This window comes from Eubalaena glacialis, chromosome X (assembly GCF_028564815.1).
Source record: "Eubalaena glacialis isolate mEubGla1 chromosome X, mEubGla1.1.hap2.+ XY, whole genome shotgun sequence".
In the NCBI taxonomy this organism is placed as follows: domain Eukaryota; kingdom Metazoa; phylum Chordata; class Mammalia; order Artiodactyla; family Balaenidae; genus Eubalaena; species Eubalaena glacialis.
Window position 1 is genome coordinate 80,313,215 of NC_083736.1, and position 72,089 is coordinate 80,385,303.

General features: G+C 38.9%; 2 pseudogenes; one reads left to right on the forward strand and one right to left on the reverse strand.

Moving 5' to 3' along the window:
• The first annotated feature begins 25,008 nt into the window (after nucleotides 1-25,008).
• LOC133082212 (NHP2-like protein 1) lies at nucleotides 25,009-25,494 on the forward strand (annotated as a pseudogene).
• A 22,464-nt stretch (nucleotides 25,495-47,958) lies between these two features.
• On the reverse strand, nucleotides 47,959-48,436 carry LOC133081828 (ubiquitin-conjugating enzyme E2 D2-like; annotated as a pseudogene).
• Between the last annotated feature and the right edge of the window lie 23,653 nt (nucleotides 48,437-72,089).

Here is a 72,089-nt window from a genome sequence, read left to right on the forward strand (position 1 = left end):
GGAGAAAAGACAGCCTCTTCAATAAGTGGTGCTGGGAAAATTGGACAGGTACATGTAAAAGTATGAAATTAGAACACTCCCTGACACCATACACAAAAATAAACTCAAAATGGATTAAAGACCTAAGTGTAAGGTCAGACACTATCAAACTCTTAGAGGAAAACATAGGCAGAACACTATATGACATAAATCACAGCAAGATCCTTTTTGACGCAGCTCCTAGAGAAATGGAAATAAAAACACAAATAAACAAATGGGACCTAATGAAACTTAAAAGCTTTTGCACAGCAAAGGAAACCATAAACAAGACCAAAAGACAACCCTCAGAATGGGAGAAAATATTTGCAAATGAAGCCCCTGACAAAGGATTAATCTCCAAGATTTACAAGCAGCTCATGCAGCTCAATAACAAAAAAACAAACAACCCAATCCAAAAATGGGCAGAAGACCTAAATAGACATTTCTCCAAAGAAGATATACAGATTGCCAACAGACACATGAAAGAATGCTCAACATCATTAATCATTAGAGAAATGCAGATCAAAACTACAATGAGATATCATCTCACACCGGTCAGAATGGCCATCATCAAAAAATCTAGAAACAATAAATGCTGGAGAGGGTGTGGAGAAAAGGGAACACTCTTGCACTGTTGGTGGGAATGTAAATTGATACAGCCACTATGGAGAACAGTATGGAGGTTCCTTAAAAAACTAAAAATAGAACTACCATACAACCGAGCAATCCCGCTACTGAGCATATACTCTGAGAAAACCATAATTCAAAAGGAGACATGTGCCACAATGTTCATTTCAGCACTATTTACAATAGCCAGGACGTGGAAACAACCTAAGTGTCCATCGACAGATGAATGGATAAAGAAGATGTGGCACATATATACGATGGATTATTACTCAGCCATAAAAAGAAATGAAATGGAGGTATTTGTAATGAGGTAGATGGAGTTAGAGTCTGTCATACAGAGTGAAGTAAGTCAGAAAGAGAAAAAGAAATACAGTATGCTAACACATATATATGGAATATAAGGAAAAAAAAAAAAAGGTCATGAAGAACCTAGTGGCAAGATGGGAATAAAGACACAGACCTACTAGAGAATGGACTTGAGGATATGGGGAGGGGGAGGGGTGAGATGTGACAGGGTGAGAGAGTGTCATGGACATATATACACTACCAAATGTAAAATAGATAGCTAGTGGGAAGCAGCCGCATAGCACAGGGAGATCAGCTCTGTGCTTTGTGAACACCTAGAGGGGTGGGATAGGGAGGGTGGGAGGGAGGGAGATTCAAGAGGGAAGAGATATGGGAACATATGTATATGTATAACTGATTCACTTTGTTATAAAGCAGAAACTAACACACCATTGTAAAGCAATTATACTTCAATAAAGATGTTTAAAAAAAAAAACCATATGATCATCTCAATCGATGCAGAAAAAGCTTTTGACAAAATTCAACACCCATTTATGAGAAAAACTCTCCAGAAAGTGGGCATAGAGGGAACCTACCTCAACATAATAAAGGCCATATATGACAAACTCACAGCAAGCATCATTCTCAACGGTGAAAAACAGAAAGCATTTCCTCTAAGATCAGGAAAGAGACAAGTATGTCCACTCTCACCACTATTATTCAACATAGTTTTGGAAGTCCTAGCCACGGCAATCAGAGAAGAAAATTATATAAAAGGAATACAAATTGGAAAAGAAGAAGTAAAACTCTCACTGTTTGCATATGACATGATACTATACATAGAGAATCCTAAAAATGCCACCAGAAAACTACTAGAGCTAATAAATGAATTTGGTAAAGTTGCAGGATACAAAATTAATGCACAGAAATCTCTTGCATTCCTATACACTAATGATGAAAAATCTGAAAGAGAAATTATGGAAACACTCCCATTTACCATTGCAACATAAAGAATAAAATACCTAGGAATAAACCTACCTAGGGAGACAAAAGACCTGTATGCAGAAAACTATAAGACACTGATGAAAGAAATTAAAGATGATAGCAACAGATGGAGAGATATACCATGTTCTTGGATTGGAAGAATCAATATTGTGAAAATGACTATATTACCCAAAGCAATCTACAGATTCAATGCAATCCCTATCAAATTACCAATGGCATTTTTTACGGAGCTAGAACAAATCATCTTAAAATTTGTATGGAGACACAAAAGACCCTGAATAGCCAAAGCAGTCTTGAGGGAAAAAAACGGAGCTGGAGGAATCACACTCCCTGACTTCAGACTATACTACAAAGCTACAGTGATCAAGACAATATGGTACTGGCACAAAAACAGAAACATAGATCAATGGAACAAGATAGAAAGCCCAGAGATAAACCCACGCACCTATGGTCAACTAATCTATGACAAAGGAGGCAAAGATATACAATGGAGAAAAGTCAGTCTCTTCAATAATTGGTGCTGGGAAAAGTGGACAGCTACATGTAAAAAAATGAAATTAGAATACTCCCTAACACCATACACAAAAATAAACTCAAAATGGATTCGAGACCTAAATGTGAGACCGGACACTATAAAACTCTTAGAGGAAAACATAGCAAGAACACTCTTTGACATAAATCACCGCAAGATCTTTTTTGATCCACCTCCTAGAGTAATGGAAATAAAAACAAAAATAAACAAATGGGACCTAATGAAACTTCAAAGCTTTTGCACAGCAGAGGAAACCATAAACAAGACAAAAAGACAACCCTCAGAATGGGAGAAAATATTTGCAAACGAATCAACGGACAAAGGATTAATCTCCAAAATATATAAACAGCTCATTCAGCTCAATATTAAAGAAGCAAACAACCCAATCCAAAAATGGGCAGAAGACCTAAATAGACATTTCTCCAAAGAAGACATACAGATGGCCAAAAAACACATGAAAAGATGCTCAACATCACTAATTATTAGAGAAATGCAAATCAAAACTACAATGAGGTATCACCTCATACCAGTTAGAACAGGCATCATCAGAAAATCTACAAACAGCAAATGCTGGAGAGGGTGTGGAGAAAAGGGAACCCTCTTGCTCTGTTGGTGGGAATGTAAGTTGATACAGCCACTATGGAGAACAATATGGAGGTTCCTTAAAAAACTAAAAATAGAATTACCATATGACCCAGCAATCCCACTACTCGGCATATACCCAGAGAAAACCGTAATTCAAAAAGACACATGCACCCTAATGTTCATTGCAGCACTATTTATAATAGCCAGGTCATGGAAGCAACCTAAATGCCCATTGACAGATGAATGGATAAAGAAGTTGTGGTACATATATACAATGGAATATTACTCAGCCATAAAAAGGAACAAAATTGAGTCATTTGTTGAGATGTGGACGGATCTAGAGACTGTCATACAGAGTGAAGTAAGTCAGAAAGAGAAAAACAAATATCGTATATTAACGCATGTATCTGGAACTTAGAAAAATGGTACAGATGAACTGGTTTGCAGGGCAGAAGTTGAGACACAGATGTAGAGAACAAACGTATGGACACCAAGGGGGGAAAACCGCTGTGGGGTGGGGATGGTGATGTGCTGAATTGGGCGATTGGGATTGACATGTGTACACTGATGTGTATAAAATTGATGACTGATTAAAAAACAAAACAAAACAAAACAAAACAAACAAACAAACAAAAACAAAACAAAAAAGGGTATTCGTCCTATCATGCTATTAAAGTATTCTTTTATTTTCATTTAAAATTAATTTGATTAGGAATGAGCACTAAATTTGATCAAACTACATTATAGCATCTTTTTTTTCCCCAATTACGTTTGATAAAATACAGCAATAAATTTCTTCATATTGCAACAACAACAAAAAAAAAAGAAAATTAAGTTTGAGGATTTCAAAAGTTCTTCATAATCTCCATTGATTTTCTAAATTGCCTTTGGTCAGGTTGGTCCAAGTAGTTAGAAATGCACATGACAAAGGACCATGATTTTTAAACGTAATATTGGCCAGAATCCCTGTGGGTTGGGGCACCCTCAAAATACTTAGATAACTGGGATTCCATTTATAAGAGGATTTTCCTCTAGAGTAAAGAACAATTTTCAAACAGCTTAAACAGCTTACAGTACAAATAGCTCAGTTCTAACAGCTAACAAGCCAATCCCAGCCAGTACTAAGAAGACAGCTTGATCCTGAGGAGGAGCCAGGCTAAAGGTTTTTTTTTTTTTTTTTTTTTTTTTTGCCAATCTCCAGAGATAGGCTTTCCAAAGGAATAGGCTGAAAGTCTAAAAAACTGGCACAGTTTCATTTGAAGCAGTTCCTTCCCAAAGGAATTGGGCCAAAGTCATTTTCAGCCAGCTTTGGTTGAGACAGAGCTCAAAATCAGACTGAAGTGCCAAACAACGACTCATATACAGAACAAGGTCTTAACCAGAAAAGCAAAACCTTAAAATGGATCCTGAATAAAACCTGGGGACCTTTTAGCACAAAGAGTGTGTGAGCTTGGATCCAGGATAAAGACATAACTTCAAACCATGTGGTCATCAAGAAAACAGTGAGCAACAATGGGCTCGATTATAACTCAGCTGTACCTCAAAAGGGTACTGCACCTGTTTGCTCACCATCCCCAGATCCATCAGAGGGTCTTCTCTGGTCCCTGTCCAGGCCACCAAAATGTTGACCTGAAATATATATTGTGGCAGATATTTCTGTAGCAAAGATGGATTTATTCAGGATCAGCAGAGGATTGCAATATGGGGTCTGCAACCATGGTGAGCCACATACAAGTCCCCACACAGCAAGGGAGGGCATTTTCTTTTTGTAGAGTGGAAATAAAAGTTGGAAGGGCTATAAAAAACAAAGAGGCCATGACTTTTCATTGGCTGAGTCCTTGCCAGGAAAGAGGAGGATTGTTTCTTCTTCCTGTGGGTTTTGCTTTCATCACAGGACATGGGAGCTCCCCCTTCTGGTCTCCCAACTCTTTTCATTTGAGGTTTCTGTTTGTTAATTTTTTACAACTTGAAAATAAATTATATTCTGTTCTTGTTGGATAGTGTTTTATAAAGGCCAATTAGTTCTAGCTGTTTGATAATGTTCAGGTCTTCTACACACTTACTGATTTCTGTTTACATGTTGTATCAGTAACTGAAAGAAAGGTGATGGAGTCTCCAAATATAATTGTGGATTTGTCTATTTCTCCTTTCAGTTCCATCCATTTTGCCTCATATATTTTGAAGTTCTGATGTTAGGTGCATGACCATTTAGGATTCAATTTTCTTTTAATGAATTGACCTGTTTATCATTGTTTAATGTTTTCTTTAGCCTTGATACTATTCCTCATATTAATATAGCTATTCCAGCTAACTTTGGGATAATGTTTGAATAGTGTATTTTTCTCCATCGTTTTATGTTTAACCTACTATAGCTTTATATTTAAAGTGAGTTTCTTGTAGCCAGCATAGAGTTGGGTCTTGGTCATTTTTAAATCTAATTTGATAATCTCTTATAACCGGTGTGGTTAGATCTAATTTGATAATCTCTTATAACCGGCATGGTTAGAAAATTCATATTTAATGTGCCTAGTGATACATTTTTCCCTAGTTGTTCCAACTGTTCTTTGTTTCCTTTATTTTCTTGCCTTCTCTTGGTGTTAATCAACATTTTGGGATTTCACTATATCTCCTCTATTGATTAATTATTTTATTTTGCTTTTAAAAAAAATTGGTTTTAGTGGTTACAATTGGGTCTACAAAATACTTCTTTAATTAATCAGAGCCTAACTTTAAATAACCTTATATAGTTTCAAGTGCATTATTAGAAACTTAAAATGGAAAATTCCCAATTCCCCCCACATCTGTGCTATTATTGTCATACTTTTTACTTTTATATATACTATAAACAATAAAAAGCATTGCTATTATTTTTGCTTTAGACTATATATTTAGACTTTTAGAGCAATAAAAAAGACAAAAATGAATTTTATTTATTTTTAATAAAAATTGTTTTGATATACATATACATAGTGAAATGATTATTATAGTCAGGCTAATTAACATATCCACCTCCTCACATAGTTATATTTTTTGTGTGTGTGGTGAGAGCAACTGAAATTTATTCTCTTGGCAAATGTCTAGATTATAGTTAATAATACAGTACAGTAGTATTCGATCAGCATCTCCTCTTTTCCCCCACCTCCCCACTCTGCTTCTATGAATTTGACTTTTTTAGATTCCACGTATAAGTGAGATCATACAGTATTTTTCTTTCTGTGTCTGGCTTATTTCACTGTTCCTATTCCAATTTGCACCATGGAATGGTACACCAGTCAACAGTCAGGTAAATCAGTATAAACATGGGAGCCATCTCATTCTTGATAGCGTCCTAAACAAAGGCCCTGGCAGTTTTATGGATTCTGGTGTTGGGGAGAGGGTGCAATATTGTAATTTATAAGAAATATATATTTGGTCCTTTAGATCAGGGGTCCCCAACCCCTGGGCCATGGACTGGTACTGGTCTGTGGCCTGTTAGGAACCATGTCGCACAGCAAGAGGTGAGCAGTGAGCGAGCCAGCGAAGCTTCATCTGCCACTCCCCATTGCTCCCCAATGCTCGCATTACTACCTGTACCATCACCTCTCTCCCCCGGTCCATGGAAAACTTGTCTCCGACGAAACTGGTCCCTGGTGCCAAAACGGTTGGGGGCCACTGCTTTAGATGACCAAAATATATTTCTCATATGTATTTGGTCTTTATCCACAGTTCCTGGCTCACAGATCCCCAAATCCTTGGAATTTCCTAAGTGTTGAGAGGAGTGAATAAAAGTGTCCTGTGTTATATGAATGAGGTGACTTTTAGAAGCATCTAAAAATGGTGGCTCATTGCCAGGAGAACCAACCAAGTGATTAGAAGGTTGGAACTTTCAGTCTCTTTGCTGATTTCTGAGGGAAGAGAGGCTGGAGGTTGAATCAATCACTACTGGCCAATGATTAGTCAATTGTGACTATGTAATGAAACCTCTATAAAACCCCAGAAGGACAGCTTTTTGTTCCTTATCAGAGAGCTTCCATGTGGGAGAACCAGGATGCTTCTTTGTGCCACTGTGCCAGGGCCCCAAGCTCCACAAGGACAGAAGCTCCTTTGTTCAGGACCTCACCCTATGTATCTCTTTATCTGGTCATTGATTCATATCCTTTAAAATCCTTTTATAATAAATTAGTAATCTAGTGAGTAAACAGTTTTCCTGAGTTCTATGAGCTGTTCTGGCCAATTAATTTAACCTGAGGAGGGGGTTAGGAGAACCTCTGACTTATAGCCAGTTGGTCAGAAGTACAGGTAACAACCTAGACTTGTGATTAGCATTCTGTGTTGGAAGGGGTCACTGGAACCTCCAATTTACATCCAGTCAGTCAGAAACACAATAACAATTTGGGCTTGAGACTGGCATCTGAAGTGGAGAGTGGTCTTGTAGGACTGAGCCCACACATGTTGAAATTGGGCCCAGGGTCAGGGGAGAGGCTTGGGTACTGGGTGAGAGTACGGAAGTGTCCTCAAGGTTTCTTCCTCTTTCCCCCATAAGAAGGTCTCCGCAGAGATGTGTAAAGAGGAACTATGCCCATGGCCTCAGATAAAGAGACCTAAGAATGAAAGTGCTGGGACTAGGAATGTAAATATGTGAGGAGCATGACCTGCCAGAGAAGCTTGAGTCCTTGACTGCAACTTCCTTCACAGGCTGCTATGCATTGGCTGTGTCCCTTGTCTGGCATGGGGAGGGCATCTTCCCCCATGAGGCTTGCCAAGGAAGGCCTTTGTAATTGCTTGTGGTCAGGCATAAAAAAATCACGCATAGATTTTTAATCAGGAGCTGGACTCCTTAACTCTACTGTTGTATTTTTCATGACATGAGCAAGAAACTTAGGCTACTCCATCATGAACCTGAATAAGTTAGACTTTGAGGTGCTGTGACAATAACCAGGTGATTAGTCAAAGACAACAGCAGACTAAGGCTATGATCAAGACCACTCCAAGCAGGATGATCAGGCCTGCCTGGAGGATTGAACATAACCATGAATTTCAGTTGCTTAGCCAGGAAAAAATATCTCATAACTTATCATTAGGGTCTAATTTAGAGAGACAGGAGGAGGTTTTTACCTTTCTTTTTCAAAATTGAAGTATATTTGATTTACAATGTTGTATTAGTCTCAGGTGTACAACATAGTGATTTGATATTTTTATAGTTTGTACTCCACTTAAAGTTATTACAAAATATTACCTATATTCCTTGTGCTGTACATTTTGTATCTCATTTATTTTATACCTAGTAGTTTGTACCTCTTAATCCCCTTCTCTTATCTCTCCCCCACTCCACTTTCCTCTCCCCACTGGTAACCATTAGTTTGTTCTCTATATCTAGGAGTCTTCTTCTTTTATATGCACTATTTAGTTTTATTTTTTAGATTCCACATATAAGTGAAAATGTAGAATATCTGTTGTTCTCTGTCTGACTTATTTTCCTAAGTGTAATACACTCCAGGTCCATCCATGTTGCTGCAAATGACAAAATTTCATTATTATTATTTTTTTTATGGCTGAGTAGTATTCCACTGTGTATGTGTATATATGTATATATATACCACATCTTCTTTATCCATTCATCTGTTGATGGACAATTGGGCTGCTTCCATATCTTGGCAATTGTAAATAATTTTGCTATGCTGCTATGAACATTGGGGTACATATATCTTTTCAAAGTGTTTTCATTTTCTTAAGATATATACCCAGGAGTGGAGTTGCTGGATCATATTGTAGTTCTATTTTTAATTTTTTTTTTTTTTTTTTTTTTTTATTTTTGGCTGTGTTGGGTCTTTGTTTCTGTGCGAGGGCTTTCTCTAGTTGGGCAAGCGGGGGCCACTCTTCATCGCGGTGCGCGGGCCTCTCACTGTCGCGGCCTCTCTTGTTGCGGAGCACAGGTTCCAGACGCGCAGGCTCAGTAATTGTGGCTCACGGGCCCAGTTGCTCCGCGGCATGTGGGATCTTCCCGGACCAGGGCTCGAACCCGTGTCCCCTGCATTGGCAGGCGGATTCTCAACCACTGCTCCACCAGGGAAGCCCTATTTTTAATTTTTTAAAGAACCTCAATACTGTTTCCTCAGGAGGCTTTTTCTTTAAGTTTTTATATAAATCTTTTTTTATTTTTACCTGGCCTGAGGTATCAATTTAGGCACAGCACAGCTGACCCGAATGACTTCCAGGGGTGAAGCAATGTCATGATAATCAGGGTACATACATAAGAAGCATAATCCCAGAGGACACATTTGGTATCCCTGGAAACAAAGAGTTTACATTGTTAGGTCATTCTAAGCTAGACATATATTCATCAGACAGTCACGTTAACAAGGCCTTCAATGTGACTTTCCAGTATGGGGGTCTCTTGCTGTGGTATTCCCTGTCTAGTCCATATCATTTAGTGTAGTATTTGGTTTAAGAAGGACTGCCCGAAGCAGTCAGTTTTAAACAGTTTTATTTGTCTGTGACATCAGTGTATCTGCCACACAAGTGTGGATGACATATAGAGATATTTCATGTGGAAAGCACAGGAGCTGAGGCCATCCTCTGCTGTCTCATTGTTAACATTGTCAGGTGTGATCATAGGCTCAGCAGTCAGTCTGAAGAAGCAGTCAGTCTGCAGCTTGGAAAGATAGCACAGAGAGTTGTTTTTAGAAGGAGGGGAACTCTTTCAGGAGTAGTTCTGAAATATAAAGATTATTAATGCCCTCTACCACCCCTGTGTTTTCCTAGGTGTTAGGGATTTAGTTTGTGGTTTTCATTATCAGTGTGTCCCATAATACATTTTTAATCATTCCTCAGTTTTATCTAGACATTTTGTTCCGAAGGATTGCATGCAAGAGGAACAAAAGTATTTTTACAGAAAAAGATTTTTATAATGTAATCATAAAACACATCATGTTTAAGAATTGGTTAGAACAAAATCCTGAATTTTCAAAAGATTTCAAAAATGTGTTTATATAATTCCCCAACCCTTGTTGTTTAATAGCTATTTCAATCTCCCATTTACTTGAGTCTTTGAAAAAGAGTCAAAGGGAATAGAAGGCTCTTGCAGCATCTTCCACGGTGACCAAGGTGTGAATAACTCTAAAAGAAGGGTGTACAATTGAAGGAAGAGAGCAGACAGTCTGGTCAAACATAAGGAGCAAATGAGAAGTAACCTTTTGGGGAACTGCTGCATTAAAAGCCCAGGCTGCTTGCCTGAGATGTTTAGTCTAGACTGGGGTTGTCTTGTCCCCTCCCATCAGTTGCTTAAGCCTGTCTTTTCATTGTCCATTAGAACACTTAACCACACTTGCAGCTTGGGGCTGATATAGAGCATGGATATTCCACAGTATGCCTCATGATTGGGTCCACCAATATGTAGCTTGGGCCACGAATTCAGGCTGTTATCTGATGCAGTATTCTCAGGAAATCTGAACAGGAGACCAATGTGGTCTCATAGGGCCTGGATAGTGTGGTCTGAGTCAATGGAACACTTGGGATAGAAAGGCCAAACCTGGTGAAATTATCAACTGAAGAAAAACCATCTGGATGGGATGAGAGGCCCAATATGATCTACCTACCAAGAAAGTCCTGGTCTGTTGGGCTGGGAATCTATCCTGGGGTGGTATTTCGAGCTTTGACCAGGCTCTGGCAGACAGGATAGCTATTCATGCTGCTTTGGCAACTTCTGATGATAGTGGCAGTCTATATGTGCAGGTCTAGTAAGATGGTGTCTGACTTTTTATGGACTGTTGTCTTATGGGTCTAGGAAGTAGCTGTACATCCGATTGCTCTGGGACAGAGGATAGGCCAATCTCTACATTTAACTATCAAACGCAGTCTGCTTGTTGGTTATGGTCTCCCTTGTCAGCATAATGGTCTCTCTGGTAAAAAGCTTATTTGGAATCAGAACGAATTTTTACCCAAATGCCTTATCCCCATAGGGGGGCTTATTTTTATCAGTCTAAGGCTTTCCTATGGCCCAATCAAATGGTGAGGTTATTAGTTATAGCCTATGAATCAGGAAGGCTTACGGTCTTCTATATGCCCTGTTATAATGGCCCTAAATACAGCAATTCCTATCAGAGCTTGGAGGCAAAGGCTAGCAGAGGTGCACAGAAACATCAACATCAATAATACATTCAGTAATGGAGACTATAATGGTGGAGGTTTGTAGGGACCCAAAGGGACATACCTATAGTCAGACTTGGGTTACAGTGGCATCATATCCCAAACTAGAGAACATTATTTTGTTTTTTCCTCTTCTTGGTGCCAGGCATTGCCGGGATAACAGTCATCTAAGCACCAGTACCTAAAAGCTCAAGAAGTATATTTTCTTTTTTATATTGAACTCAAATCTTGACATAGGTCCTCCAGTTCTTCCTGGGTGCAGAGAGACATCAGCCTAACTCCTAGCCTTGTTTATTTTTAAAAGCTGAAAGGTCTGGATAAATGATAGTGGGACACTCCAAGCTATCCCTAGGCCCACAGGGAGGGGCAGAGGGAACCAAATCTTTTTCAGTCACAGGGGCTGCTCATCAGAGTTTGGTCTCGCATTTTATGGGGCTGGAGAAGGAGTGAAGAGCCTGGTGGAGCAGCCAGCAGGGATGGACATCAATTTTTTGTTTGGAACTCCCAGGGGTTGCCTGAGCTGGGACATGCATCTTCTGTTGCCTTGAACATCAGTGCTCCTGGGTCTTAGGCCTTCAGATTCAGACTGAATTACACCACCAGTTTTACTAGTCCTCCAATTTGCAGATTCTCTCTCTCTCTCTCCCTCTCTCTTTCATACACACACACACACACACACACACACACACATACACACACACTCAGGTCCAAATTCATCCTGTGGTTATTACCCCTGTTCTGGAAAGCATAATTGGAAGAGACATCCTAAGCAACTGGCAGAAGCCTTATATTGGTTCCATAATTGTAGAGTGAGGATTATTATGGTGGGAAAGGCCAAGTGGAAACCACTAGAACTGCTTCTACCTATGAAAATGGTAAATCAAAAGCAATACCTCATTCTTTGAGGCATTGCAGAGATTAGTGCCACCATCAAGGACTTGAAAAATGCAGGGGTGGTGATTCCCACCATATCCTCATTCAACTCCCATATTTGGCTTTTGCAGAAAACTGTTGGCTCTTGGAGAATGAAGGTGGATTATCATAAGCTTAACCAGGTGGTGACTCCAATTTTAGCTGCTATACTATATGTAGATTCATTTCTTGGGAAAATTCACACATCCACTGGTACCTGGTATGTAGCTATTGAGTTGATAATTTTTTTTTCCCTTATCTGTTGGTAAAGACTACCAGAAGAAGTATGATTTCAATTAGCAAGGCAAGCAATATAACTTGACAGTCCTACCCTAGGTGTATATCAATTCTCCAGGCCTAAGTCATAATTTAGTACATAGAGATCATTTTTTGCCTTTCCTGTCCACAAGACATCACACTAGTCCATTTAATTGATGAAATTATGCTGATTGGAGCTAGTGAGCAGGAAGTAGCAACTACTTTAGACTTATTGCCAACATATTTGCATGTCAGAGGGTAGGAAATATATCCTATGAAGATTCAGAAGTCTTCTATCTCAGTCAGATTTCTAGGAGTCCAGTGTTGTGAAGCATGTCAAGATATCCCTTCTAAGGTGAAAAGCAATTTGTTGCATCTGACCCTTGCTACAACCTAAGAGGGGGCACAGTGCCTAGTGGGCCTCTTTGGATTTTGAAGGGAACATATTTTCTGTTTGGATGTAATACTTCAACCCCTTTACCATGTGACCCCAAAAGCTGCTAGTTTTGAGTGAGACCTAGAACAAGAGAAGGCTCTAATGTCCAGGCTGCCATGCAAGCTGCTCTGCCGCATGGGCTATATGATCCAGCAGATTCAATGGTGCTTGAAATGGCAGTGGCAGAAAGTGATGCTTTTTGGACCTTTTGCAGTCCCCTATAGGTAAACCACAGTGCAGGCTCTTAAGATTTTGAAGCAAAGTCCTGTCATTTTCTGTGGATAATTACTTTCAAAAGCCATTGAGAAATAGCTTTGGGCTTGCTACTGGGCCTTAATACAGACTGAATGCTTAAGCACAGGCCATCAAGTTACCATGTACCTCAGCTGTCTATCATGAACTGGGTGTGTCTGATGCACCAAGCCATAAAGTTGGGCATGCACAGCAGTCCTCCACTATCAAATAGAAGTGGTGTATATGAGATTGGGCTTGAGCAGGCCCTGAAGGAGAATTCAAGTCACTTGAGGAATTGGTCCACATGCTCATGGTCCTTACCCCTGCTACACTACCTTCTCTTTCTCATCCTGTACCTACTGACTCATGGGGCTTTCCTTACAATCAGTTAACAGAGGAAGAGAAAATGCAGTTCTGTTTTACAGATAATTCTGTGTTATATGCAGGCAATACCTGTAAGTGGATGGCTGCAACACTACAGCCTCTTTCTGGGACATTCCTGAAGGAATGTGGTAAAAGAAATTCTTCCAGTGGGCAGAAATTTTATATGTACCTAGCTGTTCATTTTCCGTGGAAGGAGAAATGGACAGATAAGCAACTATATACCTATTCAAGGGCTTTGGCCCATGGGTTGCCTGGATGGTCAGGGCCATGGAAAGATAATCATTGAGTAATTGGTGACAAGGAGGTCTGGGTGAGAGGTATGTGGATTGACCTCTCTGAATGGATGAAAAACATGAAGATATTTGTGTTGCATGTGAATGCTCACCAAGGGGAGTCCTCATCAGAGGAGTATTTAAATAATCAAGTGGATGGGATGACCTTTTCTGTAGAATCCAGTCAACTTTTTCCCCCATCCACCCATGGCATTGCCCAATGAGCTCATGAACAAAGTGGCCATAGCGGCAGTTATGTACGTTATGTATGGGCTCTACAACACGTCTTCCACTCACCAAACCAACCTGGCTATAGTCACTGCTGAGTGCCAAATCTGCCGACTGTGGAGACCAGCACTGAATCCCCAACATGGCATCATTACCTATGGTAATCAGCTAGCTACCTAGTGGCAGTTTAATTATATTGGGGTGCTTCCAAAGTGGTGTTGTTTCATTTTTACTAGAATAGATACTTACTCTAGATACAGATTTGCCTTTCTGGCATGCAGTGCTTTTGCCAAAACTACCATCTTTGGACTTACAGAAATTTTTTTTTTTTGGCTGCATCAGGTCTTCGTTGCTGCATGTGGGCTTTCTCTAGTTGCGGTGAGCGGGGGCTACTCTTCGCTGTGGTGTGCGGGCTTCTCAGTGCGATGGCATCTCTTGTTGAGGAGCATGGGCTCTAGGTGTGTGGGCTTCAGTAGTTGTGGCATGTGGGCTCTAGAGCACAGGCTCAGTAGTTGTGGCGCATGGCCTTAGTTCCTCCGCGGCATGTGGGATCTTCCTGGACCAGGGCTTGAACCCGTGTCCCCTGCATTAGCAGGCGGATTCTTAACCACTGTGCCACCAGGGAAGCCCTTACACAATGTTTTATCCACAGTCATGGTGTTCCACATAGCATTGCTTCTGATCAAAGACCTTACTTTACAGCAAATATAGGTGGCAATGAGGACATGCTCATGGAATTCACTGATCTTGCCATGTTCTCCATCGTCTTGAAGCAACTGTCTTGATTGGATGATGAATGACCCTTTGAGGACTCAGTTATAAGGCCTGCTAGGTGGTAAGACCTTGTAGGGTTGGGACAAATTTCTTCAGGGGGTCTGTATATGCTCTGAATCATTGTTCAATATGTGATGTTATTTCTCCCATAGCTATGATTCAAGCCAGGAATCAAGGAGTGGAAATGGATGTCTTACCACTCACTATTACCCATATTTATGAACTGGCATTTTTTTTCTTTCTGTTCCTGTGAACTTATGCTCTGCTGGCTTAGAGGTCTTAGTTCCAAAAGGAGAAATGATTCCACCAGGAAACACAACAATGATTTCATTGAACTGGAAGTTAAGATTGTTTCACAGCCACTTTGGGCTCCTCATGTGTCTGAAGCAACAAGCAAAGAAATGAGTTACTTTGGTGACTGTATTGACTGATGCTGATTACCAGGGGAAAATTGGACTACTACTCCACAGGTAGATGTATAGAAGAGTATGTCTGGAATACAGAGGAACCTTTAGGGCATATTATCATGCCCTGTGATTAAAGTCAATGGAAATCTACAATAACCCAATTTAGGCAGGACTACTAATGGCCCAGACCCTTCAGGAATGAAAATTTGGGTCACCTGTTCGGATAAGAAAACCACCTGTAGTGTTTACTAAGCACAAAGGGAATACATAATAGATAGTGGAGGAAGGTAGTTTTATTTTATTTTTTGGAAGAAGATAGTTTTAAATACTAGATACAACCATGTGACCAGTTACAGAATCAAGGACTATAATTGTCATGAGCATTAATTCTTAATATGTATGAATATGTATATATATCACAAATATCGTTGTTTTCTTCCTTGCCTTATTCCCTCATCATAAAACATAAACTGTATTGACTTTTAATCACACAGCATTTAAGTACTGTTGACTTTATCCTAGTGTTCTAGTTAACAGGATATCAGGATATCAAAGAGAAGAGAGGATATCACTAAAGAAATTTGTCATTTTCTGGGGAAGGAGTAGTGTAATGTATTTTTGATTATACTCAGGATTTTTTTTTATCACATTAGGCAGCTGTACCACCTTGTTATTGTTTCTATTTGGGAATTAAGCATCATTTTAAGAGATGTGTATGGATGCTAAGTTGACAACAGTATTACTTGTGATGGTTAATTTTATGTGTCAACTTGGCTAGGTCATGGTACCCAGATATTTGGTTAAACACTAATCTAGATATTGCTGTGAAAGTGTTTTTTATTTTCTTTCTTTCTTTTTCTTTCTTTCTTTCTTTCCTTTCTTTCTTTCTTTCTTTCTTTCTTTCTTTCTTTCTTTCTTTCTTCCTTTCTTCCTTTCTTCCTTTCTTCCTTCCTTCCTTCCTTCCTTCCTTCCTTCCTTCCTTCCTTCCTTCCTTTCTTTCTTTCTTTCTTTCTTTCTTTCTTTCTTTCTTTCTTTCTTTCTTTCTTTCTTTCTTTCTTTCTTCTGTGCTGTGTGGCTTGTGGGATCTTACTTCCCTTACCAGGGATCAAACCTGGGCCCCCTGCAGTGGAAGCACGGAGTCCTAACCACTGGACTGCCAGGGAATTCCTGAAAGCATTTTTCAAGTGAGGTTACTACTTAAATCAGTTGACTTTGAGTAAGTCAGATTGCCCTCCATAATGTGGGTAGATCTCATCCAGTCATTGAAGGCCTTAAGAAATAAGAGACTGACATTACCCAAAGAAGTGAGAAATCTGCCTTTAAATTGTCTTTGGACTGAAGCTGTAAAATTAACTCTTTCTTGGGCCTACACTCTGCTAGCCTCCCCTGCATATTTTTAACCTGCCAGCATCCACAACTGTGTGAACCAAGTCCTTAAAAATCTCTCTCTCTCTCTCTCTCTCTCTCTCTCTCTATATATATATATATATATATATATATAAAATAGAATATATATATTCTATAATATATAGTATATATTCTATAGTACATAGCATACATATAAAATATATGTTATATATTTTCTATTTTATATATATATATATATTTCTTTTTTTTTCTCCCCTAGGGAACCCTGACCAATACACAGTCACACTGGTAAAAAGTCGTAAGTACTATTGGGGAAGGTTGGGAGAAAGATTACCAACATTAAGTTTTTGGCACTGTATCAGAATCCTTCCTCTACGGAAGCCAGCTTCCTCTTCATCCAAGGAGTTTTGGAGCTGTAAACTGTCTCAAGTCTGGGAATTTGTTTAGGGGTTCCCTCACAAATTTATTTCTCATAGTCATGGTGAGAAGATGTGTCCTCTACATCCTTCCAGGTTGTGTCAGCTGATCCTAAATGACAAATGTACACTAACATTCCTTTCTCTCAAAGCCTTTGAATCCCTTCTTCTATAATATACCAAAGCAAGTCTTTTTTCAACTGCATTTAGTGTAGTTTACCTTTTTGTCCACATTGCAGCTAACCAACCAAACTGTTAGAGCCCTCTCTAACTCCAGAGCTGTAATATTAAATCCAGACTCTCTGCTTAGTGGGCTCATATTAGTAAATGTGACCTTATCCAACTTTATGTTCCTTCCACTGTTATCCTACATCCATAATATTCATTCCCACACAGATTCCCTAAATTTTTATTCATCAATGTTGGAAAAAATCATGTAGTTCTTTTGGTTGTGTGCCTCATGAGTCACATTTTGTACCTCATACTTCCTCATATTTAGGGGACTGCTGTGACTTGAGTCTAGTTATATGTCTGAAAGCAAAGAAGTATAGTATGTGAGGGTCCTGAGGAGAATCAGCTCTCTCTTGCAAGGTAACTAACTCTGTGTTGGCCATTATAGTTTGGCAGGCAAAGTAGGTTTAATCTCATCAGATGTGGCAGGAACAGCTGTTTCTACTGGCAAAGAAGACTCATTAGAATTTAGGGGTCCATTATCCCCAGCTTTATTAGAATTTTCCATTATGTCCCTATTCCAATTTTCTGTGTCTCCTTCCTTCCCATTCTATGCCCTTGCTTTGACAGTAGACACCCTGTGAGGTTGTAAATTCAACTTGTATTGTAATTTAGCAATTCATAGGGTGAGACTCTGAGTCTGATCTTTAGCAATCTCAGCTCTGAAGCTACAGGAGATAAAGCTTTCTTTCAAGGAAAACCTAAAAACTTTCAAGTCATTTATGTGTCACTTGAGCTGGGAAATTGAATCCTTGAGCTCATCCTCTTCTTTCTCCACTTTGTCCAGAACAATTAGGAGAAACCAGCCAATCTCATTCTTCATCATTTAGATCCTTGCTTCTTATGTGTGTTTGATTAAGAATATCTGATGGTGATATATATTTATTTTGAAGAATTGACACAGGCAATTGTGGGAGCTCTAATGTCTGAAATCTGCAGGGAAGGCCAGCAGCCTGGAGACCCAGGGAAGTGTTGATTTTGCAGCTCTATTCTGAAGTTAGTCTGGAGACAGAATTCCCTCTTCCTCAGGGAACCTCAGTCTTTTTCTCTTTAGTCCTTCAACTGATTGGAGGAGGCTCAATCACTTTGTGTAGGGTAAACTGCTTTACTCAAAGTATACTGATTTAAATATTAATCTCATCTTAAAAATATCTTCACAGAGACATCTAGACTGATGTTTGACCAAATATCTGGGTACAGTGGCCTATCACAGTTGACACATAAAATTAACCATCACACACTGTGTCTCACCTGCCCATATTTTGTCTTAGGAAAGTTGTCAAATATTCTAGCTGAACTCTTCTTACCAGTGTCTGCTTTCATCTCCTTCAGGTGAGCACATGATAACCTCTCTCCACTTCTCTCTAGGTTTTGTCTCTCCTTTAATTTTGGTGCGGGTAGCTCCTCTGCAACTTCAGCTTCTTGGTAGGTTTGAAAAAATTCATGAATTTAAGTTAATACAGCTCATGTTGGGAGCAATGCTTGTTCTAACTGCCTATATCCTGAGAGGAACCAAGATGTCAGCACTATATGTAAAAATCCATCTATGTTTCTATGTATACTTGCCTGTTGCTTCCACTTGCAGCGTAAGACTCTGAGACAGGAAGACAAGTGTACAGTCATTTTGGGAAAGGACTGGGGAACAGCCTTGGGAAAAACAGGCCTTGCAAGCTAAAGAACAAAGGTCCTGGGGATCTGAGTCCTAGAGACAAAAACCAGGCTGACAGGAATAAAAGATTAACTTTATCTTTGTTACACTGAGTATACCTAGTTGCCACAAGGCAAGAAACTCAACCATAAATTTTAACCCTATCTGTTCCTGTGCTTTCTTGCAGAAAATTCTCATGCATTTCTTTCCCCTCACAGAAGCACTCCCTATTCCTGATAGCCACCATGGAGCCAATTGCTACTGATCAAAGATGTATGACAATTTCTGGAAATTATCAATGATCATGAGACAAGCCCCCCTTTTGTTATAAAAGAAACTTGCCCCTTCTACTCTGGGAGCTGGCTTTTTTTTTTCTGCCTTCTCCCTTGTGCACAAGCTATCTCTTTTAATAAAAAGCTTTGCTTGCCTGGACTTCCCTGGTGGTCCAGTGGGTAAGACTCCGTGCCCCCACTGCAGGGAGCCCTGGTTCAATATCCGGTTGGGGAACTAGATCCCACATGCATGCCGCAACTAAGAGTTCGCATGCTGTAGCTAAGAAGTCCTCATGATGCAAAGAAGTCTGAATGCTGAAACTAAAAGATCCCACATACTGCAACTGAGACTTGGCGCAGCCAAAATAAATTTAAAAAAAGAAAGAAAAGAAACAAAGAACTCTTTTAAAAAATAATAATAAATTTCTTTAATAAAAAAATTCAAAAACTAAAAAGTTAAAACATTTTTTAAATTAAAAAATTTTTAAATAAAAATTTTTAAAAATAAAAATTATAAAATTAAAAAAAAAACTTTGCTTGCCTAAGAGTCTTGTGGAAGTGATATTCATTTCTATGGTATCGCTGTCCAAGAATCTGGAAAGGACCCAGTAACAACTCCATGATGTACATTCACTAAATTTTGTTTAACTATCGTGAAAAACACTGCTTGTATGCATGAACTTATAGACATGTTTGAGAATTTCTTTGCGTATAAATCCAGAAGTTTTTCCAAACTTTGAAAAGGACCTATATAGAGACATAATTTAAAATGGACAAGATAAAAGGATAATAAAAATGAAAGCTTTTTGTTGTTGTTCTTTTTTTTTTTTCCAACCCTTCCTTTGCCATTACTACAATTATTATTAGGCTGGTGGGTAGAAACTAATAGCAATATCTATATATGTATTTGTATATGAAAGAATTATAACCCACCAAACAGTTGGGGAAATCCTAGAGAAAAGTCTTTCAAAATATGGGCTCTGATGCAGGTCACGTGAAGGATCAGAGATTTTACCCTATTTGTAAGCTAACAATTTAGCCTGCCACAGTTCTGTAGATGTTGCCAGAATGGCACAAGTTTTCTGGGTCAGAGACAAAGAACTTTATTACTCATGGCACAATAGGCAGCATGAGCTTCATGTTTTTATCAGTTCCTCTTGTCACCAAATCCCACAGGAAAGATGCAGAGAAGTGCAGGTCAATGCTACACACACAGTGGGTTTGTGTCACAGCTGAGAAACCAGGAACTTAGGAAACCCCTTGATTTTATAAGGGGGCTGCTAGAAAACTTGTCCAGTGTTAGCCCCAGAGGAAGACATTATCTTTGTTATACTGGTCAAGAAATAAACCAGCTCTCCACCCAGGAAAGGGATTCTACATCTTACAAGACTTGTTTCTATACAATCATACTTGAAATGATAGTTTAAAACAAACTATGGTCTGAATGCTGTTGCCTCCCCCCATTCATATGTTGAAGTACTTCCCCTCAAGGTGATGGTATTAGGAGGTGGAGACTTTGGGAGGTGATTATATCATGAAGATAGAGTCCTCGTGAATGGGATTAATGCCCTTATAAAAGAGGCCAAAGAAAGCTCCCTTGTCCCTTCCACCATGTGAAGTTACAGTGAGAAGACCATCTATAAGAAAGCAGTATCTCACCAGACACCAAATCTACTGGCACCTTAATCTTGGACTTCCCAGCCTCCAGAACCGTGAGAAATAAGTTTCTGTTGTGTATAAGCCACCCAATTTATGGTATTTTGTTATAGCAATCAAATGGACTGACAATGCCTACACTCATGGAAACATGAGATAACATGGTGAATTGTTTCTCCATTATCCATTAATAGGTCAGGAAATCTTTTTAGTGGGTCACAACTAGCACATTAATACATATATACACATATATGTAATTGGTCGTGATGAACAATGTGTTTCTTATTGTGGGTTATTGTCACAGAAGTTTGAAAACCACTGCCCTAGAACAGTTTAAATTGCAAAAGTTTTATTGAGCTAAGAATTCATGAAAGAATTAGGGGTCTGAAGTGTATCTTACCCTAGAACTTTAATGAGATATCTGGAAAATCTTTATTAATATTTGTAACAAGAAAGAGCCAATTCTGACTCCATGTTGGATCTGTTTCTTTTACTTTAACCTTTGCTTTTCATTGCTTTTGTTATTATATTCACTGTCTATAGCTGTAAGCACACATAATGGCCTGCTACTGGGAACTCTGCCTCTCTGCCTGACTGTTAAACTAAAGTGCTTTTGTTCAGCTCACAGAGAGACATTCTGACCCTGCCCACCTGTGAATGGCTGCAGAAAAGAAGAAATTAACACATCCCCTCCCCGATGCAGGCCATGGGAGGAGATGTTTTGCAAGATAAATGGCCTTTTTATTTTACTTCCTTACCTCCACCCCCTCTCTGTTCTATAAAAGGAACTGGCATCTAGACCCCGATAAGATGATTTTCTGGGGACTCTAGTCTGCCATCTTCTCCATCTGCTGGCTTTCCAAATAAAGTCTCTATCTCTTGCCTCAACACCTCATCTCCCGATTTTTTGGCCTGTCGTGCAGTGAGCAGAGCGATCTTGGACTTGGTAAAAAATTTGGCTTAGCCAGTCAGGAGCCTTGCTTCTCGTGGCTAGCCAGCACCAGTCAGGGAATATTGGGGCAAGGCCCTAGCAGCTGCCAGGATTATTTGCCTGAGGATCTTCCCTTCAAGATTCCCTGAAGCAGCACCCGCTACCCCAGCACTTGGCAGTTGAAGCAAGGAACCGACAAACTTCTTCAAGTTGATGGACTCGATTTTAGAGGGTAAGTCGCTCCAGTGTGCACACTGAGAACATATCCCCCCCTCAATTTGGGCTTTTCCTTTACGGGACAAGCCAGTTTGTTTGGTTGGGGTACCATGTTGGAGAGGGGAATTATTGTTGGACTTCATCTGATTTGGGAACCGGTTCGTTGGTTTTGGTTTTGGTTTTGTGTGCGTCGATGTTGGAATTTGTTTGTGCTTTTTGCGTTGGAATTTGTTTGCGTGTTTTGTGTTTTGGTGTTATCAAACTTATAAAAATGGGAAATACTCCATCTATCTAAAAGGAGAGTCCTTTGGGGCATATATTAGAGAAATGGGCAAAACATAGCCGTGAGCCTATGACTAAGAAAGACATGATATACTATTTTAATAGGGTGTGGACCCAATATATGTTAAGTTCAGAAGAGCGATGGCTCCTGAATGGCTCACTCAATTATTATACGATCTTGCAATTAGAAGTGTTTTGGGAAAGATCAGGGAAAAGAGATGAGATTCCGTATGTAGAAGCATTTGTGCTATTGCATCAAGAGGAAAAAGAGTCAGGACTGTCACTTTATGGTGTAGCGGTCTGAAAGGAAACCCAAGGGGGAACCTGTTCTACAAGGGGAAGAGGGAGAAAAATGAGAGTGGGCACATGTTACGTCAAAATCTGAACCCCCCTCCGGCCTATACAGCTCCCCCACTGGCCAAGCAGGCTGCACTGGTGGTTGTTCCAACTACCCCCTCCCCCATATTCATTACTTTCACCATCTCCTGTTTCCCCTACCCACGGGGATCGAATAGAAGTTTCTATGTTAACTCCTGGAACACAGAGACCTGGTTTAGTATTACCATCTAAGATCTAACAGGGAACCCAGTTTGGACTGGGAACCAATTCTGCATCAGGGCAATTTCCCTTGGGCCGATATCCTGTAAGAGGCCAGGGGACTCCCTTAGACTTGAGGCATCCGATTCTAATTTCCCCACAGAAGCCCCAGGTAACTTTGACAGTGGGGAACAAGTTGATTGACTTCTAATAGATATGGATGCCACATATTCTGGTAAACACCAAGGTGACACAGAAAACATCTCAGTCTATCACGGTCACAGGAGTTTCTGGAGAAATACAAAACCATCCATTCTTATAGCCTCTAGAATGCCAACTAGGGGACCTCATCCTGAAACATAGCTTCTTATATATGCCAGTGTCCAATCCCCCTTTTTTGGGATGACATCTCCTTTGTAAATTAAATGCTCAGGTAACTTTTTTGCTAGAATATCTTGACATCAGGGTCCCACCAGAGCACGCTTTAAGCCTACAAATGGTGCTCATGGAAACCCCAGAGAAGGAAAAAAGTCATCCAAGGAGAAACTTGCCTGTATCTTTGAGATGCAAATGTCCTATCTGGTCTTCTCAGGAACACTCATCTCTGTCATCCCTTTTTTTTTTTTTTTACATTGAATGTCTCTATTGTTTTCTCTATGTCATTAATTTTCATTCTGATTTTTATTATGTCTTTTCTTCTGCTTGTTTTAGGTTCAGCTTGCTTTTCTTTTTCCAGTGTTTAATAGTGGAAGGTTAAGATATTAATTTTAGATTTCTCTTTTTTAATACAAGCATTCACAGCCATAAATTACCTTCTCAAAACTACTTTACCTGAATTCTATAAGTTTTACTATTCTGTGTGTTTTTTCATTCAGTTGGAAATAGCACATAAGCTTTTTTATTTAAATTATTTTTTATCGGAGTATAATTGCTTTACAATGTTGTGTTAGTTTCTACTGTACAGCAAAATGAATCAGCCATACATATACATGTAACCCCTTCCATTTGGACTTCCTTCCCATTCAGGTCACCACAATGCATTAAGCAGAGTTCCCTGTGCTATACAGTATGTTCTCATTAGTTATCTATTTTATACATAGTATCAATAGTGTATATGTGTCAATCCCAATCTCCCAATTCCTCCCACCCTCCTTTCCCTCTTGGTATCCATCCATTTGTTCTCTACACCTGTGTCTCTATTTCTGCTTTTCTGCCATCCTTTTAAAATGTAAATTTTGAAAAGAGGGTAAAGTAATATAGAAATTGACTTGTCAAGGGTAAATAGAAATCCTAAGTGTCTTTTCTGTAAATATTTAGCCAACTAGACAAGTGAGCTTGATTGTTCCATCTGCCAGAAACCTATTTTAATCCAACCTCTTTTATAAACTGATGGGTTTTACATTGCTGTACCTGATTCAGGGCTGAAATTTTGAAATGAGAACTATGAGGTCTCTGTTTGTGTGTTTGTATGTGTCTTTGTCTTTGGATAACATTGCTGAGGTTAATCTGTAAATGAGCTCTATTTAATTGGCATGAAGAAAAGTAAGCACTTACAAATCAAACAATTCTAAATACAAGAGAAATTAAGCTAAATGAGTTTTAGGTTCACGTGAACTGGGAAATATTTAGTATTAAATAATACCTGGTATTAATGTTTAAGTTTGTTGATATAATTAATATAGATGTGTCTTTAGAGTCATCAACATTAAGTATAATACTTTCACTGCACCTAGATTTAATAGCAGTTAAATGAAATCTTGTTATACCTGTTGCAAATTTGTCAGCAAGAAAAATAACTTGATATGATGAAACTTTAAAGTAAATGTAAATGAGATAAGAGCCTTTAGGTTAACTCTATGGGAATAATTATGTTCTGAAAAATTATCTAAAATAGTCTCTCCAGATTTTGGTAACTATTACTTACCTCTTGGTTTTCACTAGAAATTAAGGTTTTTTTTTTTAAATTTATTTATTTAGTTATTTTTATTTTTGGCTGTTTTGGGTCTTCGTTTCTGTGCGAGGGCTTTCTCTAGTTGTGGCAAGCAGGGGCCACTCTTCATCGCGGTGCACGGGCCTCTCACTATCGTGGCCTCTCTTGTTGCGGAGCACAGGCTCCAGACGGCTCCAGATGCGCAGGCTCAGTAGTTGTGTTGCGGCTCACGGACTCAGTTCCTCCGCAGCATGTGGGATCTTCCCAGACCAGGGCTCGAACCCGTGACCCCTACATTGGCAGGCAGATTCTCAACCACTGCACCACAAGGGAAGCCCCGAAATTAAGGTTTTTAAGAGTTGGGGATTCTAATTTAAATATATAATTAAAGCTACTGAAAATAATTAAAAAAAAATTTCAGTCTTTGTCCTTGCGGCATCAGGCAGGAGACCGCCGAGGCGGACTCAATGACTGAGGCTGATGTAAATCCTAAGGCCTACCCTCTTGCAGATGCCCACCTCACCAAGAAACTATTGGACCTCGTTCAGCAGTCATGTAACTACAAGCAGCAGTCATGTAACTACAAGGAGCCAATGAGGCCACCAAAACCCTCAACAGAGGCATCTCTGAGTTCATTGTGATGGCTGCAGACGCCGAGCCCCTGGAGATCATCCTGCACCTCCCACTGCTGTGTGAGGACAAGAATGTGCCCTACGTGTTTGTGCGCTCCAAGCAGGCCCTGGGGCGAGCCTGTGGGGTCTCCAGGCCTGTCATCGCCTGTTCTGTCACCATCAAAGAAGGCTCACAACTGAAGCAGCAGATCCAATCCATCCAACAGTCCATTGAAAGGCTCTTAGTCTAAACAGGTGGCCTCTGCCACACTCCCTGCTGCTGACTCCTACCCCAGGGGTTATGTACCATTTGTCTGTTAGCATATAGTATTTCCAGCTACCTTCTATTGTTATGAAATATTGTAGTGCTTAATTTGGTTTTTGTATTTTTGTATTGTTTTTGTCTTGTTTTTAGGTTGTCATCTCCTCCCCAGCCTCTCCTGTAATCTCCACTTCCACTCTCTCTCTGCCATCTTATCTTCCCTTTTGGAAAATGCATGCCCAGAACAGGTGGAAGCAGGGTGGCTGACACCATTCAAAGGCAGGGAAGAGCCAAGGTAGAGATTTGGTTCCAGCTTTCAGGTGCCAACTTCCTACTGTGCGGGGCATTATGGAAGTAAACACTGTCCACTTTGTATCCCTTGTGCCCAGCATACGGGATCGTGTTTGAATAATCAAGGGGTTTCCTTTGCTCTCTAGGGCATTATGTATCATTTGGGGAGGAAGCATGTATTCTGTGAGGTTGTTGGGTGTATGTCCCAAGAGTCAGTTTCTGATGTACCCCTGCTGTTTGCTTTTGGTAATATATTTCCCCCCAACTCCCACCTATGCCTCTGAGGGTGGCAGGGCAGCAACATACCAAAGAAATATGCTGCAAAATTCCAGAGGCGCCTTGGTGAGTGAGACAAAGGACAGTTGACCTAGGTCTTGAAGGTGTGGCAAGAGGTTCTGGAATGGAGGATTCTGGGCCAGTCATGGAGAACTGGGAGCTACAGCAGAGATGATGGAATTCAAGGGAACATCCTTGCTTTGGTGAATGGAGATTTCTTCAGTAGACACTTGGTACCAGCTCTGAGAGCCCTTACCCCTGCCTATTTCCTGCCATGATGTGGGTCAGATGTATGTATTCTCTGTCACATCAGAAGGACAGTGCTAATGTGTCATTCTTGTGAGCATCCTAATAAAGAACACGTATATTCGTACTCCAGTTTAAAAAAAAAAAAAATTTCAGTATGGTAGAATGTGTGTTTTCAGTTAAGAAGGTATGAGGAATGGAATTACATTTTACAGATAAAGTTTTATAAATGGTCAGGATTAACTAAATTTAGATTGAAGTTAACTAAGTAAATGGATTTTGTTAAGTAAGCTAATACAAGACTGGAATTTGATCTCTCTCTCTGTTAGAAGTGCTCCTTTTTGATAACAGATTGTATGAATTTCTGTGCCCTTAGTTGATCCATATTTGTTTTCTTTTAATCGGTTTGTGACTTTGGTTAAATGAATAAGTATTGTTTCACAGTGACCTATGATCCTGTTGTGTTTTAAAACCTTTTTGATATTTTTAACAAACTTTCCAAATATCAAAATCTGACTAAAGCTTTTTAGCTTCCAGCTGATTCTGGGATACTTCGAAAGAGACATCTCAGAGAGGAATGTCAAACTATGTTTATTTGGTATGTTAAATTACTTCAAAAACATTGTCAAGTGATTGGAGATGAACCTTTGGTTATAGAGTAAGGATAAATGTCATTAATATAGATATTCCAAAATTTATATGGAATCCCTAACATCTGATATGTCTTAATATGTTATCAATCATAATTCTAGTTATTCTAAAATGTTATATGTAACAGAAATATCCACATTTCCTGCTAATTGCATTGTACTCAAATCTTTAACCAGACTATTTTGTTTTGTCCTGATGCTTTTACAAAATGAAGATTTTCAAGAAGACTCATAAAAAGGAACTTTTTAACAAATACGAGTTTCTGATGGCCTTTAGATAATATCATGGGACTGGGTAACAAATGACAAAACTAGTGGAAAACCTGATTACTTCAACCAGATCAACAGGAATTAATTACATGGGACTGAATGAACTGGTAAATATGATTTATAACTTTATGTCTTTGGGAAATATACTGGCTTTAATCTTTGTTTTTCTGAAAAAAAACAAAACAAAACCTTTTCTCTTATGCTATGATGTACGACAAGTTGATAAAGTACTTCTTTGTAAAAAAAGAGGAAACATTTATCTTTTTCTCTCTACCGGGTTGATCCTGCCAGTAGCATATGCTTGTCTCAAAGATTAAGGCCATGCATGTCTAAGTATGCATGACCAGTACAGTGAAACTGTGGATACCTCATTAAATCAGTTATGGTTCCTTTGGCTGCACATTATTGCAACTTGATTACAACTAGTTATACTAATCATTGTTTTAATTTGTTTTTTGTTTCCAAATTGTTTGTGTTTTGTGTTTCCCTGCTGCACGGTGACTTTGTCAATGTTACTAGCTGCATTAATTTTATCCTGTCTATTTTATAAGATTGTTGTGTCTTACAGTACCTAGTGTGTAACCAGGACTCCAACAAAATATATGATGGCTAACATCTTGAGGAAATAGATCACATTTATAACATAAAATAACTGTAATAGTGTGATTCTAGGTATAGGAAGAGGCAACAAGGGAAAATATCTCCTGGATCATATTAGATTAGTAAGAGGATCCAGAGAATCTTTAATTATCAATAGGACCTAATCAGAAAATTAGCACCTGGAGTGGCATATGAAGAATTTTCACCTGATCTGGGATGAGCCTCCAAGCGCTGTGGAACAAAATTTGATCATGAAATGTCTCCCAAATATTGGTGAAATTCCTTAACAAGAGGAGAGGATCTGAGAAATGGAATATTTCCTGCCATATCAGTCATCAGCAATTGCAGCCCTCCAAAGTGAGCCGGTGAGCCCTGAGGAAACTCAGGAAGGAGAAGAATACCTGCCATTTAGCAGCCATCAGACTGCAGTCACTCCCTATGGTGAGCCCTGAGGAAACTCAGGATATGAGAATACAGGATACAGGCCACCAGATAGCTGAGGTGCATATCAAAGGAATGATTTCACAGAAAAACATTAAATTCCTTAACTTGAGAAGTGGCTCTCGGGCTTGAAGTCCTCAAAGTTCCCAGTAACTCTCAAATTTAGGTTGTGAATATTTTTAAAGTCTACAGGTGTAAAGTAAACACTTTTCAAAGAGGAACAAAAGAGGACAAATCTCAAAATTTGGAACACTGGCACTGATGGCAGACAGTCCCAGAAAGATCCATTTAATGAAGCAGTTAGAATGGTTGTCACCCCTTTTTCCACAAGATTGCCAAATGGACATTGACAGTGGGGAATTGTAACAGGAAAGAGCCAATTCTGACTCCATGTTGGATCTGTTTCTTTTCCTTTAACCTTTGCTTTTTGTTGTTTTTGTTATTATAATCACTGTCTATAGCTGTAAGCATACATAATGGCCTGCTATAGGGAACTCTGCCCCTCTGTCTGACTGTTAAACTAAAGTGCTTTTGTCCAGCTCACAGAGAGACATTGTGACCCCGCCCACCTGGGAATGGCTACAGAGAAGAAGAAATTAACACATTCCCTCCCTGAGGCAGGCCATGGGAGGAGATGTTTTGCAAGATAAATGGCCTTTTTACTTTACTTCCTCACCTCCTCCCCCCTCTGTTCTATAAAAAGAACTGGCATCCAGACCCTGATAAGGTGATATTTTGTAAGATGGTATTTTGGGGACCCTAGGCTGTTAACCCAAGTTCGTGTGCTCGACTCACAGTGAGGCCAAACAAACTGAAACATCGGACTTTGGGGCAGAGAAAGGTTTATTTCAAGGAGATGAGGTGGCTCATACCCTGAAAAGCCTCGAGCTTCCCAAAAGGTTTCAGCAAAGCATGTTTAAAGCCCTGGGGTGTGGGGAGCATCACAGGGTACGTGATCAGCTTGTGCACAGTTCTCTGATTGGCTGATGGTGAGGCAGCAGGGTGGTGTCACTGCGGTTAACTTTGTCAGTCCTTAGGCTCCAGGAAGCCAGGGGCTATGTGCTCATAGTCATCAAGTAGTTCTTCCATTTGGTGTGTGCGTCTGTGTGTGTGTGGGGGAGGGGGGGTTCACATCTGCAAAACAACGCAGGAAATTTGCATCAAACTTTATCTAGGTACTTCAGAGAGGAGCTAAAGCAGAGGATATGGAGGAAGGCCTGTCCTGGGAAGGCCGCATAGGGTCCTGTTCGGTTACAATTCCACCCTTTTCTTTGTCACTGCTTAATCATGAGGAGAACAATTTTTTTTTTTTTAATATCTTTATTGGGGTATAATTGCTTAACAATGTTCTGTTAGTTTCTGCTGTATAATAAAGTGAAACAGCTATATGTGTACATATATCCCCATATCCCCTCCTTCTTGCATCTCCCTTCCACCCTCCCTATCCCACCCCTCTGGTGGTCACAAAGCATGAGCTGATTTCCCTGTGCTATGCAGCTGCATCCCACTAGCTATCTATTTTACATTTGGTAGTGTATATATGTCCATGGCACTCTCTCACTTCATCCCAGCTTACCCTACCTCCTCCCCGTGTCCTCAAGTCCATTCTCTATGTCTTCGTCTTTACTCCTGTCCTGCCCCCAGGTTCTTCAGAACCATTTTTGTTTGTTTGTTTGTTTTTTTAGATTCCATATATATGTGTTAACATACGGTATTAGTTTTTCTCTTTCTGACTTACTTCACTCTGTATGACAGACTCTGGGTCATCCACCTCATTGCAAATGACTCAATTTCGTTTCTTTTTCTGGCTGAGTAACATTTCATTGTATATATGTGCCACGTCTTCTTTATCCATTCATCTGTCTATGGACACTTAGGTTGCTTCCATGTCCTGGCTATTGTAAATAGAGCTGCAATGAACACTGTGGTACATGACTCTTTTTGAACTCTGGTTTTCTCAGGGTATATGCCCAGTAGTGGGATTGCTGGGTCGTATGGTAGTTCTATTTTTAGTTTTTTAAGGCACCTCCATACTGTTCTCCATAGTGGCTGTATCAATTTACATTCCCACCGACAGTGCAAGAGTGTTCCCTTTTCTCCACACCCTCTCCAGCATTTACTGCTTGTAGGTTTTTTTTGATGATGGCCATTCTGACTCGTGTGAGGTGATACCTCATTGTCATTCTGATTTGCATTTCTCTAATGATTAGTGATTTTGAGCATGCTTTCACGTGTTTGTTGGCAATCTGTATATCTTCTTTGGAGAAATGTCTATTTAGGTCTTCTGCCCATTTTTGGATTGGGTTGTTTGTTTTTTTGATATTGAGCTGCATGAGCAGCTTGTGTATTTTAGAGATTAATCCTTTGTCAGTTACTTCATTTGCAAATATTTTCTCCCATTCTGAGGGTTGTCTTTTCATCTTGTTTATGGTTTCCTTTGCTGTGCAAAAGCTTTTAAGTTTCATTAGGTCCCATTTGTTTATTTTTCTTTTTATTTCCATTACTCTAAGAAGTGGGTCAAAACCGATCTTGCTGTGATTTATGTCATAGAGTGTTCTGCCTATGTTTTTGTCTAACAGTTTTATAGTGTCTGGCCTTACATTTAGGTCTTTAATACATTTTGAGTTTACTTTTGTGTATGGGGTTAGGAAGTGTTCTAATTTCCTTCTTTTACATGTAGCTGTCCATTTTTCCCAGCACCACTTATTGAAGAGGCTGTTGTTTCTCCACTGTATATTCTTGCCTACTTTATCAAAGATAAGGTGACCATAGGTGCGTGGGTTTGTCTCAGGGCTTTCTATCCTGTTCCACTGATCTATATTTCTGTTTTTGTGCCAGTACCATATTGTCTTGATTACTGTAGCTTTGTAGTATAGTTTGAAGTCCGGGAGCCTGATTCTTCCAGCTCCATTTTTCTTTCTCAAGATTGCTTTGGCTATTCGGGGTCTTTTGTGTTTCCATACAAATTGTAAAATATTTTGTTCTGCCTAGAGAATTTCCTTTAGAGTTTGTTGTAAAGCTGGTTTGGTACTGCTGAATTCTCTTAGCTTTTGCTTGTCTGTAAAGGTTTTAATTTCTCCATCGAATCTGAATGAGATCCTTGCTGGGTAGGGTAATCTTGGTTGTAGGTTTTTCCCTTTCATCACTTTAAATATGTCCTGCCACTCCCTTCTGGCTTGCAGTGTTTCTGCTGAAAGGTCAGCTGTTAACCTTATGGGGATTCCCTTGTGTGCTATTTGTTGCTTTTCCCTTGCTGCTTTTAATATTTTTTCTTTGTATTTAATTTCTGATAGTTTGATTCATATGTGTCTTGTCGTGTTTCTCCTTTGATTTATCCTGGATGGGACTCTCTGCACTTCCTGGACTTGATTGACTATTTCCTTTCCCATATTAGGGAAGTTTTCAACTGTAATCTCTTCAAATATTTTCTCAGTCCCTTTTTTTATTCCTCTTCTTCTTCTGGGACCCCTATAGTTTGAATGTTCTTGCGTTTAATGTTGTCCCAGAGGTCTCTGAGGCTGTCCTCAATTCTTTTCATCCTTTTTTCTTCTTCTCTGTGATAGTTATTTCCACTCTTTTATCTTCCAGGTCACTTATCCATTCTTCCACCTCAGTGATTCTTCTGTTGATTCCTTCTAGAGAATTTTTAATTTCATTTATTGTGTTGTTCATCATTGTTTGTTCGCTCTTTAGTTCTTCAAGGTCCTTGTTAAACGTTTCTTGTATTTTCCCCATTTTATTTCCAAGATTTTGGATCATCTTTACTATCATTACTCTGAATTCCTTTTCAGGTAGACTGCCTATTTCCTCTTCATTTGTTGGTCTGGTGGGTTTTTACCTTCCTCCTTCATGTGCTGTGTATTTCTCTGTCTTCTCATTTTGCTTAACTTTCTGTGTTTGGGGTCTCCTTTTTGCAGGCTGCAGGTTCGTAGTTCCTGTTGTTTTTGTTTTCTGCCCCCAGTATGTAAGGTTGTTTCAGTGGCTTGTGTAGGCTTCCTGGTGGAGGGGACTGGTTCCTGTGTTCTGGTGGATGAGGCTGGATCTTGTCTTTCTGGTGGGCAGCACCTCGTCTGGTGGTGTGTTCTGGAGTGTCTGTGAATTTCTTATGATTTTAGCCAGCTTCCTGCTAGTGGGTGGGGTTATGTTCCTGTCTTGCCAGTTGTTTGGCATGGGCTGTCCAGCACTGTAACTTGCCGGTCATTGAGTGGAGCTGGGTCTTAGCATTGAGATGGAGATCTCTGGGAGAGCTTTGGCCAGTTGATATTTTGAGGAGCTGGGAGTTCTCTGGTGGACCAATGTCCTGAACTTGGCTCTCCCACCACAGAGGCTCAGGCCTGACACCTAGCTGGAGCACCAAGACCCAGTCAGCCACACGGCTTAGAAGAAAAGGGAGAAAAGAAAGAAAGAAAGAAAAGAAAAGTAAAATAACAAAGTTTTTAAAATAAAAAATAAATATTAAAAAAATAAATAAAAAAGTAATAAAAAAAAGAAAAGAAAGAAAGAAGAGAGCTACCAAACCAAAAAACAAATCCACCAATGATAACAAGTGCTAAAAAGTATACTAAAAAAAAAAAAAAAAAAAGGACAGACAGAACCCTAGGACAAATTGTAAAAGCAAATCTATACAGACGAAATCACACAAAGAAGCAAGCATACACATATACACTCACAAAAAAGAAAAAGGAAAAAGAAAAAATATATATATATATATTAAAAAAAAAAGGAAGAGAGCAACCAAATCAATAAATAAGTTGACCAATAATAATAACCTCCAAATGCTAAACTAAAATAAGCAGAAAACCAGAAACAAATTAGATGCAGAAAGCAAACCCCAAGTTTACAGTTGCTCCCAAAGTCCACCACCTCAATTTTGGGATGATTCATTGTCTATTCCGGTATTCTAGAGATGCAGGGTACATCAAGTTGATTGTGGAGATTTAAACCTCTGTTCCTGAGGCTGCTGGGAGAAATTTCCTTTTCTCTTCTTTGTTTGCACAGCTCCTGGGGTTCAGCTTTGGATTTAGCCCCACCACTGCATGTAGGTCGCTTGAGGACATCTGTTCCCCACCCAGACAGGATAGGGTTAATGTAGCAGGTGATTAGGGGGCTCTGGCTCACTCAGGCTGGGGGAAGAGAGGGGTATAGAATGTGGAGCGAGCCTGTGCCAGCAGAGGCCAGCATGACACTGCAACAGCCTGAGGCATGCCATGTGTTCTCCTGGGGAAGTTGTCCCTGGATCATGGGACCCTGGCAGTGGCAGGATGCACAGGCTCCTGGGAGTGGAGGTGTGGATAGTGACCTGTGCTTGCACACAGGCTTCTTGGTTGCTGCAGCAGCAGCCTTAGCGTTTCATGCCTGTCTCTGGTATCTGTGCTGATAGGTGTGGCTCACACCCATCTCTGGAGCTTGTTTAGGTGCTGCTCTGAATCCCCTCTCCTCACGCACCCCAAAACAATGGTCTCTTGCCTCTTAGGCAGTTCCAGACTTTTTCCTGGACTCCCTCCCTGCTAGCTGTGGTGCACTAGCCCCCTTAGGCTGTCTTCATGCAGCCAACCCCAGTCCTCTCTCTGGGATCTGAACTCTGAAGCCCGAGCCACAACTCCTAGCCCCTGTCCGCCCCAGCGGGTGAGCAGACAAGCCTCTCATGCTGGTGAGCGCTGGCCGGCACTGATCCTCTGTGCAGGAATCTCTCCACTTTGCCCTCTGCACCCCTGTTGCTGCGCTCTCCTCCATGGCTCTGAAGCTTCCCCCCACCCACCCACCCACCCCCCGTCTCCACCAGTGAAGGGGCTTCCTAGTGTGTGGAAACTTTTCCTCCTTCACAGCTCCTTCCCAGATGTGCAGGTCCTATCACTATTCTTTTGTCTCTGTTTTTCCTTTTTTCTTTTGCCCTACCCAGATACGCTGGGAGTTTGCCTTTTGGGAAGTCTGAGGTCTTCTGCCAGCGTTCAGTAGGTGTTCTGTAGGAGTTGTTCCACATGTAGATGTATTTTTGATGTATTTGAGAGGAAGGAGGTGATCTCAATGTCTTACTCCTCCACCATCTTGAAGGTCGTCCCCCCCTGCTGCAGGAGAACAAACTTTGATCAAGAAAAGGAATAAAGGTTCAGATAGAGAGGTTAATCATAAACTTGACAGAGGGACCCATAGTGTCCCTCTTGGTTACAATTATTCCAGCAGACACTGCTTTGAAAATGGCTGGTGGCTTCTGAGTCTGACATAGCTACTCCATTTTTACTTCCAAATGCATTTCTCTCCTCAATGGCCAAAGCAGATGTCACCATTAGTGATTTTAATGCTTTTCTAAATATGAGAAGGTGCAAGAATTTGGGCTTATAAAATCTGAAAATATCTAAGGCCTGATCTGCCAGCTTTTTCCAGAGCACAGAGTGCCTCATTCCTGATCTCCACCCTGACGTCCTTTTAGGGGGTGTTGAAGGTCAGCAGCTGCAGTGGAGAGGTAGATGGCAAGTGTCAATTTCCAGCTGGTCCCTTCCTGGTCATAAATTTGATCATCGTTTTGGGGGCTCTTCATGACCATTTTGTCCCACAGTGCTAGGAGTGCTCATTCTCAGGTCTGGCGAAGATTTCACTGGTTGGCCACTCAATGTGCTATCACTGGACTAGGCCTTAGTGCCAAAAGTCTCAGTACCTCCTGTCTTACTAGTCTCTTATGTTCCAGGAAAATATTCCCTCTTGTTGCTTCTTCTCATACCTAGAGTTTCACTATTAAAATCATTGATCGTATATGGAACTATATATTATTTTATCAGAGGCTCAATCACACATTTGTTAATGAAAGAAACAACAAAATAGGCAATATAGGTTATAAGTTGTTGCAAATATCTCCTGGTTTCAGCCAGACTCAGGAGGAGATATGTTAATTTCTTCTTTCCTGCAGCCATTCACAGGTGGGCTGGGTCAAGATGTTCCCAGTGAGCTGAAGAAAGTATTCTAGTTTAACATTCAAGCGTGGGGACAGGGTTCCCTGAGATGGGCCATTTATGTATACTTTAAGCTATAACCAAATCATTTAGTGATGAACTTGTAGCAAAAGCAATAGAATACAAAGATTAAAATAAAAGAAACAGGTCTAATAGGGGTCAGATTTGTTCTTCCCTATTACAATTCCTGACTGTCAATGTCCATTCCACAGTCTTTTGGGGAAAGGCGCAACAACCGCTCTTAGCTACTTCCTGCTGTACGGGGGCAATGAAGGGTGATTGTGGAATGAAATTGATCAGCCTTGGGCAGGGAATATTAAACCTTTTAGCCTTGTTATCTAATTTGTAATTGGACCTACCTATTAATTTTAACTTTCTCACTGTGTCATAACTATACTTAGGGGGAGAGATTTCCTTACATCTGGATAAACACAGATTAAAAGCCAGTAATATTTCAGGCAGTATCAAAAATTACAACCATATTCATCAGTTTACTCAGTCCTATATAATTAATCCTTTTTACTAACAGTTTTATGAAATCAGAGTTTCCATTACACTTTTAAAATATCTTACCTAGTTCACCAGTATGATTTAAAAGTTATCAGAAACCTGTTTTTGTCAAAACACCCTTTTATGGCTTTTCTTGAAGATGTGGCAGTTTTGTAAAGCATCAGCTTAGCTGCCTATGAATGATAAAAGTCTTAAAAAGGCAAGGTTAAAGATCTGATTACCATTCTTCCTGTCAAAGATGCTTATGCAAGCTGTTGTGACATGCAATATTTTAAGATAACTAAAATTATAACATTATACCAGGGCATATACAAATTTCAGAAACTTTATATGATTTCTACAATGTCTGTATTAATAACACTTACTCATACTGTATAATCTGAGGAGGCTTATCACTCATTTGACAATGCTTTCTGTGTAATTTAGCATACCAACCAATTCTAGTCAGTTTAATATATATATATATATATCTCTCTCTATATATCTATATATATATATATATATATCTTTTTTTTTCTTGAGGTGCCTCAGGGACCCTCTGAAGTATCCCAATGCTAGCTGAAGTCAAAGGAACTTTACTTAGGATTTGATAGGAAGGTCATCAAAATATCAGAAAGTTTAGTTTTTTTTAAAAAATTTGGTCAGATAGAATATTTAAGAACAAATTCAGATCAGTTAAACGCAAGATAGTTCACACAATCTGTTGTCAAAAGCAGTATTCTAAGTAAACTTGTTCTCCTAATAAAGAGGAACCAAGTCTGGTCCTGCACCAGTCTACTTTTAATAACAAAATTCATTTTCCCCATTAAGTGTAATCTAATGTCAGCCTGACCAAGAATAAAACTCCTTTTTTGCTCAAAATATATATCCCACTTTCCTACTGGATCGTGAAATGTTTTATTATTTTTAGTAGCTTTAATTAGATATCCAAATTAGAATCCCCAACTCATAAAACCCTTAATTTCCAGTGAAAACCAAGAGGCAAGTAATAGTTACCAAAATCTGGAGGGACTATTTTAGATAATTTTCAAAACATAATTATTCCTATAGAATTTACTTAAAAGTTCTTATCTCATTTACATTTACTTTAAAGTTTCATCATACCAAGTTATTCTTCTTGCTGACAAATTTGCGACAGGTATAACAAGATTTCATTTAACTTCTATTAAACCTAGGTGCAGTGAAAGTATTATACTTAAAGTTGATGACTCTAAAGACATGTCTAAATTAATTAGATCCACAAACTTGAACATTAATACCAGGTATTATTTTAACACTAAATATGTCCCAGTTCACGAGAACCTGAAACTCATTTAGCTTAATTTCTCTTGTACTTAGAATTGTTTGATTTGTAAGTGCTTACTTTTCTTTAAGCCAATTAAATAGAGCTCACTTACAAATTAACCTCAGCAAAGTTATCCAAAGACAGACACATACAAACACACAAACAAACAGAGAGACCTCATAGTCCTCATTTCAAAAGTTCAGCCCTAAGTCAGGTACAGCAATGTAAAACCCATCAGTTTACAAAAGAGGTTGGATTAAAATTAGGTTTCTGGCAGATGGAACAAATCAAGCTCACTTGTCTAGATGTTTAAATATTTGCAGAAAAAAGCACTTAGGATTTCTATTTACCCTTGACAAGTCAATTTCTAAATTACTTTACCCTCCCTTCAAAATTTGCATTTTAAAAGGATGGCAGAGGTGAGGGTTCCTGAGAAGACCAAATAGGACATTTGCATCTCAAAGATACAGGTAAGTTTCTCCTTGGATGACTTTGTTTCCCCTTTGTTGGTCTCTGAGGTGTCAAAGCCATTGCCATCATGGGCCTTTTGCATATTTCTCTGGGTGCATTCAGCCTTTTCAACCATATCCCTATTACTGAAAACCAAATAAGCCAATTGAAACAAATCGTTCATTGGAGCCTGAAGACCAGCAGTTGTTTTCTGAATTGTGCGCCTGATGTCTGGGGCAGACTGGGCTATGAAATGCATAGCCAAAAGGGCCTGTCCCCTGGGGGAGGAGGGATCCACGTTTGTATACTTCTTAAAGTGTCCACTAGTCTCCCTTGGATGACTGAAGGATTTTTGTGCTGTCCCTGTTGCACCTCTTTCACCTTTTTATAATTAATAGATTTTACTGTAAGTTTCTTCAGACCCTAATGAAACTTATGAATTAAAGTTTGGCTGAGGGAACATTCCCAGTAGTTTTGAATGTTATTCTTGCACCCCCTTTTTTCTTCAGTTCCAAGCAACACAGATTCATTAGATCAGCTCCAGAGAGCCCAGGTAGATCATTTATATCTCAAAGGCACAGGAAGAGAAATGCAAATTCCTCTTCTAACTACTTATACAAAACCCAGCCATCTCAGGCTATTTTCAGGGAACTTTCCTTTTTCTCAGTTCCCAAATATCCACCTCAGTTTAAACAAACAAATACATACATATCCTCCACTCACATTCGCATGCCCCTTTTCCAGCAAAACCAGGAAGAGAAAAAGGGATTCGGACTCAGGTACCGAGACACCCATTCACATACACACACATACCCCAAGATAAAAGCAATTGCAAAAGACCCACTTTGACATAGTAGCCAAGCCATTAGCGGGCTTTGCCGTCCAGATCTCAGGGAGTATTGAAGCATTTTCTTTCTTTTAGGGAGCATAGCTAAAGATCTCTTAGTTTTGCAAAAGCACCCCAGGGGACGATAAGATGGAACAGAGCTCTGATCATCCATACTTAATTATTCATGGCCGGTGTTATCAAATATCAAGCAAACAGCAATTCAAATCGGTCTCTCAGGTTCACAGTTAGTTCCCTAGCCCCTAAAAGGAAGAAAGTCCTAACCAATGTTCTGCCACAGGCAAAACCAAGGCAATAGGGAAGGATACCCTGGTGTCGTCACTCAGGAGCCCCGTTACTGACCAAAATGTCTCAACTGGCCAATGCAAGTACTAACACACATACAAACAACAAACACATGGTCCCACAAACAAAGAATCAGAGGAGGCGTAGCCCAGAAATTCCACCTCCATTCCCAGACAGAGGCTCCAGAGAGGCCTGCCTCCTGAAAAAGAATGGACCATGAGTGGCTCACCCCAAAATGATACACACAAAAACACAAACAACAACTAAGTTACAGTCACACAGACAGAAAATCAGAAGAGGTGTAGTCTAGAATTCCCCTTTCACTCCCCAATGGAGGCCAAGCCCGGCTCTCGCAAATGAACCGGTTTCCAAATCAGGTAGAGTCCAACAACAATTCCCATCTCCAACAAGGTACCCCAACCAAACAAATTGGCTTGTCCCGTAAAGGAAAAGCCAGTCTGAGGAGGGAATATGTTCCTGGTGTGCACACTGGAGCGACTTACCCCTCAGGTGGCTCACTTCCCGCAAGGGAAGCAGCCCAAATGGAGTGGAGAGAATTACAAGCCTGCACAAGCTGAAGTGACTCGCCCAATGACACCAAATGTGGACTGCAGCTCCAGACATTTCTCGGCTCCAAACAGCCTCATGCCATGGGTGACCAGCGCCTGTCGGGGACAGTCCCTCCAAGATCCCAGGAACGAAATGGACTCCAACAGTTGCTGGGGGCTCAGGGAAGGTGATGCCCCAGGCTGGGGTTGACCGGCCATGGACATGAACTCCTGGCTGACTGGCCGAAATTTTTAATGCACATTCATGTGCCCAATGCACAGTGAGGCCAAACAAACTTAAACATCAGAGTTTGGAGCAGAGAAAGGTTTATTGCAAGGCCATGCAAGGAGGCGAGATGGCTCATGCCCTGAAAAGCCTTGAGCTCCCCAAAAGCTTTAGGCAAAGCGTTTTTAAAGGCCAGGAGAAGGGGGGGGCGTCGCAGGGTACGGGATCAGCTTGTTCACGATTCTCTGATTGGCTGTTGGTGAGGCAGCAGCGTGGTGTCACAGGGGTTAACCTTGTCAGTCCTTAGGCACCAGGAGACCTGGGGCTATGTGCTCATAGTCATCAAGTAGTTCTTCCATTTGGTGTGTGTGTGGAGGTGGGGGGGGTCCATATCTGCAAAACACCTCAGGAAATTTGCATCAAATACTATTATCTAGGTACTTCAGAGAGGAACTAAAGCAGAGGATATGGGGGAAGGCCTGTCTCGGGAAGGCCCCATAGGGTCTTGCTCAGTTATAGTCTGCCATCTTCTTGGTCTGCTGGCTTTCAGAATAAAGTTGCTATTCCTTGCCTCAACACCTCATCTCCCTAGTTTGGACTCGGTAACATATTGTTGACTTAAAAAATATTCACAACCTAAAAGTTGAGAGTTATGTTTTATTCGGTGGGAATTTTTAGGACTTCAAGCCTGGGAGGCAGCATCTCAAGTAACCCTGAGAAAACTGCTCTGAGGAGGCAAGGGGGGGAGCCAGGATGTATAGGAGTTTTGCAACAAAAGGCAGGTAGTAGGAACATCAAAAGATTACTGTTAATTAAAGAAAACCATACACCTTTCTGTGTATGGGAAGGTGCAAGAGTCTGGGCTCACTGAAATTATTCCTTTGATATGCACCTCAGCTATCTGGGGCCCTGTGCTTTATATCCTGAGTTCCCTCAGGGCTCACATTGGAGGGCTGCAATTGCTGATGACTGTGACATCCTTTGTTTACTGATATGGCAGGAAATATTCCATTTCTCAATATCCTCCTGTATCATGAATGCCATGAGTTGGAAAATAATTTATTTACTTTATTTGCTTGTTCATAGAATTTATAGTTGCTCTGTTGGAACTGTTCATCTTCAATATCTAATTTTAGAAAACAAACCTCATGTACGATCTAGACAAAAGTAATCCAGCTATTGAAAGATTCAACTATTACTTAATCCAACTTAAAATAGCACTGATGCTCATGGTCCCTTTTCTTGTTTATCTTGAGGACAAAACTGATAGCTCAAGTAATTGAACTTAGAAATCTTTAAGAATGCTCAAAGAGCAGAGTTGGAGAATTGTAGCTCTGGTATTTTTGTTTTGTTCTCATGGTGAATAACTCCATTTTGCATTGTTAAAAGGAGTCTTTCATTTCTTAATGTTACTTGTTATTCTTTCATCCAAATAATATACCTTAGCAGACCAATGCTTTCTTGATTTTTATTTTTTTAGGCTTCACAGCATGTGGCATCTTAGTTCCCCAACCAGGGATCTAACCCCCACCCCCTGCAGTGGAAGCTCAGAGTCTTAACCATTGGACCACCAGGGAAGTCCTGACCAATGTGTTCTTTAATTGCTAATTGAAAACAAAGAAAACCAGTCATTGACATGACTTCTGGCAGTCACTTATTAGTATTCTAGTATTATGAGGAAACTAATGCTAATTCTTTTTTAAAAGACAGCACATTTCCCCCTTCATTTTTCTTGTTAGAGAAATCTCTAAGAGATGAGAGACTTAGCTTTCCTAGTGTCATCAGGACCATTGTATAAATGCTAATAACTCCAATTTTAGCCTGTATGCCAATGACTTTCAAAACTATATGCCCAGCTCAAGCTTTTTTCCTAGACCCCATACCCAATAATCTGATTGATAGAGGAGTCATCTAAATGTCTCACATAAAAATCAACTCATTCAACATATCCAACTCAACTGAACTCCTGATCTAACCTCTACAAACCTGCTACTGTTCTGTGTCACTTTTTTAGGAAAAGGCAGCATTCTCCTGGTTGACCAGTTCAGAAACTTGGAATTAATTCAAGATCACTGCATTTCAAACTTTTGGTCTCAGGATTCTTTTACACTCTTAAAGATTATTAATGACCCTGTGGGCAGTGGGGAATAATTTTTCCTCTATCCTTCTGGATTCTTGGTTGATACCACCCTGTAATAAAAAGACAGATTAACAGCAGAAAAATAAATTTAAAAGCATACTCATGGGAGTCCCACAAAGATATGAGACCAAAGGCAGTCAGGCAATTGAGGCTTATATACCATCCTGAGTAAGGAGAAGTGGGTAGTGGTCTGGGGCTTCAAAGGAGAGGAAGGCAATTCACAGGAAGTTGAGAAGAGCAAATGTTTGGTAAATAAATATTTGCCCTGCCATGTAGATAACTTTCTCAGATATAAAAAGTTATCTCTTGTAATAGCTCTTTTCCTGGTACAAGCTCCCTTTTCTGATTTCTTTTAGGCAGTTAAGGGGGAGGTAAAAACTTTTCTTGACTCTGATGGGTCTTGATTGCCTTCAGCTCCACATGGTAAAGTGGCATATTTGGAGTGTTACATTCTGCTAAAATTCAATCCCAAACAGATTTTATTTAAGTGGTTCATATGTGTTGATATTTACATATTAAAAATTAAAGCAGAAATTTCAAAACTATTTTTCCAAAAATAACAATAAACACTTTACATGTTAACCTATTTTTAAAGGTTTTATCATAATTTTATTATTTTTCTTTTTTTCTTATTTTAATTGAAACATAATTGATTTACAATATTATATTAGTTTCAGGTGTACAACATAGTGATTCAATATGTTTATAGATTGTACTCCATTTAGAGTTATTACAAAATAATGACTATTTTCCCTGTGCTGTACAATATATCCTTGTTGCTTATTTATTTTATACCTGGTAGTTTGTATCTCTTAATCCCATACTTCTCTCTAGCCCCTTCCCCCTTCCCTCTCCATGCTAGTAACCACTAGTTTGTTCTCATGTAAGTGATAACATAGAGTATTTGTGTTTCTCTGTCTGACCTACTTTACCCTAGACCCTGCCATGAAACCAATATCCTAATCGTCTATATTTGAAAATTCTTTCCTGTCTGTCCTGTCTTCTGCATCCTTATTAACACTGCTTTCATTTAGACCCTAATCATCTCTCATCTGGATTCTCAAAATACCTTCCGGTCTGGTCTCTGTATTTAACCCATCTCTTGCAATTTGTTTTCTATTCTGTCCTTAGAATGATTTTTCTAACATGCAAATCTGAACTTACCATTCTCCAGTTCAAATTATTGAATTGTTCTTTATCACTCATAAGATCAAGTGTAATTGTCTTTAGGTAGGCTATAAGACCACCCACATTCAGGCCTCTTCCTGCCTCTCCAATAATTTGTGGTGTAGTCATATTGAATATGAACAAAAAGTTATTTCTTGTTTACCATATACTTTGTAATGCTTTTGTACCTTTGTGTTATGTTCCTTCTATCCACGATACCCTTTTTGTCCCTTATCTACCTGTGAAATCCTACTCATCTGTCAAGGTTCAAAGGAGGTATAATTACCTAACAACGTACTCCCTTCCCATCTCCATGCCAGAATTGGGTAGTTTTTGGTATCTCCAGCTGAATAGGACCAAAGGAGCCATGTATTAACACTTCACAAAATGCTCATCAAATAAGACACACTCAATGAACATTTAATTTTCTTTCTGTAGTGTGGAAATCCCTGCTTCTTTTTGTTCCCTTACTAGAAACACTAAATGCTTCATTCACACAGTTATGTAAGGTAAATTTTAGGGGGAGGAAGGAAAAGGTTAATGTAATATAGTATTTTGTAAATGTTGTCTTAATACAGTTTTGAAGTCATGCCTAAAATCTCTCAGTTGCCTTTTGCAGGCAGTTTACTAAGCTCCCACACCAACAGGGACAGCACTTAGGCCCATGAACCTGTAAAATTTTTCAGGTAACCCAATCCACAGGGAACTTGGGAAACCTAGCTCACCCCATCCCCCCTTGCCATACATATGTTGCCCCTTGTTCCCTGTCCCCTGTCTCTGGGTGCAACTCCCTGTGTGGCAGCCTTGTCTAGTTTGCAACTATAAGTAACAAAGAGTTCTGCCTTTCAACTATCTAAGGTTAATTTGTTCTATCCCACCATCAAGAACCTTTAAATTTTATAAAATAGTAATGTAATCTGTAGTCTAAATTCTTAGAATAATCTTGTTGAAGAACTTCCAAACATAACTTGAGTTACATGTTCACAGATTTAGCAAAGAAATGCTACTTCCTTTAGTAAATGGTGATAAAGAGAACTCAGAATGATATTTTAAGTGGAAAGCAATATTTCTTTAAGAGCTCACTCAGAAATTTTCAAAATGATTTAAACATTTATTGCATTCATTATTTGATGAATCTAATGGTACACTTAATTCCTACCTTTTATGCAATCTGTAATGAGGCTGAATAGCTCAAAGTCTCTTACTTGCAAAGCTATGAAGTATTTAAGCTATGTCTATAACCATAAATGGGTTTGAATATTGCCAGTAAAGTTAATCAAAACATTTTTATGTAAAAAATAAAATCACTTGGGGAAGAGGTATGCTGGTAACTAAGTCAAAATACGTTAAACCTTGGCAATCTGCATTAGTACAGAATCTCACCCTCTTTTGTTAACAAATAATAATTCAAGTAGTGCAGTGAAATACATGGTCTATTAAAGAGTGCTCATTTCCCACCTGCTTAAAAATCATTTTTGATGATTGCAAATGCAGATTACTGGGCCCTCCTATAGGTGAGATTCAGGAATTTGCATTTTTAACAAGGCTTCAAATTGATTTTTTTTGTACTCTAAAGTTTGTGTGTATTTCTAAAAAAAAGCTGGAGGGGTATACTTCATGTGACAGACATCCTTGTGAATGCACCCTTTCATGAATTCCCAAATTCCCAATTAAACTTACAGATTCTCTTAGCCCCTGCCTTCTCCCCCAGCCATCCTAAGAATATCAGAAGTACAGATTTGACCTGTGAAATCATCTTGCTGGCAGCCCAGCACAAGGTTATCCTAAAAGGATAAATATAATGAAGCGAAATAATAAATACAACTCCAATTATTGAATGTGTACTCAACGGTACAGGTTAAGTGTTTTTCATATATCATCTTATTCTTAAAACTAGGAAGTGTTATAGACAATATTCCGATTTAGTATTTGAAGAAACTAAGGTTCATAGGGGTTAGGTAACATATTGAGAGTCACACAATTAGATATTGGTGGAGCCTGGATTAGAACGCAGGTTTTTGCTCTGAACTCCCATTCTTTCTGCACGCTATCTCTGATCATAAAAAAATTAAATCAATAATTAGGGGAAAAAAAGATAAAAGAAAAAATGTCCCCATGTCACCAAATCCTCAATTTCTTTCATGATACAGTAGTGACTGGTTGTACATGGCTATTCCAATGTAATTAATTTAATATTTTAATTTAAAATTAATTAAAATTGAATAAAAATCCACTTGCCTGATCACACTAAACTTCAAGTGGTCAATAGCTACAGTGGCTAGTGGCTACTATATTGGATAGTGCAGATATAGAACATTCCTATTTGGCATCACTGCCTGAATGTATAGGTAAAAGGAAATTTTATATTTGAAGTGTTTGTTAGTACTTTTGATAAATATTTTTGACTTATTTTGATAAATGTTTTTTTAATGTTAAGTCATTAATATTTTCATGTTTTTACTTAAAATTATAATCCCTCTCTGCCATTAAAAAGAGTAGATTATAGTGTTTTTTAAAGGTTTTAAGTAATCTGCTTATTTCACTGGTTCGACATTCCTGAATGTACAAGTTCTAAAGGGAAAATTGGATCTTTTTCAGCACACACAAGTATTTTCATAAAATTAATTTTTACCTTTACAATCAGATAGATCCAAGCAGTTAAGACTGTTGGGGTGCAATTCTCCATGGTGTTTCTACACATCTTGTGACAGTATTTGTCCTAGACTATCCTTTCAAGGACATTTGTATAGCAAACAGCCTTGGAAGATAGAGGGCCCTCCAGAGTGGAGGATGGATTTGTTTCCTCAGCAGGTTAATAAAGATTGCATTTCCTTCTGAGGCAAAAGTTGGTCAGGTTTGGTAGAATTTCCCTTTCTAAGACTGGGGGTTTCCTTAGCTTGGGGTAACTTGGCTGTTACAGAAACCCACTGTATGTGCAGCACCCTCCTGGTTGAGTTGAGTGTTGGGGGGCAAGGGGAACTGATGTCAGTGAAGCTCATGCTGCCTGCTGGGCCCTGACTAAGTCCTGTCTCTAACCCAAGAGTCTGTGTCATTCTGCCAGCCTCCATTGGCTCACATGTAGGCTTGCAAGCTGGGTAAAATCTTAGACCATACACAGTTCTTGAGAAAGCATAAGACAAATGAGTGCTAATAGGTATGTCCTGAGAAGCAGCCTACAATCCAGAGTGGGAGAGAGGCAGACAACAAAGATGATAGGGATTGAAGGAGTGGGAGGTGGAGAAGACTGGGAATAAAACTCATCATTTTATTTTGTAACAACTCCAAATCCATTTAATTTTGCTGGTTAAATATGGACCTCAAGATAGAGGATGTTACCAAACCAAACTTGGGGCTGTTCTCCTGCTTGCAGTAAAGCCAGTCTACTGTCACCGGGTTGCAGAGAAGGAAAGTGCAGCCTTTATTTTAAGGCTCCAGACAAGGAGTCTAGGGTAGCTAATGCTCAAAAAACCTGATCTCCCCAGTAGCTTTCAGGAAAGCATTTTTAAAAGCAAGATGAAGGAGGGGAGTCGCAAGATGTATGATCAGCGCACAATTAACAAAATTACACAGGCCATTTTTTTTTTTCAAAGCTGGATATATTTTATTTATAAATAACATTTAGGTACAGAGGTTAATCAGATATTCTCCAAGATCCCCAACGTACTAGCACAGACACACCAGAGAGGAAAGAGAACGTGTTTATGTGTTTCTGACATACGGCAGCAAAATCCAAGGCTGGTTATATCCAGACATCTCAGTAAACAGAGTACCAGATCACTTGCAAACTACAAGCATTGGGTTTATTTTGTTATTTGTTAATTAGGATGTATGATCAGCACACAATTGGATGTATGATCAGTGCACAATTTTTTTTTTTTTTAGGTCCTTGTTAAAATTTTATTAAATTTAAATCTGGATCTTCTGGATGGATACCATGATAAATGCACACACTTTTAGAGGTGTAATTCCTAAGTATGTTAGAGGGAAACTATATTTTAACATTGTTAAATCTGAGGGAAGTACATTTATTTTGGAAAACATATCAAACAAACTTCTAGGACTTTTCATATCAGCTACACATGTAAAGTTTATAAGTCATCACTCAGGTCCCTAGAAGAAGAAAATGAACAAAATGAAAAAGATCATCTTTTCTTGGATGCATTAGAGAACTGAGGTCTAAGCACAAACAGATTCATCAAATTCTGGAGGCACAGATGTGTACAGAGTCACAGATGAGACTTGCCAACCTGAAGCACAAGCTTCTGGAGCCATCACAGGGTAGCTCAGATTAAATGGTAATTTTGCCAAATTCTTGGAGGTGGAGTGTGGACTTTGAGAAGGAAAACATCCTGGTAACTAAAGTCAGGTGTCCACACTTCTCCATAGGTTGTGTCTCCAGGAACCCTACCAGGTTTTCACAGTGAAAACCAAGAAACTTCCCACTGTGGCTCTGTCAAGAGTGAGGAAGAGATTTGTTGATGGTGAGGTAACAGCGTGGTGTTACAGAGGTTAACATCAATCCTCAGGCTCCATTAGGTCTGCGTCTACATGCTCATGGTCAGCAAGTAGTTAACTTCTTCCATTTGGTGGGGGTTTAGCACCTGTAAAACAACTCAGTATCTGCCTCAGATACTGTTATCTATGTATTCCAGGGAGGAACTAAGGATTCCATGACTGTCATGGCTGATTTACTGTTTAAATTGTTACCAGTTCACCTGGCCCAACTGCTACTTTTGTCACTACATGGTCACATCCTTTCAATCATTAATTCTTGAGTCAGGCTTTTGTGACTCAGGGGAGTCCTGAGAGACTATGGCTTTTCTGTAGACAAGAGGCAGGCAGAGGACCTGGGGGGAGCGTCTTGCCCAGTTACAAGGATATTGGTTAATACTAATCTTGGTCAAAATCAACACCCAAAGTTTCTTCAGAATAAAGTGGATACCTGACTAGCTTTGTAATCTTCATTGTTTTTCCTCACCATTGTCAGTTCTAAAAGACTCACATTAAAAATTATCTCTTTGGTTGGTGGAACTGCTCTCCTTCTCCTAAAGCCACCACCCCCTTGTTCTTGCTTTCCTAATGCTAAATCAATAAAGAAATCTTTTAGTTAAAACTGGATTAAAACTGGTCTCACATTCACCCAAACCCCCAACCTTACCCCCATTCACTAATCCCTCCTCCACCCTTGCCTCCACCTGCAGACTTGCTCCACCGCCTTCACACACCCTGATATATAGGAGGTGTTACCACATATGCCCAGAGGATGGGGAGCCCTCCTTTCAGAGAAAGCCAACAAAAGGTAACCAATTAAACTGCCAGCTTTAATAAGGCAATGGGATTATCATTTATTTTTAAATTGCATGTCGTATTTCTTAGTCCATTCCCGAGCAATTCTGTCATACCTCCTCCTATCCTTTGTGTAGATCTTAGCAATTTCCGGAACCAAAGGATCATCTGCGTTGGGGGCGCACAACAGGGAGTAAATGGATAACAATACTTTGGAAATTGTCAGTGCTGGCGACCACTCAGATCTAAGGATGTCCAGGCAGATGTTTCCGTTTCTGTTAATGTTTGGATGGTAAATTCGGGTGGTGAATGCGATCTTGGGTGGTTTGAATGGGTAATCGGAGGGAAATTGGATCTTTAGGAAGAAGACTCCTCCCTGGTAGGGGTTGTCATTGGGCCCCATTATGGTCGCTTGCCAGTGGAACATATCATCCCCCACTACCCCTGCTGAGCTCTGGGCGGGGGGTGGGGGTGGTGGGGGTGGGGTCGCGGGACAGGTCGAGGAGCTCCTTGTGGATGCGCTTTAAGGCCATCATCTGTGACATGTGGCCAATCCTTGGCGCTGGGCCTGGCAACAGGTAGAAGGCGACGGCGGTGATCACGGGGTGGGAGGAACGGTGACAGACGCGCAGGTAGATGGGTGGACTGAAGGCCGGCTGCGGGGTCGAGGGGGGCGTCGTGGGAGGCGGATGGTGGCAGAGAGTGGGAGAGTGGGACTGAGGAGGGAGTCGGGCGCTCGACCACACTTGATGCTCTACTGAACGCTAGTAGCTCGTGGCCACCGCTTCCTCCTCGGCGCTGTCCTGAGCTGGAGGGCACGCAGCCCGGAGGCCACGCCGCCCTAAGACACGGCCGCCCGGAGACACCGCTAGTGCCGCCGCCCGGAGACACCGCCGCTCCTGCTCTGGGCCGCCAGGCGGGGACCCGCTTAGTGAGGTCACAGGGGCCACGTTGATGAGGCGGCGCGGCGTCTCCCAGGGCGGGTACCGCAGGGGCGACGGGGTGGGGTGAGGTGGGCAGGGTTTACGTTAGAGGGGGGAGGGGCGGGGAAGTGAAGGAGGAAGGGACGGGGTAGGGGGGCGTGGAAGGGGGCGGTGGCATGGAGGGGGGTAGGGGGTACAGGGGTCTGGGGAGGGATTGGGGGGTGGAGGGGCCGGGGCTCACCCAGCGCCGGCGCTCTGGGCTGGCATGTTGAGCCACACCCACTGTCCACCAATGAGAGTTACCTGAATAAATAAGAGCGGTTCAAGGAATTCCTCTCCAACCCTCAATAACACAGATTCAGCATCCCTTAACATTTTACCCCGTCAGCTTTATATTAATTAATTCTCTGTCTGTCTCTCATATATATATGTATGTATGCACACACACACACACACACACATATACACATACACTTCTGAGTGAGTTACATACATCCTGACCTTTACTTCCAGATACTTCTTTGTGTATTTCCTAAGAGAGACATTCTTTTATATGATCAACTTTAGCAAATTTAACATCATTACAATACTTTTATAAATTTTTTTTAATTGAAGTATAGTTGATTTACAACATCATGTTAGTTTCAGGTGTACGACATAGCTACTCAACATTTTTACAGATTATACTCCATTAACTTTTTAAAGTAATGTTTCATAACGTTTTGGTAAATTCATTTTTTATGAAGAAATAAAGCCTTCAAAAATTCATTGCGGGGCTAAAATCTCTTTAATTTTTGAAAAACTTCTGACAGGAAAAGGAGGAAGGAAGGAAACCAGTACTCTATCTGGTATATATAATCATTAAATTTAACATCTATAAAATACTTTAATATCCATATTCCAGTTATGTCAATTGACATGTAGTGTCCTTAAAACTTATTTTTAAACCCCTCCAGTACAGAATCCAACCTAGGATCAAGTATATTGCGTTTAGTTGTTGTCTCTATTTAGTTTCCTTGAGTCTGGAACATTGCTGCAGCCTTTCTTTTATGACACTGACATATCTGAAGAATTGCTGGGGGGGCGGGGAACACACCTTTCCCTAGTCACACTTCCCAGTCTTAAAACTGTAACTTCAGTAAACCTAGATAATATGGGAGAGAGCAGGAGGAAAAAGGGAAAAGAATGACTGCTCAGATTTGTATTTTGAATGCTGTAGTAAAGTTGTTTAAATACTTTATGATGTGTGTTATATTAGGATGCATTCTCTATTGCTTTTTGTAAGATGAATGAACTTATCTCACCCACAGGAAGTTTGTATTCTCTAATCCTCTTTGAAAAGATGAGAAACTGACAAGTCTTTTGTTGACAATGATTACATTTCCAAGAAACTAAGAAAGAAATAGAAGGCCATGTTGTATGGATTAGTTGATTCTGATTTTAGATTAAGATATATCTATATATTTATCTGTAAATGTATATATATATATATATATATCTTAATCTGAAATTAGAATCAATTTATGTGTGTGTGTATTCTCACCATTGAAAGAAATGTTATTTGAGTAAAATTGTTAATGTGAAGTACTTTACAGACTTACACCTTCTTTTTTAGTTTCCTATGCTGTTATAACAAAATTACACAAACTGGCTTAAAACAACAGGAATTTATTTTCTTATGGATCTGGAGGCAAGAAGTCTGAAATCCTGGTGTCAGCAGAGCTCTTTCTCTCTTGAAACCTCTAGGGAAGAACCCATCCTCGCCTCCTCCTTGCTTCAGTGGTCCCAGCAATCCTTGCTGCCCCTTGGTTTGTGGCTGCATCACTCCAATCTCTGCCTCAGTCTTCATGTGGACTTCTTCCCTGTGTGTGTTTTTGTGTTTGTCCAAATCTTTCTCTCCTTATAAGGACACCAATGTTTGGATTTAGTGCCCACCCAAATCCAGTATAATCTCATTTAACTTGATTACACCTACAAATACTCTATTTCCAAGCAAGATCATATTCTGAGGTTCCAGGTAGACATGGATTTTGGGAGGATACTGTTCAACCTAGTACAGTATGCTCTCTACCTCCCAAAATTCACATCTGTCTCATACAAAAATACAAAATACAAAATATACTCATCCCATCCCAACATCTCCAACAGTTTTAAACCATTCTGGCATTAACTCTAAAATCTCATCTAAATATCAAGTCAAAAAGTTCCAAATCTCATTTAAGCACACTAAATCAGGTATGGGTGAGACTCTGGGTATGATTCACCTTGGGACAAAATTCCTCATCATCTGTGGACCTGTGAAACAGAAAACAAGTTATTTGTTTGCAAATACAATGATAGTACAAGCATAGGATAGATATTCCCATTATGAAAGGGAGAAATTGGAAGGAATAAATAAGTCAGTAGTCTCAAGCAAATCTGAAACCCAGAAGGGAAGAGTCCACTAGTTTTTGTGGCCTGAAAATAAACTTCTTTTACCCAATCTACCCTTTGGGCCCAAGGAGGCCCTGCCAGGACCTGCCTCTGTTCCTGTCTCTAGCTTCTCTGCCTCTGCACCCATGACTCTGCCCTTATAGTCATTCTTTTTCTTGAAGAAGAGCTCATGTTTGAGTATTTCTATCAGTCTGTTTCTACCAGTAGAATCTCTGAAATCTGATAGCCTTTCTGCATTTCATCCTGTCTCTGGCTCCTTCAGTCACAGCTTTCAGTGTTCCTTCTGATATAACATTCTCAAAAGCCTTGTCAGTTCTTCCGTGTATGTCAAGGGGATCCATGCCATTACAGAACTGGATAACCCACCTCTATTCCTGGCTTCTACTGAGATGGTTGACTGGATCCATGAGTCACAGGCATAATCTCTTCAGGAAAAGTTTGTGCAGTCACACACTTAGCCCAGAAAATGCTATCTGGACATGCTAAGAATTTTCCAAATAATCAAGTCTGGCTCCTTTTTTCTTAACAGTTCTGTTCTCAGTTTATCTCATTCTTCTCACACTTTATTGTAAGCAAGGAACAAGGAGAAACCAGGCTGTACATTCCACACTTTGCTTGGAAATCTCAGCTATATGTCTCAGAACTTACTTAGAAGTTCTACCTTCCCACTAACAGCAGAGCACAATTAAGCCAAGTTTTTTGCCACATTAAAATGAGGATTGCCTTTCCTCCAGTGTCCAATAACACTCTCCTCACTTCCTTCTGAAATCTCACCAGAAACTCCTTTAACACCATATTTCAATCAAAATTCTGTTCATGGTGATATATGTATTCTCTAAGATAATAGAAATTCTCTTTACCATACTCTTCATTTCCTTCTGAACTCTCACCAGAATCACCTTTAACATCCATATTTCTACCAATGTTCTCTTCTACACAATTTAGGCATTTTTTTATTATGTGCCTCAAAATTCTTCCAGCTTCTACTTATTACCCGATTCCAAAGTCACTTCCACAATTTCATTATTGTTACAGTAGCACCTCACTTCCCAGTACCAAAAGCTCTATCAGTCAGGGAGTCAGGGTTCTCCAGAGAAGGAAAAACAAAATAATATATATATATTATAGAATTGTATATATATATATATATATATATATATATAAAATTGTATGTATACAATTAGTTCTGTTTCTCAGGAGAACCCTGACTAATACAGATTTTGGTACCCAGAGTGGTTCTAGAGAGACAGAATTTTAAAGATGAGGTTTTTTGAATTGCGTTCTGGGGTTTCTGGAAATGGCTCTCTAATCTGATTATATTTAAATGTGCTAATGACTCTATTTCTAGTAGTAAAGAGAACACTCATAGACCATGGCATAATCTGACAATATAGATACACAAAATATCACCGTTAGATACTCCTAATCAACCACTTACAAGAAGTAAGGATCTGAGTGACTGTGTATATGATACTTTGGAACATTTTTGACAAGCTAACTAGTGAAGTGATATTGGCTAGTTGCTCCTAATGTTGCTGGACAAAGAAGAGAAAGAAAAAGATGAGTGGAGGGATTTGAATTCCCAACTCAAGCACTGCATAAATGACCTGAAAATTTCTATGTGTACCATGAAGGAGACCCTTATTTCCTATAGCTGCTGGAACAAGATTGCTGAAAATCAAACCCAGAATTTCATCCTCCTACTGTCTGAATTACAATGCAAATTGAATTCTCAGCCTTGTAGGATGTTTAGAGTCAATGTGAAGACATTTATTGGGAAGAAATGAGATACTAAATGTTGGATTTGGGACTTGTGGGAGACCCTGTTGAACTTGGAGACATTGAGCTCCTACATTCTGATGAGTCTTCTTTTCCTGTGGAAGAGGCTTCTCTTATGCATTGACTCAGCAACATGAACTTCACCAAGGCTGACTTGGTTACAGCAACCACTGAGTATCCAATGCCAGCATCCGTAACCAACAATGAGTCTCCAGTATGGCACCATTCCCCAACGTGATTAATTAACTACTGGTGGCAGGTTGGTTACATTGGACCCCTTTCATCATGGAAAGGGCATCATTTTGTTCTTACTGGAACAGACACTTACCCTGAATATGGATTTTCCTTCCCTACTCATAATGCTTCTTCCAAAACTGCCATCCATGGACTTACAGAATGTCTTCCACTGTCATGGTATTACACACAACATTGTTTCTTTTTTCTTTTTTCTTTTTTTTAAATTTATTTTTGGCTGCATTGGGTCTTGGTTGCTGTGCACGGGCTTTCTCTAGTTGTGGAGAGCAGGGGCTACTCTGCGTTGTGGTGCACGGGCTTCTCATTGTGGTGGCTTCTCTTGTTGCCTAGAGCAACAAGAGAAGCCTAGAGCATGGACTCTAGGCACGTGGGCTTCTGTAGTTGTGGCTCATGGGCTCTAGAGCGCAGGCTCAGTAGTTGTGGCGCACGGGCTTAGTTGCTCCGCGGCATGTGGGATATTCCCGGACCAGGGCTCAAACCCGTGTCCCCTACATTGGCAGGCAGATTCTTAACCACTGTGCCACCAGGGAAGCCCCACAGCATTGTTTCTGATCAAGAAAGTCACTTCACAACAAATGAAGTGTAGTACTAGGCCCGTGGAATTCACTGGTGTTACCATGTCCTTTACCATCCTGAAGCTGCTGGCTTGATACAATGGTGGAATGGCCTTTTAAAGACTCAGTTACAGTGCCAACTAGGTGCCAATACCTTGAAGTACTGGGCAATATTCTCCAGAAGGCTTTGTATGCTCTGAATCAGCATCAAATATATGGTGTTGTTTCTCCAATAGCTAGGATTCACAGGTCCAGGAATCAAGGAGTGGAAGTAGGAATGGCACCACTCACTGTGATCCCTTAGTGACACACTAGCAAAATTTTGCTTCCTTTTTTCCAAGACCTTATGTTCTGTTGTCCTAGAGGTTTTTGTTCTGAAGGGAAGAATGCTTCTACTAGTAGAGACAACAATGATTCCATTGAACTGGAATTTAAGACAGTTGCCTGACCACTTTAGGCTCCTCATGCCACTGAATCAACAGCAAAGGAGGGAATTACTGTGCTGCTGGGGGTGATGGATCCCAACTACCAAGAAGAAATTGAACTACTCCAAAATGGAGGCAAGGAAGAGTGTGTCTGAAATACAGGAGATCTCTTAGGGTGTCTATTATTATTACCATGCCCTGTGATTAAGGTCAATGGAAAACCACAACAACCTAGTCCAGACAGGACTATTAATGGCCCCAATCTTTAGGATGAAGGTTTGGGTCACTCTACCAAGTAAAGAACCAGGACCAGTTAAGGTGCTTGGAGAAGGCCATGGGAATACAGAATGGCTAGTAGATGAAGGTAGTTATACTTACCATGTGGCCAGTTATATAACCTGGAAGAGTAACTGTTGTGAGTATTTCTCCTTATTTTGTCATGAATGTGTGTGTGTGTGTGTGTGTGTGTGTGTGTGTGTGTATGTACACCCCCCACATCCATGACTATATATATATATAAAATAAAATATACATATATATTTATAATTATATATATATATATATAACTTACATTATTGATGGTGAATTTTCTTTACTTAAAGGCAACTGATTTTGGATGCCATACAAAACAGCCATCACAGCAATACCTAGATTAGTGTCTGATTATATAACTCAGTGTTATAACCAAGCCATATTAACACATAAAACTAGCCATCACAACTTCCAATGCAATATTTTCCACTTTTAACTAGTTAAATTTGTAGAGAGATAGATGTTTTACCCTTTACAAACTCAAAAATTTATTTTCCAGTTTCATAAATGTTAAACATAAATCATAATGGAAACTTATGGAAGTGACTCATATGCATTTTACACATTGGCATTGAGACTAATCTCCTGATGTGTGTGTGTGTGTGTGTATGTGTGTGTGTGAGAGAGAGAGAGAGAGAGAGAGTGATGAATGATGTTAATACTTACAATGTAATCAAACCAAAGGTACATGTATTTCTTCCTTTTGTACCATTTACAATTCATTTTTAAAATTTTCACTCCTACTTAGGTGAGAAGAAAGATTAATTTCATAAAGAAAACAACAAGCAAACAAACAAAAACCAAGCTGAGTTGAGATATTATTGGGTCTTACCCAATAAGGTCTGATACTAAAGAAAGTAAAATAACTTAAGTTTCTCTTTATTAACTTTAAGATGAAATATTATACATTGTGAGTTGTGCTCATATTGAAAGAATATACTATATAGGTCAATTTTACCATACTCATGCTTCTAGTAGAAATAAAGTTAGGCATACTTACCTGAAGGCAGAATTGATCCATGTGAAATATACTCATTGGTCATAACACATTTCTATTTTAAAATTTACAGGGAAGTCATATCCATATTAAATTGATTGGCTCTGAACTTTTAAAATGACTGTAAGCTCATTTCATACAATTACAGAGTTTAATTATCCCAAGCTTCTCATTTCAATCATGCACCAAAGGTGTTGTACATATCAGTATATAGTAATAGGATTAAAACCTATGAAATATAAGCCCAACACTAAAGAAAACAGGTCTTAGATAAGCATGGCTTTACTATTTTAAAATTTCATTCTTTCAAGTTATTCTTGGTCATTTTCATTAGGTGTGTTGCCCTGTGATCTTGTGAAGTACAAAATGACTAATGGCTACTAATGGCTCATATTTTCCAGCTTGATGGACTTTCCTTGTGGTATTGAAATTGAGAATAGATGTATGTATCTAGCAGAATCTAAGAATGTAGCACGTTATAGAATTAACAAAGAGAATAAAGGTAGAACTAGTAATGAATCTCTATTTTAATCATTCAAGCTTGCACTCACATAGTGCCAACAATGTATGTTTAGCCTTTTCCCCTCTTCTCTATTGGGTACTATGTTAGTTAAATATTGAAAGAAAGTTTTAGAACATCTTTCCTTGAAATCTAGCTTACAGTGAGTATATCACATACTTTAGTTCCTCATTTCCTTCAGATGTTTGCTCAAACCTGTATAGGTCAGCCACTGTGCTCCATACTAGGGTTACAAAGAAGAGTAAATGCCAGGTGATCACCGAGGGGCAATTAAGCCATTTTCTGTGAATATTTCTCAAGTGAATAAATGAATGAATGAAAGGAATTAATCCTTAATCACTAATCCTAAGGGATATCAAAATACATTTTGTAGAACTACTACTTGCCACAAAATAATTTCTTTCTGACAGTTCCTTACCTGCCTCTCTATACCATATTCCTGGAGAATTTTCCTCTGTAGGGTTTAACAGTTTTCCCTCTCTTACCTTGATGCTAAGAGTCAGCCCTATTCTTTTTATGTTGGATAATTCAATGTCAGATATCATACCCTAGAGCAGATATTTGTTGCCTTATCTTTTCCTCTGAGCTATTCAAATAAAGATACTAAGTCAAAATTAATCCAATCATTTTGGGGATGTCATTTGCATTATCTACTCTGTCAGATCATGTTTAGATAGCTTGGTGTCTTACCTTAGGTTTACTAATCATTTAGCTTAGTGGAGCTAATATTAGTTTTCCTTTGAGTTTCAGATGAAACAAGAGATGATATTGTCAGAAATTTGTTGCCTTTCTTGTTGTCTTTCATTTCTGAGGTTTGCTATCAGTGTGCTCTTAGCATACATTTCAACGAGAAAATCATATCTTCTCTGTGTCACACAGTTTAATAGTGTTTACATATTTGTCTTTCTTCACTTGGATGCTTTATATGATGGCAAAGATAGATATGGTGGAACAAATATCATGGGTTGTAGTTGTTATTACGGGGAAGAATAGAGACATTGTAGAAATCCAGTTATAAAAATCTAATATATAAGTGAAAAAAATCATAAGCAAATTGAGGAAGATTCTGGAATATAGTACATATGTTTTCACAGCTCACTCACTTAGCCTTGGTCTTTCTGAAAAAGTAAGTGTAGGATTTCTGGTTTCTGGTCCACATGAAAGGAGCTTGGAAGTCACCATTCTGTCCTAACAACAAGTAAAAAACTGAACAGACTGAAAAATCAACAACTCTTCTTGGATTTGTAAGAGAGGGGAGGACACAGGACAAACTGCTCTCCCTAAGATTGTAGAGAGAGAAAGGCAAATAAAGAGAGTCACCACTTTGTACTGGAGCAGAGACTCACCGGCAGAAACTGGCTCAAGAAACAGTGACAGGGTAGAAAAACCTAAACTCTAATTTACGAATTGCCAGAAGCTCAGTATGGACAACCCTGAGAGTGAAAAACTCCAAGGGGACCCAGTCATACAGTGTCCTCCAAAATATTGTGAGATTTACCTCTAGGAGCTTGACTTGGCTCAACAGTAAATATTGGAAAATATCTCCTTCTGCTTCTGCAGGGTGTCAAGAAAAGGAACCATTTTCAAAACTGCCAGAACACAGTTTTTCTTTTAATTTTTATTTTTTTAATTTATTTTTTTTAATACAGCAGGTTCTTATTAGTTATATGTTTTATATATATTAGTGTATATATGTCAATCCCTAGCTCCCAATTCATCCAACCATCACTACCACCCCCCACCCTGCTTTCCCCCTTGGTGTCCATACCTTTATTCTCTACAACTGTCTCTATTTCCGCCTTGCATATTGGTTCATCTGTACCATTTATCTAGATTCCACATATGTGGATTAATATACGATATTTGTTTTTCTCTTTCTGACTTACTTCACTCTGCTTGACAGTCTCTAGGTCCATCCACGTCTCTACAAATGACCCAATTTCATTCCACTTTATGGCTGAGTAATATTCCATTGTATATATATATACACATCTTCTTTATCGATTCATCTGTCGATGGACACTTAGGTTGCTTCCATGACCTGGTTATTGTAAATAGTGCTGCAATGAATATTGGGGTGCATGTGTCTTTTTGCATTATGGTTTTCTCTGGGTATATGCCCAGTAGTGGGATTGCTGGGTCATACGGTAATTCTATTTTTAGTTTTTTAAGGAACCTCCATACTGTTCTCCATAGTGGCTGTATCAATTTACATTCCCACCAACAGTGCAAGAGTGTTCCCTTTTCTCCACACCCTCTCCAGCATTTGTTGTTTGTAGATTTCCTGATGATGGTCATTCTGACCAGTGTGATACCTCACTGTAGTTTTGATTTGCATTTCTGTAATAATTAGTGATGTTGAGCAGCTTTTCATGTGCCCCTTGGCCATCTGTATGGCTTCTTTGGAGAAATGTCTACTTAGGTCTTCTGCCATTTTTTGATTGGGTTGTTTGTTTTTTTTAATATAGGGCTACATGTGCTGTTTATATATTTTGGAGATTAATCCTTTGTCCGTTAATTTGTTTGCAAATATTTTCTCCCATTCTGAGGGTTGTCTTTTCATCTTGTTTATAGTTTCCTTTGCTGTGCAAAAGCTTTGAAATTTCATTAGGTCCCATTTGTTTATTTTTGTTTTTATTTCCATTACTTTAGGAGGTGGGTCAAAAAAGATCTTGCTGTGATTTAAGTCAAAGAGTGTTCTTCTTATGTTTTCCTCTAAGAGTTTCATACTGTCCGGTCTTATATTTAGGTCTTTAATCCATTTTGAGTTTATTTTCGTACAGGGTGTCAGGGAGTCTTTTAATTTCCTTTTACATGTAGCTGTCCAATTTTCCCAACATCACTTTTTGAATAGACTGTCTTTTCTCCATTGTATATCCTTGTCTCCTTTGTCATAGATTAGTTGATCATAGGTGCATGGGTTTACCTCTGGGCTTTCTATCCTGGTCCATTTATCTATATTTCTATTTTTGTGCCAGAACCATATTGTCTTGATTACTGTAGCTTTGTAGTATAGTCTGAAGTCAGGGAGTCTGATTCTTCCAGCTCCGTTTTTTTCCCTCAATATTGCATTGGCTATTCAGGGTCTTTTGTGTCTCCATACAAATTTTAGGATTTTTTGTTCTAGCTCTGTAAAAACTGCCATTGGTAATTTGACGGGGATTGCATTCAATCTGTAGATTGATTTGGGTAGTATAGTCATTTTCACAATATTGATTCTTCCAATCCAAGAACATGGTATATCTCTCCATCTGTTTGTGTCATCTTTGATTTCTTTCATCAGTGTTTTATAGTTTTCTGAGTACAGGTTTTTACCTCCTTGGGTAGGTTTATTCCTATGTATTTTATTCTTTTTGTTGCAATGGTGAGTGGGATTGATTCCTTAATTTCTCTTTCTGATCTTTCATTGTTAGTGTATAGGAATGCAAAAGATTTCTGTGTATTATTTTTGTATCCTGCAACTTTACCAAATTCATTGATTAGCTCTAGTAGTTTTCTGGTGGCATCTTTAGGATTATCTGTGTATAGTACCATGTCATCTGCAAACAGTGACAGTTTTACTTCTTTTCCAATTTGAATTCCTTTATTTATTTTTCTTCTCTGATTGCTGTGACTTCCAATGCTATGTTGAATAGAAGTGGTGAGAGGGGACATCCTTGTCTTGTTCCTGATCTTAGCGGAAATGCTTTCAGTTTTTCACCATTGAGAATGATGTTTGCTGTGAGTTTGTCATATATGGACTTTATTATGTTGAGGTAGTTCCTTCTATGCCCACTTTCTGGAGAGTTTTTATCATAAATAGGTGTAGAATTTGGTTGAAAGATTTTTCTGCATCTATTGAGATGATCATATGGTTTTTATTCCTTAATTTGTTAATATGGTGTATCACATTGATTTTCATATATTGAAGAATCCTTGCATCCCTGTGATAAATCCCACTTGATCATGGTGTATGATCCTTTTAATGTGTTGTTGGAATCTGTTTGCTAGTATCTTGCTGAGGATTTTTGCATCTATATTCATCAGTGATATTGGTCTGTAATTTTCTTTTTTTGTAGTATTTTTGTCTGCTTTTGGTATCAGGGTGATGGTGGCCTCATAGAATGAGTTTGGGAGTGTTCTTTCTCTGCACTTTTTTGGAAGAGTTTGAGAAGTATGGGCGTTAGCTCTTCTCTAAAAGTTTGAACAGAATTCGCCTGTGAAGCCATCTGGTCCTGGGCTTTTGTTTGTTGGAAGATTTTTAATCACAGTTTCAATTTTAGTGCTTGTGATTGGTCTGTTCATATTTTCTATTTCTTCCTGGTTCAGTCTTGGAAGGTTATACCTTTCTAAGAATTTGTCTATTTCTTCCAGGTTGTCCATTTTATTGGTATAGAGTTGCTTGTAGTAGTCTTTTGTGATGTTTTGTGTTTCTGTGGTGTCCATTGTAATTTCTCCTGTTTCATTTCTAATTTTATTGATTTGAGTCTTCTCTCTCTTTTTCTTGATGAATCTGGCTAAAGGTTTACCAATTTTGTTTATCTTCTCAAAGAACCAGCTTTTACTTTTATTGATCTTTGCTATTGTTTTCTTTGTTTCTATTTCATTTATTTCTGCTCTGACCTTTATGATGTCTTTCCTCCTACTAACTTTGGGTTTTGTTTATTCTTCTTTCTCTAGTTCCTTTAGGTGTGAGGTTAGATTGTTTATTTGAGATGTTTTCTTGTTTCTTGAGGTAGGATTGTATTGCTATAAACTTCCCTCTTAGAACTGCTTTTGCTGAATCCCATAGGTTTTGGTTCGTCATGTTTTCATTGTCATTTGTCTCTACATATTTTTTTATTTCCTCTTTGATTACTTCAGTGACCTCTTGGTTATTTAGTAATGTATTGTTTAGCCTCCATGTGTTTGTGTTTTTTACGTTTTTTCCCCTGTAATTTACTTCTAATATCATAGCATGTGGTCAGAAAAGATTCTTGACATAATTTAAATTTTCTTAAATTTACTGATGCTTGATTTGTGACCCAAGATGTGACCTATCCTGGAGAATATTCCATGTGCAGTTGAGACGAACGTATAATCTGCTGTTTTCTGATGGATTGTCCTATAAATGTCAATTATATCTATCTGGTTTAATGTGTCATTTAAAGCTTGTGATTCATTATTAATATTCTGTCTGGATGATCTCTCCATTATTAATATTCTGTCTGGATGATCTCTCTGGTGTAAGTGAGGTCTTACTATTATTATTATTATTATTATTATTATAACACTATTATTATAGTGTTATTATTATAACACTATAATAACACTATTATTGTGTTACTGTGTTACTGTTGTGTTATTGTGTTATTGTGTTACTGTTGATTTCCTCTTTTATAGCTGTTAACATTTGCCTTATGTATTGAGGTGCTCCTATGTTGGTTGCATATATATTTATAATTGTTATATCGTCCTCTTGGATTGATCCCTTGATCGTTATTTAGTGTCCTTCCTTGTCTCTTGTAACATTCTTTATTTTAAAGTATATTTTATCTGATATGAATATTGCTACTCCAGCTTTCTTTTGATTTCCATTTGCATGGAGTATCTTTTTCCATCCCCTCACTTTCTGTCTGTATGTGTCCCTAGGTCTGAAATGCGTCTCTTGTAGACAGCATATATATGGGTCTTGTTTTTGTCTCCATTCAGCAAGCCTGTGTCTTTTGGTTGGAACATTTAACCCATTCACATTTAAGGTAATTATCAATATGTATGTTCTGATTATCATTTTCTTAATTGTTTTGGGTTTGTTTTTGTAGGTCTTTTCTTTCTCTTGTGTTTCCTGCCTAGAGAAGTTCCTTTAACATTTGTTGTAGAGCTGGTTTTGTGGTGCTGAATTCTCTTAGCTTTTCTTGTCTGTAAAGGTTTTGATTTCTCCGTCAATTATGAATGAGATCCTTGCCAGGTAGAGTAATCTTGGTTGTAGGTTTTTCCCTTTCATCACTTTAAATATATCATGCCACTTCCTTCTGGCTTGTAGAGTTTCTGCTGAGAAATCAGCTGTTAACCTTATGGGAGTTTCCTTGTATGTTATTTGTTGCTTTTCCCTTGTTGCTTTTAATAATTTTTCTTTTTCTTTAATTTTTGTCAATTTGATTACTATGTTTCTTGGCGTGTTTCTCCTTGGGTTTATTCTGCCTGGAACTCTCTGCACTTCCTGGACTTGGGTGGCTATTTCCTTTCCCATGTTAGGGAAGTTTTCGACTATAATCTCTTCAAATATTTTCTCAGGTCCTTTCTCTCTCTCTTCTCCTTCTGGGACCCCTATAATGTGAATGTTGTTGCATTTAATGTTGTCCCAGATGTCTCTTAGGCTGTCTTCATTTCTTTTCGTTCTTTTTTCTTTATTCTGTTCTGCAGCAGTGAGTTCCACCATTCTGTCTTCCAGGTCACTTATCCGTTCTTCTGCTTCTGTTATTCTGTTATGGATTCCTTCTAGTGTATTTTTCATTTCAGTGTTTGTATTGTTCATCTCTGTTTGTTTGTTCTTTAATTCTTTTAGGTGTTTGTTCTTTAATTCTTCTAGGTCTTTGTTAAACATTTTTTGCAACTTCTTTGTCTTTGCCTCCATTCTTTTTCCAAAGTCCTGGATCATCTTCACTATCATTATTCTGAAATCTTTCTCTGTAAGGTTGCCTATCACCACTTCATTTAGCTGTTTTTCTGGGGTTTTGTCTTGTTTCTTCATCTGGTACATCATCCTCTGCCTTTTCATTTTGTCTGTCTTTCTGTGAATGTTGTTTTTGTTCCACAGGCTGCAGGATTGTAGTTCTTATTGCTTCTGCTGTCTGCCCTCTGGTGTATGAGCCTATGTAAGAGGATTGTGCAATCTTCCTGATAGGAGGGACTGGTGGTGGGTATAGCTGGTTGTTGCTCTGGTGGGCAGGGCTCAGTAAAACTTTCATCTGCCTGTCTGCTGCTGGGTGGGTCTGAGTTCCCTCCTGGTTGGTTGTTTGGCCTGAGATGACCCAGCACTGGAGGATACAGGCTCTTTTGTGGAGCTAATGGCAGACTGCGGGAGGGCTCACACCAAGGAGTACTTCCCAGAACTTCTGCTGCCAGTGTCCTTGTCCCCACAGTGAGCCACAGCCACCTCTCACCTCTGCAGGATCCCCTCCAACACTAGCGGGTAGGTCTGGTTCTTTTTCCTATGGGGTCACCACTCCTTCCCCCTGGGTCCTGATGCTTACACTACTTTGTGTGTGCCCTCCAAGAGTGGAGTCTCTGTTTCCCCCAGTCCTGTCAAACTCCTGCAATCAAATCCCACTAGCCTTCAAGGTCTGATTCTTTAGGAATCCTCCTCCCATTCCCGACCCCCAGGTTGGGAAACCTAATGGGCTCAGAACCTTCACTACAGTGGGTGGACTTCTGTTGGTACCATTGTTCTCCAGTTTGTGTATCACCCACCCAGTGGTTATGGGACTTGATTTTGTTGTGATTGTGCCCCTCCTACCATCTCATTGTGGCTTCTCCTTTGTCTTTGGATATGGGGTATCTTTTTTGTTGAGTTCCATGTCTTCCTGTCAATGATTGTTCAGCAGTTATTTGTGATTCTGGTGCTCTTGCAACAGGGAGTGAGTGCACATCCTTCTATTCCACCATCTTGAACTAATCCTCCAAAACACTCTGTTCTTAACAAGGCTTCCTCTTAAGAGGAAACTAGTTAACCAGAGCCTAGCCTGCCAGTGTGTTATATGAGCCTTAACTGACCTGAGGGAAAGGAAATATCCAACTCCAGCTGGATCTAGTCTACCAACAAGGATAGGGGAAATACCCAATTCCAGCCACTCTAGCCATCCTGTCCCACCTAATAAGGGAGAAAAAAGGTAAGAAAAAAAAATCTTGTAAATTTCACAGTCCAGAGGCATAGGTGCACTAAAAGACTGAGACCAACTCATAGGATTGTAGAACACCTCACCCCACACCTTATCATCACATTACTAAAGGCTTATTTACATTAGTTTTTTTACCTGGTATATCATGTCTAGCTATCAAGAAAAAATTACAAGGCATACCAAAAGGCAAAAACCACAATATGCAGTGAAAGAAGAAGCATCAGAACCAGACATGACAGAGATATTGGAATTATCATACCAGGATTTTTAAACAACCATGATTAATATGCTAAACAGTCTAATGGATAAAGTACACTGCACACAAAAAGAGATGGATGATGCAAACAGAGAAATGGAAATCTTAAGAACCAAAAAGACAGGCAAAAAATTATAAAACACTGTAACAGAAATGAAGGTTACCTTTGATGGGCTCATTAGTTGACAGAACAAGCCTGAGAAAAGACTCTCTGAGCTGCAAGACATATTAATACAATTCTAAAAACAAAGATTACAAAATTTGAAAGCAGCACAACAGAATATCCAAAAATTGTGGGACAAATACAAAATATGTAACATACGTGTAATGAGAATACTAAAAGGAGAAGAGAAAAAGGAACAGAAGAAATATTTAAAACAATAACTGAGAATTTCCCCAAATTAATGTCAGACACCAAACCACAGATCCAGGAAACTCAGAGAACATCAAGCTGGATAAATGACAAAAAACCCTACTTATTGGCATATCATTTACAAACTACAGGATATAAAGGATGAATAAATATTTAAAGTGTTGAGAAGAAAAGAAAATCACCAACCTAAAATTTTGTACCCTACCAAATTATCCATCAAAAGTGAAAAAAAATACTTTCTCAGACAAACGAAAATTGAGGGAATTTATTGCTATTAGACTTGCCTTGCAAGAAAACAAAAACTTCTAACTGATAACAGTTAATAGATAGCAGATAACACTTTGTTCAAAATAATAATAACAACAATGTATTTGATTATATATGTATATGTGTATTCTTATGTATAAATGAATTATATATATATATATATACATATATATATATACACACCTTTATTGTGATATTTGCTTTATTGAAGTGGTCTGGAACCAAACCCACAATATCTCCAAGGTATATTATATTATATTATATTATATTATATTATATTATATTATATTATATTATATTATAATATATAATAATTATATACATTATATTATACTTTGGAGATATTGTCAGTTTGGTTCCAGACCACTTCAATAAAGCAAATATCAAAATAAAGTGAGTCACATGAATTCTTTGGTTTCCCAGTACATGTAAAAGTTATGTATGCACTATACTGTAATCTATTAAGTGTTTAATAGCATTATGTCTAAAAAGCAAGTGTACAGACCTTAATAAAGAATACTATTTTGCTAAAAAATGTTCACCAACATCTGAGCCTTCAGTGAGTCATAATTTTTTTGCTGGAGGAGGGTCTTGCCTCCATGTTGATAGCTGCTGACTGATAAAAGTGGTGATTACTGAATGTTGGGGTGGCTGTGTCAATTTCTCAAAATAAAACGACAATAAAGTTTGCTGCCTTGACTGACTCTTCCTTTCATGAACAATTTCTCTATAGCATACAATGCTGTTTAATAGCGTTTTACCATAGTAGAACTTCTTTAAAAATTGGAGTTAGTCATCTCAAAACCTGCCACTGCTTTATCAAGTAAGTTTATATAATATTCTAATTTTTTATTGTCATTTCAACAATTTTCACAGCATTTTTACCAGGAGTAAAAGGAGAGATGTTCCATGTTGATGGATGGGAAGACTCTATATTGTCAAGATGTCCGTTCTTCCCAAAATGATCTATAGATTCAAAGCAATATCAATAAAAATTTCAGCAAGTTATTTTGTGGCTGTCATTACAGTGCTTTGAAAGTTTATATGGAGATGAAAAAATCAAAAAACAGAACTAAACAAAACAAAAAAAAAACAGAATAGCCAACACAATATTGAAGGAAAAGAACAAAATTGGAGGACTAACACTACTCACCTTCAAGACTTATTTTATAGCTACAGTAATAAAGACAGCATGGTATTGGTGAAAGAATAGACAAATATTTTAAGGGGCCAGAAAGGGAGTGCAATAATAGACCCACATAAATATAGTGAATTATCTTTGAAGAGGAACAAAGGAAGTACAATGCAGCAAAGATAGTGTTTTCAACCAAAGGTGTTGGAATAACTAGACATCCACATACAAAACAGTGAATATAGACAGATCTTATATCCTTCACAAAGATTAACTCAAAATGGATCACAGACCTAAATGTAAAACACAAAACTATAAAACTCTTATAAGATAACATGGGAAAAAATCTAGATGATTGTGCATATGGTGATGCCATTTTAGATACAATACCAAAGACATGATCTGTGGAAGAAATAATTAATAAGCTAGACTTCATTAAAAGTAAAGACTTCTTCTCTGAAAAAAACAATGTCAAGATAATGAGAAGACAAGCTGCAGACTGGGATAAATATTTGCAAAAGACACATCTGATAAAGGACTGTTACACAAAATATACAAAGAACTCTTAAAACTCAACAATAGGAAAATAAACAACTCAATTATAAAGTAGGCCAAAGAACTTAATAGTCACCTCACAAAAGAAGCTATACATATTGCAAATAAGCATATGAAAAGATGCTCCATACCATATTTCATCAGGAAATCGCAAATTAAAACAATGAGATACAGCTATGTATCTATTAGAATGGCCAACATCCAGAACACCAGAATGCCAAATACTGGTGAGGGCTTGCAGCAGCAGGAACTTTAATTCATTGCTGGTAGGAATGCAAAATATTATGGCTACTCTGGAAAATACTTTGGCTGTTTCTTACACAACTAAACATACTTTTACCATGTGATCCTGCAATCACACTCCTTGGTATTTACCCAAAATTATGTCCACATTAAAACCTACATGCAAATGTTTATAACAGTTTTGTTCATAATTGCCAAAACTTGGAAGTAACCAAGACATCCTTCAGTAGGTGAATGTATAAACTATGGTACATCCAGAAAATGGAATATTATTCAGCACTTTAAAAAAATGAGCCATCAAGCCATGAAAAGATATGGAAGAACCTTAAATACTTATTACTAAATGAAAGAAGTCAATATTACAAGGTTATATACTATATGACTCCAACTCTATGACATGGAAAAGGCAAAACTGTCGTGACGCTAAAAACATCAGTGGTTTCTACAAGTTTACAGGGGAAGAAAAGAATGGTGGAGCACAGAATATTTTTAGGGAAGTGAAAATGCTCTGTATAACATAATGATGTATAAGGTGTCGTTATACATTTGTCCAAAATCATAAAATTTACAACACCAAGAATGAACCATAATGTAAATTGTGAACTTTGGGTGATCATGATATACCAGTGTAGGTTCATCAATTTTAGAAATGCATCACCCTGGTGGGGTCTGTTAATAATGAGGGGGGCTATGCATGTGTGGAGGCAAAGAGGCATACAGTAAATCTCTGTAACATCTCTTCAATATTGCTGTGAACCTAAAACTACTCTAAAAAAGTAAAGTCTTAATAAAAGAAGAACCTTGTTGCTTAATTCTCCTAGAACTCAGTGCTATCAAAGGTACTAATAAAAAAAAAACTGCAGGTTTAATAATCAGGTAATTAAAATGGAAATTTCAAAATAGTATCCAGATTATGTACTATATATAGTTTATTCAGCTTCTTTTATTCTGAGTAATGTGAACCATGAAACAAATATTACTTCTGTTATTGTATCAGGTTGTTGTCTATTTGTCTTTTTGTTTCTTTGCTTAGTATGGAAATCTGACCACATTTCTTTGAGGTAGATTTCATTAGAGATACCAGGTTAGGCTATTGCTGCTTGAAAATAGTATTAAGAATATGATACTAGTTTAATGTATTCTTACTGAATAATTGGAACTACCGGCATTTACATGACCAGCACAGAAGAAATATTGTTAGATTAGTCAGAACTTTAGTAAGATATAGTTATACCAGTCATTTAGGTAAATGCAGAATATGTTCAAATAGCTTTCTGGTAGAAAAATGAATTAATTATTCAAAGACCCAGCCTTTCATATTACGATCATTGAGTTCAATCTCTCCAGCATAAATTTTGACTAAAAGGCATTGCATGTTTGTCCTGTATCATTGAATGCTTAATATGTGTCAGGCATTGTTTCAGGCCTTAAGGCCCCATGATGAACAAGACAGATGCAGTCACTGTCCTCACTGAGATTCTATTATTGTGGGGGGACAGACCTAAAATCAAGTAAGTATCCAAACAACTTAATTATGGCAATTTGGAATGAATACTATAAAGAAAACAAACAAGAAACTGAGATGGAAAAAAATAAAAGGGAACCTATTTTAGATAGTTTGATTAGAACAGATCTCTCTGAGGAAGTGATATTTAAGTTGAGAATTAAAGAGAAGGAGCTGGATTTGGGAAGTGAGGGGAAAAAATTTACTTTAGGCAGAGAGCAGAGTGTATGCAAAACAGAGATATAAAAAAGGTTTGTTGTATTAAGAACTAAGAGATCTGTGAATGGAGTGTAGAGATCAACAGAGTACCCAGGATTAAAATGTACCTGGGATTTGTTGAATCAGGCATGCTAAGGACAGCAGATCAGGAGACTTGACTGCAATTGAGAAGATATGTTATGCATAGTTGCCAAGGTGTGTGTGTGAGGGCATGCCATACCCCACCAGGGCTGGTCAGGAAGCATAAGGAGTTGAGGGGAAGTTATGAGCCAGAGCCTTTATTGGGTTTATTGTGGGAAGGAATGGGTGAGGCAAGGTAGGTACACTGAATACATTTAGGATTGGATAGTTTGAATAATTTCAGCAGGCTCTGGGCTATAGAAGTTATCTCTAGTTGTCCAGTACTTGACCCATGGGTGCATTAGATTAAGGGGAATATTCACTTGTAGTATGAATGTTTGATATAGGAGGTGGTTGCTGGTATGGGCTCTGTACTGATTTGCATATCAAAGGCATACTCACAGGTAAGTTTTCTATCTCTAGGAATTAGCTAACTCTGGGAGTGCCAGTATCTGTTAAAAATTGAGATTCCTGAACCATGCTACTGGCTTAGTAAATCAGGCTCTGGAATTTTATTTTTAACTAACTCCTGGATGATTCTTATCCATTCAGCAAGGCAAAGGATTAAGGACCAGTATCTGGGAACTACTGTACTGGATTTATATTGCAATGGATTTATATTCTATCACTCACCTGACACTTTTGTGAGATGTGTAATCTAATGGTCAGTCTCGTCACCTTGTATATTCTAGTGAAAAGTGCAAGCGTCATTGGGGACATTGAATATTATAACCTATAATAATTAATTCATTATTATATGGTGGATTTAATTTAACCCTTCCTCACATACCCACCCAAATACTCCAGGTGCCAATGCCAGGACAACTCCAATTCATATAAAAAAGAATGACTCACAATTAATTATTGAGTAAGTCAAGTACTCAAAATACAGCAAGCATTTTCTTTTCTCATAACAGTGGTTAAAATTAGAATTTCCAAATATTGCGATACTTTGAATGATATTTATGTTGTTGAACTTTATAGGCTTCATTATCACTTATTTTTAAGGACTGATTGTACAGTTCTTTTTTCTTTTGGTGTAGGCAAGTACCTCATGAATATTTATGAAAATCGGATTTAATTACACTATTTATGAATGGATTGAACGTGGCTAGAGATGTACTAAAATAAATCTTTTGTTGTTTTAATTTCATGGGGGAGCTGATTCCCAAATATTCCAGCGTTCAGAAATAACTTACTGCACAAAAAAGGAATTTCTATATTTACATCTGTCTGGATATTTCAGCTTCACCTGATAGAAACACTAAATTATTTGTACAAGAAAATCAGTTGTATATAGTTCTCTCTCTTTACTCTTTAGTCTAAAAGAAAAGTTCGCTAAGTGATTCTCAAGTTCCAATTTAAAAAGGACTACAGATGTTAATGATAGAATGTAAAAATTTTGTTTCAGAGTATTTGGCAAATAATGTGAAATTTCAGAAACTAAATTAATCATAGAAAGACTGACTTTTCTATTCGCTTTAATCATGCTGCATATAATTTGGGGTGAAAATGCTCTAAAATAACTTAGAATGGAAATGGACTTTTAAAACCCTAGAAATACTTACTGTTTTCTGTGTTCCTGTATCGTCCATCTCAAGGTTGCTTTCTTTGCTTATAATAACACTCTTATAATAACACCCTTCACAACTATTGATTCATGCAACATCTATTGATTCAGAAATCATTCTGTACATTTCTGCAATATACTTCTGCTGCTAAGAAACCCAGAATAAAAGTCATTTTTCATTTCTAAGGGGTATAAAGATTTTTTTATTAATATACAGATATGTACAACGAATTTAGGACTAAAGAAGAGGATTATTTCTAAATGAAATGAATAACCACAATTTAAGGATCAGATGGAATCAAAGAGTTGTCTCCTCTCTTCCCTGATTAGACTTAGAAATATATTTTCTATGACCTTCAAAGAGAAACAATCAATGAATCTCCAGTATATTTATTCAGTGTTTTGAGTGAGGAGCTAAGTGTATTTGCCTCAGAACAAGGTGAAATGGTACTAACCCTATCAGTTTTTCTTTTTATGAACAAGTAAACCCCATCATCTTATTATTCTAAATAACTCATCTCTTAGCCACTGTTGTAATAACCTGATAAATCCATTTTCTTTTTTGGGGTGACAGCACTATTTACACAGAATGGAGAGATCAGGATTTGTAGGCAGAGTGGAAAAAGAGACAATTCTGTCACTAACTAGCTGTGTGAGTGTTGGGAGATAATCTGACCTCTGTGATTTGATTTCCTCATCTGTTATAGTGTTTCATGAGCCTTGACTTTGGAGCCAGACTGTTTGGGTTCCAAGCCCAACTCTACCACTGACTAGCTGTGAGACCATGAGCAAACTCCTTAAACTTCCTGTGCTTTGTAACTTTGTGTTGGGATCCACACATTTGAAAAGACAGTCGCTCCTCCCAGTCTTTATGGGCTTACTTTATACAGGTAAAGACCTTCACCTTCTGGGGGCTTCTCAAACCCTTTTTGTGGATACATTTTCTCTGGACTTGTGCCTATAAATTTCCAATTTGAGGAAGTTGCTGGCTTCTTTTTTAGGTCTTGTAATCTTGTGATGTCTCTGGTGTCCATCTGTGTTGCTGCAAGTTCCCTGAAGATTCTGCAAGCCACCCAACTTTCTATTTTCTTAGCAGAGAATGGGCTTCTACAGTATGCCTGTTTCTGTTAGTGCTCCAAATCGGTTGAGACAGAACTCAGTTCCTCAAGCATCACCCCCACCCCCGCTAAAAAAACAAAACCAAATCCAAAACTGTAACACTGGAGCATGCTCTATTCTTTTATTCCTTCCAAATGGGAGGCCATCAAGCTATATTGTTCTTTGTCTTCTATACTGCAGGTCTTCTAGAGAAGCAGCAAGCTTCCCAGTACTCTATTGCTTTCAGTGGCACCTAGTAACTCATAGTATACTGCCCTATCAGTGCTCTGAGACACTGAAAGCAGTCCCTTAGGCAGCTCCCTGAAAAACCAGAATGTTTTACACATGTTCCAACTCCTTCCATATCCAGGTAGAAGCTGGGAGTTGGGTTTTTTCCCTGCTCCTTCCATGCTGAACCAGAGGAAGACACACACTCTCCAGAGTGTGTGCTAGTCCAAATCATTGCCTTTGTTCCTAGCAGACCCCAACTGGGTATCCTTTCCTGTCAGGATTTAGATACAGGCAAGACAGAAGCCAGCCCCTCAGACGAAGTCAGGATGTTGGAAGTATGGTCCAGTCTTCTCTTTTCCTCCCCAGGGAGAAGGCAGGAGTTCGGAGTTTTCTCCCAATTTCACTATGCTGTGCCACAGAGAGGGACTATGGTGAATGAATGCCATGAATTTTCCTATTGGATTCAATGTGTCTGATTTTACTCACCTGGAGTGCAGGAGCCTCTTAGCTTGTTTGCAGATTTCTAACAGAGAATTGGTTCAAGTATTTTCATTGAGTTGGTGT